At 43.9% G+C, this 72089-nt stretch overlaps 2 protein-coding genes across 2 annotated transcripts in view; one reads left to right on the top strand and one right to left on the bottom strand.

Annotated features, from left to right (window-relative positions):
* Window positions 1-26861: 26861 nt before the first annotated feature.
* Window positions 26862-37795, bottom strand: supt4h1 (SPT4 homolog, DSIF elongation factor subunit). The gene is made up of 5 exons (XM_084320693.1): window positions 37629-37795; window positions 33952-34058; window positions 31359-31414; window positions 27552-27605; window positions 26862-27112 (listed from the first exon to the last, which is right to left on the bottom strand). The coding sequence occupies exons 1-5, from the start codon at window positions 37695-37697 to the stop codon at window positions 27045-27047; spliced, it is 354 nt and encodes a 117-aa protein (XP_084176819.1). The 5' UTR covers window positions 37698-37795; the 3' UTR covers window positions 26862-27044.
* A 27274-nt stretch (window positions 37796-65069) lies between these two features.
* Window positions 65070-72089, top strand: part of rnf43 (ring finger protein 43) — a 201023-nt gene continuing 194003 nt past the window's right edge. The window contains 1 exon segment of the mRNA XM_084320221.1: window positions 65070-65498. Within this exon segment, the coding sequence (XP_084176347.1) occupies window positions 65205-65498 (294 nt within the window). The 5' untranslated portion in view covers window positions 65070-65204.

Genomic DNA, 72089 nt, shown 5'->3' on the forward strand with positions numbered 1-72089 from the left:
TTAGATGGGAGTCAAAGCACACCTGACTACAGCAGTCGGAGGCAAATCTTTTCTTGTGTTTGTTTTCACGTTATGAATGTTTTTTTCATTTAGTTTTTTATTGTAAATCCTTTGTCATTGTTATATAAAGGGAGCATTACTGCACCAAGAGCAGAAAAAATGCCAAGAATGAATGAATGGGAGGGGGTGGAGGGGATTGCCGATGTCACTTTAGAGGTGGACTTTGAATCTGCGAGATGGAGGCAAGATTGACATGGCTGTATTGTATGGGATAATTTTTTTGGGGGAGGGGGGGGGGGGTACTCTAAAAAGTTGCCGAAATGTACAGTGAATCTTTGTATGGTTATTTGTATTTCACGGCCTTTAAAATGCACAAGTATTCCCCCTACCTGCTCGGTAGTGAGTAGGGTGCTATATACACTGTCCTGTCTCCACAAGCACCCGTCCCGTTCCCGCTCTGCCGACCGACTAGGACCTACACCCATAGGTAGCGTTTTTAGAACAGTTGATAATATTTAGCCTTACAAGACCTTGTTTAGTCTTAATATGTTGTTTACAGTATGTTTATTGATTGCATGCATATAAGAAGTTATACCCATATTCTGCCTTATTTATATTAATACTGTCATATTTATGTTTTTATATATATATATATATATATATATATATATATATATATATATATATATATATATATATATATATATATATATATATATATATATATATATATATATATATATATATATATATATATATATATAGTTTTATTTGGCTTTTCAGTTTGCAGTATTCGAGTAGTGTGATTGTTGATGCAGTGGAAAGAATGTTTTAGGAGTTATGTGACTGTATATATAAAGAGTGTTGGGACTTTGATTCCGTGGTATATTTTTATACAGCGAAGCGGAACTTCTTTATTTTTTTTTCTTTAGTCTTTCCCTGACCTGTATTCTTTCAACACCAGTGGAAGATTTACCTTTTATATATCAATGTTTTTATGACCCGTTTTGGAAAAGCTCATCTGTAAATATTACTCTTTTTCTTTTGTTAATATTGTTTTTCTGATGTCTTTTCTCTTCTTTTTTTTTGCATGTCCAGGCAGTGTTTTGTGGAGGAACAATAACTGAAGTAGTGCACAGACGACTTGTTGACTTGAAATTGTGGGAGTTTCTTTCAATATGTATCTTTTTACAGGAATAAAGTATGTATATTTTCACACAAAATATTTTCTTACGCTGATTCTGTTTTGCGGGTGCGGTATTTTAAAGGAACACGTCAACTTTTTGGGAGATTAGCTTATTTTCCATCTACCCTGGTCCCTGGAGTTAGACAAGCAGATACATACCCGTTTCTTATCTGTGCAATGTGTGCATGCATTAGGCACAATAGTTCCGAGTATATATCTGCTTAGAAAATTTTAATGTCTAATTCTTTTTTTCGTGGTAAATACACAGGTCACAACATGTTTACAGGGACGTTTTGGAGTTGTATTTGGAGTGTATTTCATGACTGTTGGGAACTAGGCTACACTGGCACACCTACTTCCAGTGAATGACGCTAAGCTAGGCTAACGGCACGGCTGTTTCCTAAGCCTAATGCATGCACAGAGAAGAAAAGGGTATGTATCTGCTCGTCTAACTCCAGGGTAGATGGCAAATAAGCTAATTTCCCAAAAAGTTGCCGTGTTCCTTTAACACAGTCAATACTAAATGCTTAAGCCATAATGTAGAAGGAGTGCAATATTGCGGTTACCTGTGTGCTGTGGTTGTTGGATCGAGGTTGGTGCTAAATAAACCACCACACAGCATGACCTCCAGTAAGTTATTGCTTGTATACAACATTACATTATGTACTGTTAATAAAAAAAAGGTTTACATTATATTTTCTAACTAAAGTGTTACATAAAGCCCAAATCATTATTTTGGTTATCTATCAACAATGAAGCCCGTATTGCTAAGCAATGTAACATAGCAATTCACACTATACACTGGTTATAAGCACTCGTGGAATGTCTCGTCCAATCACAATGCATGTTTGAAAGTGGTATAAATGTTGTGTACTGTATATATATAATATATATATATGGTATAAAAGAAAACACATTGGAAGGTGAAATTATTCTCATGGGAAATGTTTTATTTTACACTTTACTGAACACACAAACAAACAACAACACAGTTTCCAATCCAATATTTCACAAAGCAACTGGCTCCGTCCCGTCCTGTGTGCCACACAGCCACCCATGTGAACAGACGACACAGTGGGTAGCGGCGTGGCCCCAAGTGAGACGAGAGCCGGTTCCTCTTTTCTCACTTCCTGTGTTGTGCACCGTACCAACTCGCTCTTCTTTCTCTCCGTAGCCAACAGTACACTCATCCATAAAGTAGGAAACACTACACTGTGGACGTGAGTTTAGTAGTGCTTTCTACTTTATGGATGAGTGCACTGTACGTCCATGCAGTCCTCTGGTCCTCTGTTCACCCGGTCTCCCGCTCCTCTCTTCTTCTCTCCTGCACCTGCCTCCTCGCTTGTGCACCCCCCCCCCCCCCCCCCCCTGTTCCACACAGCTGTGCTCTCACTAAGCCCCACCCAGGCACACGCCCGTACGCAAACTGCTGAAACTCTTCAAGATAATTCATATTACATAAACACACACACACACACACAAACACACATTCCTTGCTTCAGTGGAACAGGACAAAAGGCTCGATTACTGCTTTGTCTCAAAATATTTGCATACACATGTTGGTTCAAAGTATTAACGTAAAAAGCAGAAAAGGCAACGGTCGGAACAGAACTGATCCTAGATCAGCGTGCGGAGGCCATGGCGGAGGCACTATCTTACGGGAAGCCATTTTGGCTGCTGGCCCATGACTAAGCTTTTTCAGTCTACATTGTAGATCATTTTGTAATGTCACATGAAAAAGTCATTCAAAAAAGTAATTCCAAATATGATAGCCATAGCATCTCAATTCTGTCCATAATTTAGAATTGTCTGTAAAATGTCTGTTCTCAGCCCATTGGACACACTACTAAATGACTCAACAAAGTACCATCTCTCCGTTTCTATTACGATTGTGGTTTGTGGCCTACTACACTTTAATCTAAATGACCTTTTAACAGATGTATCCTTCTGACCAGTGTCAAGGCCTAGACATTAGACTGAATGGATGAAAAGCCAACAACAACAACAACAACAACAACAACAACAACTCATTATTACTCAACATATTAATATTACAAATAATAATAAATAAATAAATAAATAAACTACAGTATTAAAGTGTCACACACACTGTCGTCCATACTTCACCTCGAACGCGGAGTCGGTTTCTCATCCACTGGTCTCCCAGGTGTCCTCCTCCTCCTCTGTCTTAGAACTGGAGTGAAGAAGAAGAAGTAGCTGCTCTCCTTTTTAACCCCTTGGGGACCACGTGGTGCGCGACCACAGGAAGAGGTGTAACAGTCACAGCCGCTCTCCTTCCGTCCCCCTGTTTCACGCCTGCGGATGCTGTTCTAGACACGCCCACAGAGGCCCTTAGACACGCCCACAGAGGCCCCGACACCAGGGCCTCTCCGCTCCGCCGCACCACTACTTTTGTTGTATGATAGATTTGCCCCAAATTGAACCAAAATGTATGGGAAATATGAATATAGCTATGGTCTCCAGTCGTCAACTCCTCAAAGCTTGGGCTTGCCATGTATAGTTAATATACCAACATTTCGTCAGCAACTCAGTGTGTGTGTGTGTGTGTGTGTTCTTGTGGGTCGCCCATCGCATGTGTGTGTGTGTGTGTGTGTGTGTGTGTGTGTGTGTGTGTGTGTGTGTGTGTGTGTGTGTGTGTGTGTGTTCCTGTGGGTCGCCCATCGCATGTGTGTGTGTGTGTGTGTGTGTGTGTGTGTGTGTGTGTTAATCTGATGACAAATAAAGACTTATACTTATAAAAGGTCTCCCCGTCTCTAGTTGTTGCCCTCTGAACCCCTCCTGTGTTCCTCTGTTTTCTCACCCGGCCCAGAAACTGCCATCCAGAATTCATCTTTCATATATTTTGGGTGTAAATGATTGAACCAAATCCTGTTGAGTTGAATGGTGGTTAAAGGAACACTCCAACATTTTAGGAAATTAGCTTATTTGCCATCTACCCTGGAGTTAGACAAGAAGATACATACCTTTTTCTTCTCTGTGCATGCAGTAGGAGTAGGAAGACGTGCACCGTTAGCCTAGCTTAGCGTCAGTCACTGGAAGTAGGTTCCTCCATTAGCCTAGTTCCAAACGTCTTCCTACTACTGCATGCACAGAGAAGAAAAAGGTATGTATCTTCTTGTCTAACTCCAGGGTAGATGTTGGAGTTTTCCTTTAAACTAACTAGCAGACAGACGGGCCCAAAGTTGATGATCAAAAGTGACTCAAAAGTTAAACCAGATCTGGAAGAAGAGATCAAAAGTACGGAAGCGTATTGCTGCCACACCAGAAACAGAAAAAAAGATCAGTATCACATTATAAGTAACGTGATAACTTATTGTTTCAACATAAAACGCTTCCCGTTATTATAACATGATAAGTTGGTATCACATTACCAACTTATCACATTATAACGTGAAACGTTTTATGTTAAAACAATATGTTTTCACGTTATAACGTGAAACTTTTTATGTTAAAACAATAAGTTATCACGTTATAACGTGAAATGTTTTATGTTAAAACAATAAGTAATAACGTGAAACATTTTATGTTAAAACAATACGTTATAACGTGAAACGTTTTATGTTAAAACAACGTGATACTGATCTTTTTTGTTCTGTTCCTGGTGTGGCAGCAATAGGCTTCCGTACAAAAGAGAAATGCTTCCCTTCACAAGTGTCTACAGCAGTGGAAATATTTCTTATTTCTTATTATATTATTTTGTGGGGGTGCTCTTGGATTTATAGGGATTGTGTAGACATGCATGGCAGGACATACTGTATGTTGGAGGTACATACTGTAAGTACAGTATGATCTAAAGCGACTCCAGCCGTTTGTTGGGGTGTTACAGCCATCCTTGGGGGAGCTATGGCACCCTGCTACACACTGTGTCAACTGAGCACCTCAGACCAAGAACCATATAAGTCTGTTTGATGTTTTCAGCGGGACAAACTTCTATTATCTAAACATGGTAAGTTAGACTATTGTGTTCAATCATAGTTAAAGACAGTAGAGGCTGAGTAGTACTTTCTGTTGATATATCACATTCACAGAAAAAACTTGCATAATATACACGTACCTAAAAAGAAGAAAAAACACCAACACCGTAGGCTAGAGATAAATGATGGACTGCGGCAACTGTTAAATGAGCTAATGTCGTTATTCAAATGTAATATCAGCTTTATGGATCTACAACATGTTAGAAATGTCATGGACTCATGTAGGTTTCATGTCAGTCCACCAGCAGTCATGATCAGGGTCCATTCAATGTATGTACTCCTCCCAACATGATTCCACAATACTACTTGAAAAAGTAGTCCAGTGTCAGTGTGTTGAGTGTCCTACTCTTAACCCTTTCACTACCACACAACGGAAAGTTAACCCTTTCACTACCACACTACAGACAGTAGTGAAAGGGTTAACCTTCTGTCGCGTGCTAGTGAAAGGGTTAACCCTTTGTCGTGTGGCAGTGAAAGGGTTAACAATTTGGTAGTGTGGTAGTGAAAGGGTTAACCCTTTGTCGTGTGGCAGTGAAAGGGTTAACAATTTGGTAGTGTGGTAGTGAAAGGGTTAACCCTTTGGTAGTGTGGCAGTGAAAGGGTTAATGCACTTAAATGCTTGAATGGTCCTTTTGCATGTAGAACTTTAAATGGCTGACAAAGACATTTGATGATGCAAAAAAAAGATCTAGGAAGCTGGTGTGTAACCATTATAAAAGGAGATTACTGTGACACACTGGGGACCTCTAGCTATAGCTAATGTGTTATCCTACAGCCAATCACATCCTCATAAATATAACTAAATAACCTAAATGTGAGATTATTTTTCATATTAGTTATCTTCTGATATATTTGGTCTGTTTGCATGAGTCGGTATGATTCAGTATTTACAGGGCTAGTGTTTGAAAACATTGACATATTATTGTTATTAAACAACAATAAACCTGATCAAATTCAATAGTAAATGTCTCTTTCAGCCTAATGATGTTGATATTATCTTTAACTTTGAACACTTTTAACACCATGAAGGACAAACCGTGTGCACAATTACCATGAAAGCCATAAAGGGTCTGAGTTGAGCAGAAAGATGTAGGTGTGAACACAAAGTGAACAGATCTCTGATCAGAGCTGAAGTGAAACAGAAAAGGATCTGGAGTTATCTTTCAAAATAGATGTGAACTGAGTTCATTCATTTCCTCTTGGTCCTTTTTTTGGTCCACGAGTTTGGTTTGTTTAAAAAGGACCATTATGTGAAAACACCCAGCGATGTCATTCTGCAGAAATCAATGAACAATTATAAGTTATAAGAACAGATAAGTCACAGTGTTTATTAGCTGTATGGTTAAAGTAAAAATAAATAAATTAAACCTCCAGTTTAAAAGATACATAAAATAGCCTACACTGAACAGATTAGGAGATTGGTCTTTTAATCTACCCTAATAGGAAATGAATCATACTTGTAGACTCAATTGTACATTGACTACATATACAATGACAATTGAGCAAACAAAGATACACAAGGTAAGCAGATCAAGATGACAGTTTCTCCGGTGGCAACAGCCTTTCGGTTTGTGCTCCCAATTCTTCTTTGTTCTTGCCTTTATGACTCTCTTCATCTTGGGCTTCATGTAATCAGCCAGGAACACATTTGCAACACGAAGTTGGGTAACAATGCCGTAATGACACTAGCTGAGGGGGGGGGGGGGGGGATTACACCACAGTTAAAGTGTCTTTCTACTGTGTGTCCGGACTATGGGAAACATTTTGGTACACATGCTTATTGCATTAGGCCATTAGAACGTTCAACAGTGTGTGCGTTAGACATTAGGCATGCATTAGACATGCCCAAAAGAACAGGAAGTGGGTTTTTTTGTTGCTAACATTTGAAATGCTGTAACAGGTAGTTGTCTTAAAATGTACCAAAATAACCAAAAGAAAGATCAGCAATAGATCTTTAAAGTCTTTAAACGATATTTAAATGTACAAAATATTATACATGCATTTGTGAGAATGTGAGGTGACCATAAGATATCATAGAAGTGGTGCCCAAAAAAACAGGAAGTGACATATTGCTAAATTTGGAAATGGCTGCCTCTCACTTGCAAAAACAGAAAATTATTGTTTTACAGTCTACAAAAAAGCAAGGATTAGACCATTAAAGCACCTAATTACACAGTTATACTAGTATACACAGTTTTCATTCCAAGCAATTGAAAATCTTGTAGAATGCACAAATAAATTGATATTAGTGTATAGCTACATTCAAACTAAAATGGTTTTGGTGGCCATTTTGGATTGAACTATAAAAATGTCTTTATGGTCAAAAATGATGGGCACCTGTTTTAAAAAGTAACAACCTGCCACTACATCATAGTATTGGTTCACTTTGGAGGATAAGCTCCTCCAATATGAGAACTGGACGAGGTTCGCTGCACTGCATTGCTCCTCATTACTCAGAGATGTGACGTTAATGCTTACAAGGCAGGAGAGGGTGGAGATGAGATCGTCTACTGATAAAAAAAACTTGAACAGGAAGTACCTGTTGAGAAAAAGCATGGGTGTTATTTCCTGTGTGACGCCTGCGCTTACCGAAACAGACATTCAGTGGCTTGAAAAGGCTGTTTCATGTCACAAACAAACTACAGAAGGTTAACCCTTTCACTACCACACTACAGAAGGTTAACCTTTCACTACCACACTACGTAAGGGATAATGTATAGCTACGAGCGAGGTCATTGTCGCAAAATAATTGACCGACACGGAGTTTAGAATACCGAGGCGCCTCGCCGAGGTGTTCTTTAAACGTAGTGAAGGTCAATTATTTTGCGACAATGACCGAGTATAGCTATACATTATCCCGCTTATTACATGGCTAACTTACTAACAATATACTTCATTTTACACCATCGACAAGACGAGATCAAATGCAGACGCAGTTCTGTTCTGTCGCTCCGGCCCTGTCATCGCCGGCAGCTTCCCCGGCAGCCGGCAGTGTCTGATTGCACTGATGTCATTGGGCTTGATTGCGAACAGCTGCGCACAGCGGTCATTATTGCTCGGCAGAGGTCCGTTATCGAGTAATAACGGACCTCTGACGAGCGCTATTGACCAATCACAATCAAGCATTTCGGCGAATGTTAAAACGCCATGTAATAAAGAAGGTTAACCTTTCACTACCACACTACAGATGATTAACCTTTCACTACCACACTACAGAAGGTTAACCTTTCACTACCACACTACAGAAGGTTAACCCTTTCACTACCACACTACAGAAGGTTAACCTTTCACTACCACACTTCAGAAGGTTAACCCTTTCACTACCACACTACAGAAGGTTACCCCTTTCACTACCACACTACAGAAGGTTAACCCTTTCACTACCATACTACAGAAGGTTAACCTTTCACGACCACACTACAGAAGGTTAACCTTTCACTACCACACTACAGAAGGTTAACCCTTTCACTACCACACTACAGAAGGTTAACCTTTCACTACCACACTACAGAAGGTTAACCCTTTCACTACCACACTACAGAAGGTTAACCTTTCACTACCACACTACAGAAGGTTAACCCTTTATTATCACACTACAGAAGATTAACCCTTTCACTACCACACTACAGAAGGTTAACCTTTCACTACCACACTACAGAAGGTTAAAGAGCAGCTTTAAGGGCTCATGGAGTCCCATTAAAGGTGCCACTTGAGCACCACAGATATCACAACTTCTTTTATGAAAAGGAGACATCGAGAGGCTTCGTCTCTGACTTTTATCGTCACTTACTTACGTCCTCATATGATGTCGTTCCCCTAGACTTAGTTTGGAGGAAGGATATACCAAACTTGGAAGTAGATTTTGATTGGGATGAAGTCTGGGCAAACGTTCGGCTGTCGTCACGCAACCCGGATCATCAACAGATTAATCTTAATTTTATTCATAGGACTTACTTAACTCCTAGACGTTTGCACCTAATGGGGCTTAAACAAGACCCTTGATGCTCCTTGTGTTTAAACTGTGATATTGGTACATTTATGCATATGTATTGGGAATGCCCTCCTGTTAAGATATTCTGGGAAGAAGTAACCACGCAATTATCAGAATTTTTATTTCTGACCATACCTGTACTGCCTTCTGTATTGTTGTTGAATGATGTTTCTCAGTTATCAACCTCTGTACATGTAAAGAGACTAATTTTGTCCGGTCTTACGGCTGCCAAAAAGCTGATAGCATCACGCTGGATTCAACCGGATAAAATGTGCCAGAAGGTATGGGTTCTTACCTATCTCGATGTGATTTATCTAGAGATATCTACCGCACTAATTTTAGGTGTTAATGAAGCCAGCATAGCAATAGGTGGTTAGATGTGGTGGAGAAGATAAAGGGTAGCATATGAACTTGTAATCCCTGGTGTTAAACGGAATAATGGATGGATAGTCCAAGAGGGGGTCCTGAGGGGGGAGGGGGGGGGGGGGGGGGAGGGAAGGAGAAAAGTGAGGAAGAGCGAGCAAGAGCATATGTTGTATTGTATTGTATTTATGATGTGTATATCTTTTAATCTACATTTATTTTGATTTAAGTACTGGACAGTCATTATTGTTATTATTATGTCGGTCATAGTCCTGTGATTTATTGTGGATTTCTACTGTTAATGTATTGTGTGTCTAGTTTTATGTTAAAAAAGGGAAAATAAAAAACATTTGTTAAAAAAAAAGAAGGTTAACTGAAAAGTGGTTTCAATTCCTCTGCTAAACTAAACGCCCCACTGTAGTTGTAACAATGTGGTATTTATAACCTGAGAGAGATTAAGGGTAGATGAATGTAAAATGAATAATATGAAGTCCATATGAAGTTTTCATTCAGAAAGTAGATAGGGTGTATGATAGCATTAATTTTAATCAGCACATCAGATAACATGGAGCATTTTTTTTTGTGTGTATAATTGTTTTGTGCATGTTATGTTTAGACACCAGAAACATTCAGGCACTTTCAGGAATACAGCCTTTTTTTTAGGAAGGCCACCTGTAGAATAAATAGCATTTATATACTCTTGAGGAGTTTAGTTTGGATTTGAGCTTTGGGAGAGCCAGAATACCAATGGTCACAAATCATCCAAAATCATGGAAATAAATGATGTGAGAGGGAGGCTGTAGAGAGGACTTTCCCTCTGCGCTCTTTAAATAGTTCCTCTCTGAGCCCAGCGACCTGTTCTCAGTTTCTGAGTGTCTGCACACCACTTCCCCCACGGCTACATGCCCCTGCTTATCTCTGTCACTCTTCCTTCCATAAGCCTCTTCACATCGTGTCTCAAGAGACCTGTAGCATTGCTCAATCTTCTCATAGGGATGGAGATAAAGCGTGAAGGATAGATAGGCTGTCCTGCATGTAGTTGTCATTTACATCTAGTACACAGAGGGCCAGCTTACATTATTACACTGTTTACATCTAGTACTGAGGGCCAGCTTACATTATTACACTGTTTACATCTAGTACTGAGGGCCAGCTTACATTATTACACTGTTTACATCTAGTACACTGAGGGCCAGCTTACATTATTACACTGTTTACATCTAGTACTGAGGGCCAGCTTACATTATTACACTGTTTACATCTAGTACTGAGGGCCAGCTTACATTATTACACTGTTTACATCTAGTACTGAGGGCCAGCTTACATTATTACACTGTTTACATCTAGTACACAGAGGGCCAGCTTACATTATTACACTGTTTACATCTAGTACACAGAGGGCCAGCTTACATTATTACACTGTTTACATCTAGTACTGAGGGCCAGCTTACATTATTACACTGTTTACATCTAGTACTGAGGGCCAGCTTACATTATTACACTGTTTACATCTAGTACTGAGGGCCAGCTTACATTATTACACTGTTTACATCTAGTACACTGAGGGCCAGCTTACATTATTACACTGTTTACATCTAGTACTGAGGGCCAGCTTACATTATTACACTGTTTACATCTAGTACTGAGGGCCAGCTTACATTATTACACTGTTTACATCTAGTACTGAGGGCCAGCTTACATTATTACACTGTTTACATCTAGTACACAGAGGGCCAGCTTACATTATTACACTGTTTACATCTAGTACACTGAGGGCCAGCTTACATTATTACACTGTTTACATCTAGTACTGAGGGCCAGCTTACATTATTACACTGTTTACATCTAGTACTGAGGGCCAGCTTACATTATTACACTGTTTACATCTAGTACTGAGGGCCAGCTTACATTATTACACTGTTTACATCTAGTACTGAGGGCCAGCTTACATTATTACACTGTTTACATCTAGTACTGAGGGCCAGCTTACATTATTACACTGTTTACATCTAGTACTGAGGGCCAGCTTACATTATTACACTGTTTACATCTAGTACACAGAGGGCCAGCTTACATTATTACACTGTTTACATCTAGTACACTGAGGGCCAGCTTACATTATTACACTGTTTACATCTAGTACTGAGGGCCAGCTTACATTATTACACTGTTTACATCTAGTACTGAGGGCCAGCTTACATTATTACACTGTTTACATCTAGTACTGAGGGCCAGCTTACATTATTACACTGTTTACATCTAGTACTGAGGGCCAGCTTACATTATTACACTGTTTACATCTAGTACTGAGGGCCAGCTTACATTATTACACTGTTTACATCTAGTACTGAGGGCCAGCTTACATTATTACACTGTTTACATCTAGTACTGAGGGCCAGCTTACATTATTACACTGTTTACATCTAGTACTGAGGGCCAGCTTACATTATTACACTGTTTACATCTAGTACTGAGGGCCAGCTTACATTATTACACTGTTTACATCTAGTACTGAGGGCCAGCTTACATTATTACACTGTTTACATCTAGTACTGAGGGCCAGCTTACATTATTACACTGTTTACATCTAGTACTGAGGGCCAGCTTACATTATTACACTGTTTACATCTAGTACTGAGGGCCAGCTTACATTATTACACTGTTTACATCTAGTACACAGAGGGCCAGCTTACATTATTACACTGTTTACATCTAGTACACTGAGGGCCAGCTTACATTATTACACTGTTTACATCTAGTACTGAGGGCCAGCTTACATTATTACACTGTTTACATCTAGTACTGAGGGCCAGCTTACATTATTACACTGTTTACATCTAGTACTGAGGGCCAGCTTACATTATTACACTGTTTACATCTAGTACTGAGGGCCAGCTTACATTATTACACTGTTTACATCTAGTACTGAGGGCCAGCTTACATTATTACACTGTTTACATCTAGTACTGAGGGCCAGCTTACATTATTACACTGTTTACATCTAGTACTGAGGGCCAGCTTACATTATTACACTGTTTACATCTAGTACTGAGGGCCAGCTTACATTATTACACTGTTTACATCTAGTACTGAGGGCCAGCTTACATTATTACACTGTTTACATCTAGTACTGAGGGCCAGCTTACATTATTACACTGTTTACATCTAGTACACTGAGGGCCAGCTTACATTATTACACTGTTTACATCTAGTACTGAGGGCCAGCTTACATTATTACACTGTTTACATCTAGTACTGAGGGCCAGCTTACATTATTACACTGTTTACATCTAGTACTGAGGGCCAGCTTACATTATTACACTGTTTACATCTAGTACTGAGGGCCAGCTTACATTATTACACTGTTTACATCTAGTACTGAGGGCCAGCTTACATTATTACACTGTTTACATCTAGTACTGAGGGCCAGCTTACATTATTACACTGTTTACATCTAGTACTGAGGGCCAGCTTACATTATTACACTGTTTACATCTAGTACTGAGGGCCAGCTTACATTATTACACTGTTTACATCTAGTACTGAGGGCCAGCTTACATTATTACACTGTTTACATCTAGTACTGAGGGCCAGCTTACATTATTACACTGTTTACATCTAGTACTGAGGGCCAGCTTATATTATTACACTGTTCACATCTAGTACTGAGGGCCAGCTTACATTATTACACTGTTTACATCTAGTACACTGAGGGCCAGCTTACATTATTACACTGTTTACATCTAGTACACTGAGGCCAGCTTACATTATTACACTGTTTACATCTAGTACTGAGGGCCAGCTTACATTATTACACTGTTTACATCTAGTACTGAGGGCCAGCTTACATTATTACACTGTTTACATCTAGTACTGAGGCCAGCTTACATTATTACACTGTTTACATCTAGTACTCTGAGGGCCAGCTTACATTATTACACTGTTTACATCTAGTACACTGAGGGCCAGCTTACATTATTACACTGTTTACATCTAGTACTGAGGGCCAGCTTACATTATTACACTGTTTACATCTAGTACTGAGGGCCAGCTTACATTATTACACTGTTTACATCTAGTACTGAGGGCCAGCTTACATTATTACACTGTTTACATCTAGTACACAGAGGGCCAGTTTACATTATTACACTGTTTACATCTAGTACTGAGGGCCAGCTTACATTATTACACTGTTTACATCTAGTACTGAGGGCCAGCTTACATTATTACACTGTTTACATCTAGTACACAGAGGGCCAGCTTACATTATTACACTGTTTACATCTAGTACTGAGGGCCAGCTTACATTATTACACTGTTTACATCTAGTACTGAGGGCCAGCTTACATTATTACACTGTTTACATCTAGTACTGAGGGCCAGCTTACATTATTACACTGTTTACATCTAGTACACTGAGGGCCAGCTTACATTATTACACTGTTTACATCTAGTACTGAGGGCCAGCTTACATTATTACACTGTTTACATCTAGTACTGAGGGCCAGCTTACATTATTACACTGTTTACATCTAGTACTGAGGGCCAGCTTACATTATTACACTGTTTACATCTAGTACTGAGGGCCAGCTTACATTATTACACTGTTTACATCTAGTACACTGAGGGCCAGCTTACATTATTACACTGTTTACATCTAGTACTGAGGGCCAGCTTACATTATTACACTGTTTACATCTAGTACTGAGGGCCATCTTACATTATTACACTGTTTACATCTAGTACACTGAGGGCCAGCTTACATTATTACACTGTTTACATCTAGTACACAGAGGGCCAGCTTACATTATTACACTGTTTACATCTAGTACTGAGGGCCAGCTTACATTATTACACTGTTTACATCTAGTACACTGAGGGCCAGCTTACATTATTACACTGTTTACATCTAGTACTGAGGGCCAGCTTACATTATTACACTGTTTACATCTAGTACTGAGGGCCAGCTTACATTATTACACTGTTTACATCTAGTACACTGAGGGCCAGCTTACATTATTACACTGTTTACATCTAGTACTGAGGGCCAGCTTACATTATTACACTGTTTACATCTAGTACACTGAGGGCCAGCTTACATTATTACACTGTTTACATCTAGTACTGAGGGCCAGCTTACATTATTACACTGTTTACATCTAGTACACTGAGGGCCAGCTTACATTATTACACTGTTTACATCTAGTACTGAGGGCCAGCTTACATTATTACACTGTTTACATCTAGTACTGAGGGCCAGCTTACATTATTACACTGTTTACATCTAGTACACTGAGGCCAGCTTACATTATTACACTGTTTACATCTAGTACTGAGGGCCAGCTTACATTATTACACTGTTTACATCTAGTACTGAGGGCCAGCTTACATTATTACACTGTTTACATCTAGTACACTGAGGGCCAGCTTACATTATTACACTGTTTACATCTAGTACTGAGGGCCAGCTTACATTATTACACTGTTTACATCTAGTACTGAGGGCCAGCTTACATTATTACACTGTTTACATCTAGTACTGAGGGCCAGCTTACATTATTACACTGTTTAAATCTAGTACTGTGAGGGCCAGCTTACATTATTACACTGTTTACATCTAGTACTGAGGGCCAGCTTACATTATTACACTGTTTACATCTAGTACATGAGGGCCAGCTTACATTATTACACTGTTTACATCTAGTACTGAGGGCCAGCTTACATTATTACACTGTTTACATCTAGTACTGAGGGCCAGCTTACATTATTACACTGTTTACATCTAGTACTGAGGGCCAGCTTACATTATTACACTGTTTACATCTAGTACTCGAGGGCCAGCTTACATTATTACACTGTTTACATCTAGTACACTGAGGGCCAGCTTACATTATTACACTGTTTACATCTAGTACTGAGGCCAGCTTACATTATTACACTGTTTACATCTAGTACTGAGGGCCAGCTTACATTATTACACTGTTTACATCTAGTACTGAGGGCCAGCTTACATTATTACACTGTTTACATCTAGTACTGAGGGCCAGCTTACATTATTACACTGTTACATCTAGTACTGAGGGCCAGCTTACATTATTACACTGTTTACATCTAGTACTGAGGGCCAGCTTACATTATTACACTGTTTACATCTAGTACTGAGGGCCAGCTTACATTATTACACTGTTTACATCTAGTACTGAGGGCCAGCTTACATTATTACACTGTTTACATCTAGTACATGAGGGCCAGCTTACATTATTACACTGTTTACATCTAGTACTGAGGGCAGCTTACATTATACACTGTTTACATCTAGTACTGAGGGCCAGCTTACATTATTACACTGTTTACATCTAGTACAGGGGCCAGCTTACATTATTACACTGTTTACATCTAGTACTGAGGGCCAGCTTACATTATTACACTGTTTACATCTAGTACTGAGGGCCAGCTTACATTATTACACTGTTTACATCTAGTACATGAGGGCCAGCTTACATATACACTGTTTACATCTAGTACAGAGGGCCAGCTTACATTATTACACTGTTTACATCTAGTACACTGAGGGCCAGCTTACATTATTACACTGTTTAAATCTAGTACTGAGGGCAGCTTACATTATTACACTGTTTACATCTAGTACACTGAGGGCCAGCTTACATTATTACACTGTTTAAATCTAGTACTGAGGCCAGCTTACATTATTACACTGTTTACATCTAGTACTGAGGGCCAGCTTACATTATTACACTGTTTAAATCTAGTACAGAGGGCCAGCTTATATTATTACACTGTTTACATCTAGTACACTGAGGGCCAGCTTACATTATTACACTGTTTACATCTAGTACACTGAGGGCCAGCTTACATTATTACACTGTTTACATCTAGTACACTGAGGGCCAGCTTACATTATTACACTGTTTACATCTAGTACACAGAGGGCCAGCTTACATTATTACACTGTTTACATCTAGTACACTGAGGGCCAGCTTACATTATTACACTGTTTACATCTAGTACACTGAGGGCCAGCTTACATTATTACACTGTTTTACATCTAGTACTGAGGGCCAGCTTACATTATTACACTGTTTACATCTAGTACACTGAGGGCCAGCTTACATTATTACACTGTTTACATCTAGTACAGAGGGCCAGCTTACATTATTACACTGTTTACATCTAGTACACTGAGGGGCGGGCCAGCTTACATTATTACACTGTTTAAATCTAGTACTGAGGGCCAGCTTACATTATTACACTGTTTACATCTAGTACACTGAGGGCCAGCTTACATTATTACACTGTTTAAATCTAGTACTGAGGGCCAGCTTACATTATTACACTGTTTACATCTAGTACTGAGGGCCAGCTTACATTATTACACTGTTTAAATCTAGTACAGAGGGCCAGCTTATATTATTACACTGTTTACATCTAGTACACTGAGGGCCAGCTTACATTATTACACTGTTTACATCTAGTACTGAGGGCCAGCTTACATTATTACACTGTTTACATCTAGTACACTGAGGGCCAGCTTACATTATTACACTGTTTACATCTAGTACACTGAGGGCCAGCTTACATTATTACACTGTTTACATCTAGTACACAGAGGGCCAGCTTACATTATTACACTGTTTACATCTAGTACACTGAGGGCCAGCTTACATTATTACACTGTTTACATCTAGTACACTGAGGGCCAGCTTACATTATTACACTGTTTACATCTAGTACTGAGGGCCAGCTTACATTATTACACTGTTTACATCTAGTACTGAGGGCCAGCTTACATTATTACACTGTTTACATCTAGTACTGAGGGCCAGCTTACATTATTACACTGTTTACATCTAGTACTGAGGGCCAGCTTACATTATTACACTGTTTACATCTAGTACTGAGGGCCAGCTTACATTATTACACTGTTTACATCTAGTACTGAGGGCCAGCTTACATTATTACACTGTTTACATCTAGTACACAGAGGGCCAGCTTACATTATTACACTGTTTACATCTAGTACTGAGGGCCAGCTTACATTATTACACTGTTTACATCTAGTACACAGAGGGCCAGCTTACATTATTACACTGTTTACATCTAGTACTGAGGGCCAGCTTACATTATTACACTGTTTACATCTAGTACTGAGGGCCAGCTTACATTATTACACTGTTTACATCTAGTACTGAGGGCCAGCTTACATTATTACACTGTTTACATCTAGTACACAGAGGGCCAGCTTACATTATTACACTGTTTACATCTAGTACTGAGGGCCAGCTTACATTATTACACTGTTTACATCTAGTACTGAGGGCCAGCTTACATTATTACACTGTTTACAGTGACTCAGGAGACGTAAATCATTAGAGGGTGTTGTTGAAGGAACATGTATCGTCATTATGCGGTGTGTGACTTTATTCTTTTACTCAACAAGTCTGTCTGCAGAGATGCGTCAAGAACTGGTTTATGCTTTTGTGAATCCAGCACACAGGAGGAAACATATGACACAGTGTGCCGAAATGTACCATTTGGTTTAACCCTATAAGAGACGCTGACATGACTCAAGAGGCTGTCGTATAGATTGAAGCTGTGACCTCGCGACAATAAGACATCCGGTGTTTGCCAACAACATCATAGTTTGGTGTTGTTGCTACTTAAAAACACACACATACAGGTACATTAATACAGTACATACATTTGTGTTGTGGGTACTTAAAAAACGCACATATACAGGTATATTTTATATATATAGATGATTACACAAGAGACTATGTGTTTTTTTATTCTGTCTTGTATTTTAAGCGTCAAGAATAGTTGAGTATGTTTGGCATTGTGTATGTGCAGCATGTTGTGTTGCATTCCTACGTGTATGTATTTTGAAATCTTGCACTGTTTGTATTTCCTGTTTTTTGTATAGACTACAGATGGAAATTAGCTTCTGCAAAATCTGGTGCAAACATGTTTTCATGCACATTGTCTATAAATAAAAACTTAAAAGTAATTAAAAAAAAGTTCATCGCTGTGGCCAAATTATAGCCTCGATTCCTTTCGGTAGAGGTCAGCAGGGACAGAGTGTGATTAAGAGAGCGTTAAAAAGAGTTAACTTTTTAAGGTGAACCCCCTTTAATGCATTCAAGGTTTCTCCCCTACTAGAAATCAGAGCTGTCATCACCGCTTAGATTCCCCCATTCTTAAAACCAGGGTTTAGGAAAAGATCCCGTAACCTTTTCAGTTTGATGCAAAACTGCCAGGATATTCAATCATTTAAAGAAATAGTTGTGGTTTTTGGAACCCTAGCCGTATTTTCGCTAGTTGATCGATGATACTGTTGATCGGTAGAGTTCTTTCTCAGCACAATCCATGCTTCCTCATACTAGCTCCAGATAGTTAGCCGCGGGCCTATACAGAGTCAATGGGGTCACGCTCCTGCCTGTCTGTACGAGCTGACTGTACACAACTGACATCTCCTCCACACACAGTGCACAGGAAGTAGATGTCAGTTGTCCTCAGTCAGCTCGTACGGACAGGAGCTTGACCCCGTTGACCTTGGATTGGTTGCGGGTGCGGGTGTCCAGTATGAGTAACAGCATGGATTGTACCGAGAAAGGACTCTACCGATCAACTAGCTAGGGTTCTATCCATTAACCCTTTCACTACCAAAGGGTTAACCCTTTCACTGCGACAATACAGAAGGTTAACCCTTTCACTGTCACACGACAAAGGGTTAACCCTTTCACTACCACAGTGAAAGGGTTAACCGTCTGCAGTTTGGTAGTGAAAGGGTTAATGTTTTGTTGTGGAAGAACATAATACACATTTCATCAAAACATTGTTTGTATTGATGTCGGTATCAATATAATGGTGTTCTGTGTAAAAAGAAGTATAATTGAACGTGAGTGTCCCAGTGTTGACCTGCTCGCCTGCTGCTGTGGAGCTGGGTGTCAGTGAGGAAGTGCCTCCCTGTAGAGGAGCGTGGAGCCGGGGCCTTCCAGAGCCCACACTGTCGCTCGTGATAGACCTTATCTGAGCAGGCAGCCATTTCCCCTCCCTGCGTCTGCTCTCTCCACGGCCCCTCTGTCACGGGAGGGGGGGTGTCGACACAGAGCCACCCTGTCGCTGGAACCCCCCCCCCATGCTCCCCCAGGCTGACGAGGGGCCCCAAGGTGCTGCGTCTCCCCGGCCGCGCTTCAGTAGAGCGAGCGGCACTATAGCGAGCCCATGAAGAGCAAACGAACAGATGGGATAGAGGTGTGTCCCCTATAGTTTATGTCCTGAAGTTATAAAGTTGGATTGTTGAATTGAAATCCTCTCTCATGCTGACCTGCTGCAACAGAAACCCGACTCCTCCTCCTTCTCTGTTCTGTAGCTCGCTGCGCTCAGGACTAGAAGAGAGGGGAAGTTTTATCAGCCTTATGAAACACAGTCACGTGCACCAGTGTGTGTGTGTGTGTGTGTGTGTGTGTGTGTGTGTGTGTGTGTGTGTGTGCGTGCGTGCATGTGCGTGTGTGTGGCCTTCCCTCGACAGTGTCCTCCTCTTTTCTTTTTTTTATGACCCCTCTTTACTGTTCTATGGCAGTTAATCCCTGTAATAATACAAAACTAGCTATACTGTAAGAAGCCAAGTTACATATTGTGTGAAAGACACAACATCCAGCAGGTTCCCCTTTTAATGTTTAGTCAGAGGTCACATGTTGACCTATAGCCTGTAACTTACATGTTAAAACGACACTAAAGGCCGTCTAAACAAACAGGTCACAGCTTGACCCTGTTCCCCACAGCACCTGAGATTCCCCTCTTAACTCGCTGGTGAATGAATCGACATATCCAAATATGGGCATCAGCAATCATAGCAGCCGCCAATGAGATCTCAGCATAGAGACTTGCATGTCCGTGCTGTGTGAAGGATAGGTGTATGCAGGGCCGTTTCTAGCTTTTTGGGGGCCCTGTGCAAAATCTTGTTTGGGGGCCCCTATTTTGTGAAACTATGGTGGGGGGGATTCCAAACCCTTTAAGGTGGGCATGCATTTAACATTTAAATGCATCAATCTACATTAAGAAACTCTTTTCCTTGACCGAATCTGCATTTCTGACTTTCTGAGTGAAAGGCCTCAGGCAGTCAGGGTGGGGGGTCAGACCTCCAACACCATCATCCTGAGCATCGGGTCCCCCCAGGGCTGTGTTCTCAGCCCCCTGCTGTATTCACTGTACAGTGTACACACATGACTGTGTGGCCAGGTTCAGCTCCAACTCCATAGTGAAGTTTGCGGACGACACAGTGGTGGTGGGGCTGATCTCTGACAACGACGAGAAGGCCTACCGGGAGGAGATTGATGCACTGGCACGCTGGAGTCAGGACAACAGCCTGCTCCTGAACATTGGTAAAACCAAGGAGCTGATCGTGGATTTTAGGAGAACACAGCAGGACACACACACACCACTGAGGATAAACAGGGCTACCGTGGACAGGATGAGCAGCTTTAAGTACCTGGGGGTCCACATCTCAGAGGACATGACATGGACAACACACAGACTCAGTTGTAAAAAAGGCAAAGCAGTGCCTCTACCACCTGAGACAGTTAAGGAAGTTCAGAGTATCGGGGAAGATACTCCAGTCCTTCTACTCCGGAGCTGTAGAGAGCATCTTGACTGGAAACATCACTGCCTGGTGTAGCAGTCTGAAAATATTGTATATTATTCAGGACTGCTGACTGGTGTTTTATATTCCCTTTGTACACAAAGACATCATTGATATTCCCACGAGCAATGATATGAGTTTCTCTTCCTTCTATCGACTGAAGTATGGACTATACACAGTATCGCTGGACCATGATCAACATCCTTCCCTGTGTGACTAGTAGGCGGGACCAGCAGGGGGCGGTGTCTGACAGAGAGTGTTGGACAGAGATGGAACGTGATATATGGGGGCGGAAGACGGAAAGAGAACCTCTTCGGCAGTGAACTTAAACAACGAACAGTCACAACGAACGGGGGCTCTGGAGAGCCCTGTTGCTGAAGTTATGCCAGAGGGCCCCGTGAGATAGCAACGGGTGATAGGAAGTACTGGCTAGTGGACACGATATCCTAGCAGTACCAGCGATAGTGTGTGAACAATTAGTGCAGAGCCAGGCACTAACAATCGGGTTATAATAGTTACTGTGTGCGGTATAAGTAACGTGCGGCTAACCAAGTATCAAAGTCCTTAACAATCGAGTTATAGTAGCTACTGTGTGCGGTATAGAGTACGAGCCCCGAGGCGAGCGTGGGCCAACGACCGTTCTGCTCCGGCTGACTTCAACCAGATCTGCACCCGGCTGCCTGCAATCAGTCTGCTCCGGCTGACTTCAATCAGACCTGCACCCGGCTGCCTACAGCTTACGGGAGTTCGTCCCGTCCAGCAGGGGTCGTCATCGCTCAGCACACGCTCTCAGCCGGCGCTGCCTCTCTGCCCAGCTCCGCCTGCTAACATCCTCACCGAGAGCGTTCGACGCCATCTTGCCTCCCGGACAACAGTGGCGTGGCGAGGCGGCCATTTCGGATGAGTACAAATGAGCATTGATGCTCCCGAGTTATTATACAGTACACAGTGTGGTGCAGCCTGCGGGCGAAAGTAACGTTGCTACTGCCATTCCATAGGGGTACCCCAAACAATATATGCCGGCATTAAGATAGGACTTTACTGGTATTTTGTGGGCCCACTCTTTTGTTTTCGTTCCTTTCCTTTGAGCGTGATAATATGTGTGTTTCCTAATATTTCCCATTCGGTGAACCCTTCTATTTCCTCCCCTATGTTCCCCCTTCCTTCCCCATATTACCGACCTGGAGCAGTATATGTAAACCCTTAGGGAAGGTGGATACTGTGTTTAGCCCAGACGTGGGCAGCACTTAGTCTGTGTACAGTGGACAGCACTTAGTCCGGGTACCGTGAGAGCACTTGGTGCCTAGGTGTAATTATATAATTACCAGACTGTAAGCATTGTGTGATGATACCCATGGTGCAATAATCACCAGACGTAGCAATGTTGTAACTAGGCCCCTGATATAATAACACTCAGACTGAACGGGAGCACGGTGTGTGTGTCTTTTATTGAGTCTAATTCTAACCCTTTGATGCGGATAATATATCCATTATTAACCCCTTCCTATTCAACCTTCCCTTTTCCATTGTAAGGTTTCTGGTGTTAATGAGGGAGGGTACTGCTTGCGGGGGGAACCAAGTTATTTATTTACCATTCGGTCATTAGGTGTGGGGGGGTGCTAGGGGACAATTGGGGAGAGTGAGGGCGTGTTGGGGAGTACTGCTGACTGCCCAAGAGAGAGGGAGGAAGACCAGAGTACCGGACCAGGTTTGTAAATCCTGGGCCTCATACACTCCCACTGCCAGCCTCCAGTTGACGCTCCTGACCCCAAAGACGGAGGTGCAGCTAGCCCGAGTTCTACTGTGTCTCGCTACCTAGTGACCGTGCACCCCAGTTCCCACGAAGCAGGGATAATCCACCCTGCTACACTGGTATGGAAACAGCAAGGCACAGGACAAGAAGGCCCTACAGAAGAGTGGTGCGCTCAGCTGAGCGTACTACGGGTATTGCACTACCACCCCTGCAGGACTTATATAACAAGAGGTGCAAATCCAGAGCCTGCAGAATAATGAAAGACCCCCACCACCCCAACAACAGCCTATTCAAGCTGCTGCAGTCAGGCAAACGCCTACGTACACACGCAACAAGAACAGAGAGACTTCGGCTCAGCTTCTTCCCCCAGGCCATCAGAGTCTTGAACACTGAACTCTTCACACACAAGTACATATGAGCACACACACAACACACATACTGTATACGCTCACACACTAACAGTCACTTTAGCACGCACGCACACACATGCTGCACACGCTCACACTCAATGGTCACTTACACAATGGAAAGGTCACTTTAAAAAAAGAACGGGAGTGGTTCTTGTATAGTAATAGATGGATATAGCAAGATAGCATAAGGATATATAGTATAACTGTAGATTGTATAGTATAGTATTGTATAGTAGTGTACATAAGACTTAGTGCCTCATCCGTAGCTTAACACTGTATTGCACTATCGCAGGACCTTAGCATGTCTTTTACCATGCATTTTAAAAACGTTTATGTACATTATACCTGTTATGTCTTATTACTTGTATTATTGCACAATCGCTGCGGGCATGACCACCCGCATTTCACTGTATGCCTTGCATGCTGTGACAAATAAAACTCTTGACTTGACTTGACATTATAACATCTCCCAAATGCACATAAATGAGACGGATACTGCATTTCCCTTAAGTTTCTGACTTACAATATTGAAATTTAAATGGAACTATTTAAGATAAAGTTAAAGTTAAATAAAGTTTGAAAATGCAACTACATTTGCGGTCATAAGCAGTAGCCTATCGGTTAAATTTTTTAAGCTGATGATTTGTTATTAAAAAAAATCGGGGGGGGGGGGCTGGTGGCTTCAGGGGCCCTATGCAACGGCATAGTCCGCATATGGCAAGAAACGGCCCTGGGTGTGTGCTTTCATAGAAGTGTTGGGGTGGAACCACATGGGCGGAGCTGACAGCACACAGGGCTTCCTGGCAACGCCTGCGGTCGCGAGGGCTTCGCAGCACGGACGCCGCTTCGCTACTTTATTTTCACACAGCATCTCTTGAAATGACTTGTCACCACTGTGACAACTGTCAAACCACATTGAGATCACCACCACGCAGAATGGTTAAAAAAAAGAAAAAGAGGGAGAGAAAAAAAAGGAATTACAATATTGCTAAATTGTAAGAAGCTACAGTTTGGTATAAAATTGTCATATGTCACATGGTAAATGTTTAATAAATTAATAAGTTCTATTCATTAACAGCTCAGCCCACACAGGCTCACGAGGAGGCTGACGTGAAACCACACGGGGGAGTGCATGCTTGATCTCATTTGACTTTTTCAATTTGACTATTAACCCTTTCACTACCACACTACAGAAGGTTAACCATCTATAGTGTGGTAGTGTAAGGGTTAACCTTCTGTAGTGTGGCAGTGAGAGGGTGAACCCTCTGTCGTGTGGCAGACAGTGAAAGGGTTAACCTTTTGTATTGTCGCAGTGAAAGGGTTAACTGTTCCGGAGTGCACCGGTGCTCAGGTCAGAGGATGATGCCGTGTTGTGTCCCACAGCAGCCAGCAGGGAAGCAGGCTACAGGTGAATTATCTGCAGCAGACAGCAGGGAAGTAGGCTACAGGTGAATTATCTGCAGCAGACAGCAGGGAAGTAGGCTACAGGTGAATTATCTGCAGCAGACAGCAGGGAAGCAGGCTACAGGTGAATTATCTGCAGCAGACAGCAGGGAAGCAGGCTACAGGTGAATTATCTGCAGCAGACAGCAGGGAAGCAGGCTACAGGTGAATTATCTGCAGCAGACAGCAGGGAAGCAGGCTACAGGTGAATTATCTGCAGCAGACAGCAGGGAAGCAGGCTACAGGTGAATTATCTGCAGCAGACAGCAGGGAAGCAGGCTACAGGTGAATTATCTGCAGCAGACAGCAGGGAAGCAGGCTACAGGTGAATTATCTGCAGCAGACAGCAGGGAAGTAGGCTACAGGTGAATTCGCTGCCAGGCCGTTGGTGTTTGCCTTCCATTTGAAGCACAAATGATATTTGAGCACCGTGATTGTTTATTAGAAGATGGTGTTGTATGTTCGATTGCATAAAGAAGTGGAAACTGCTCCCGATGTGCAGGTCGGCACCTTGTATGGTCGCCTCTGCCATCGGTGTGTGAATGTGTGAGTGAATGGGTGAATGTGAGGAACAAAAATTGTAAAGCGCTTTGGATAAAAGCACTATATAAATGCACCATTTATTTATCATTTAGGGTAATAGTGTGCTAGTCTAATAAGTGTAATAGTATGCTAGTCAGTGAGTGTACTAGTGTAATAGGAATACTGCAGGGAGTGGTGAAGATTGGTGGATATGAGCACACATTTCTAGTTTATGTGATTTGGGAGAAATTTCCATTTGATATTTACTGTCCTTTATACAATGAAATAAGAAGTGTACTCTATTTTTGACAATGATTATGAAAGACTTGAGCTGTGTTTCAGGAAAGGTATTCTTTGTGACAAATTTTGTTTGTAATGCATGGGAGAAAAGACAATATCTTGTATGTATGAAATGGAATAGGCAGATTTGTATGTTGCACACCATTGTATTGTTTGTGTCTTGTAAGTCCAGTGGTGGAAGAAGTATACAGTTCCTTTACTTAAGTAAAAGTAGAAATACTCAGATAAATGAGTACTCTGGTAAAAGTAAAGTTTAATTCTAAAATGAGATTAGACACTACTTAAAACATCTGAAAACAATCACTGCTATGGAGGAGACAATTGAGTGTCCCTGTGAGTGGATGTCTCGTGGTGATGACCGGAGTGGTGGACGTCCCGTGGTGATGGCCGTGATCCTCTCTTCAAATACCTCAAATGGATCATCAGCTCTATTTTCAATCTTTCAAAATGTTCTTATGTACCCCAGTTGCTATTGCATGTACTTATTTGTGTTTCATTACATGTATATGTACATACTTACCAACTGTTTTGCCTGTTTTATAGCAACACTACTATCACGACATCTAAGAAGGTAGATTCCCCCTTGAACGGCCTTTCTAAGGTTTCTCCTCTCCACATTGCCTGTGGTGCTTTTTCCTATTGCTAGGTTTTTAGTGAGTTTTTCCTTACCTTCGCGTGGGGTATGTATAGTGTTGCATTCATTTATGTATTTTACATTTTATTTTGGATTTCATAGTGTTTTTGTTTTGTTCTTGATTTATTGTGATGTTTCTTCTTGACTTGTTTAAAGAAGACGTGTCCGGCCCATGGGGACATTGCCGTACAAATACATTTTATTTGATTTATGTATTTTGTAAAAATAAAAAGCCTATTTAGCAAAGAACATGAAGTAAGGCTGTGGATGTGTAGGATATAGCTGGAGACAACATGCCAACACTAAGCCTAGTTGTAAAATCACATTTCCACTTGCATCGGTTACCGTCATTATCATTACTTATAGAAGCCTCCCATCTCATCATAACGAAGGTTATCCTATAACCCTAGTTATATGAATTATGGCGAGCGCTCTGCCTACTGGAACTATCCCTTTAATCATAGGCCTTGTACACCACTGCAGGAGCCTGTGTAATATTCTAGCACCATCTTGTGGCCAATATAGATATCACAGTTAGACTTAATTGTACCTGCACTATTAAAAAGAACCAATTTTCTCATGAAAAAAAAAGAACATCTCTCATACAATCTTTCTCTCTGATCTTTATTGTACATTAATTATTCTTATAAATCAGAGAAACTGGGGAAAAAAATGGAAAACAAAAATCTCAATATCCGACCATTCCATTCGTTGTAATTACATAGTACACAATCTGCAAAGTGTTTGAAAAAACAAGGTTTTTACACAGAGAATGTAAATAATCAGACTCATGTCTTGACTGCTGTGTCTCTGGATTTGTAGATCACTCCTCTGCTCTTCAGCTCCCTCACCACACCTGGAGCAGCAACATAAAAAAAAAAAAAAAACGTTGGAGAACACGAGAAGACGGCAGTAAACCTTTTCCAATTTCACAGAGACAATATTGTGTGAACAACATAACGCATGCTGCCGTCGCATGAGAGGAGGATAAATGCCACTCGCTCATTGAAAGCACCATGAGCTGTACTGTAATCATATTTTATAGATTGACAAATGATAGCAACATCAGTTGTAGAGATTATAAAATTAATCAACGAACACAATAGCTAAGCCTCATCTTTTTTTATTAACAGCCATGCGATATCTTAAAACTAGCCCCCCCCCCCCCCCTTTATGAGACATTCTGTTTACATAGTAATTTCATTAAATTAAATTTAAAAATAACAATGTTTTCCTTGATAAATATGTGTAACTTCAATAGAGTACTACATGTTGCGGTAATGGCCAAAGTGTACCTGGAGGTAGCCGCCCTGTCACCGTCACAGCATATACACCTGGCTTGAAGTTACCTATTAGGGACACACACAGGTAACATACAACCATCAGTGCTTTTCATCTTTTAGGGATAGTTTTGAACTGGAACCCTAGCCTAGTTTCTTACTTACCAACGGTGATGTAATCAGTAGAATCCTTTCTAGGGATGCTCGATATTGGCTTTTTTACCGATACCGATATTCCGATATTGTCCAACTCTTAATTTCGATACCGATACCGATATCAACCGATATATGCAGGGTTTCCCCCCAAAAAAACTGAATAATTTCAGGTAATTAATAATTTCACTGGATGCATTCAAAAGGCTTTCTAAATGTAAGCATTATCTGTGCAAAATATGATAATTAAAAAAGTAAAAATTAACATTACATATCTCTTGTTGTTGAATTAAACCAACGTGCATACTTTTGACAATAAATAAAATAAGAATTGGTTCTTACTTGCTTGCCTGGGTAAATAAAGGTTAAATAAATGTAAAAAAAAAAAAAAAAAATTTTTTTTTTTTACCGATACCGATATTTTCCGATATCACATTTTACTGCCGATATCGGCCGATAATATCGGTCGGCCGATAATATCGGACATCCCTAATCCTCTCAGTCCATCCTATTCTTCAAAAGTCAATGGGGTTGAGGTCATGTCTGTACAAACTGACCGAGGCTCGCTGAGATCTACTGCACAGATCACACCAAGTAGAGTTCAGCCTCAGTCAGCTCGTACAGACAGGACCTCCACCCCAGTGACTCTGTGTTGGTGTGTGGCTGACTATCCGGAGCTAGTGTGAGGAGAACAGGCATGGACTGTGCTCAGAGAGGACTCTACCAATCAACATCCTTGCTTCAAGTAAGGAATAGAGCTGGGGTTCCAAAACTCTGACTATCCCTTTAAGAAGAAAAACAAAAACAGCAGATGTGTCCAAGTATTCCAGAGTGAGAACCTGCTGAACCAGTCATTTTGTTGTACATACATTTTAAAAACGGTGTTATTTATAAAAAGAAATTCTTCTTCTTTTCACCTGACAGCGAGGAGTTTCACCGGGGGAGTGTAACGCGTGCGGAGGACAAGGGTCACACTATTTCCCCCAGATCCCCTCCCTGCTGAACAGGCGCCCCCCGACCGACCAGTAGGAGTCGCAGTTTACAACGACCAGGACACATACCGACTTCCCACCCGCTAACGCTGCCAATTGTGTTAGTAGGGACGACTGACCAAGCCGGAGGTACCGCTGACAGCTGGATTAGATCCCAGAGTCTCTGCGGTGGTAGGCGAGTGCTTAGTCCGCTGCGCTACCCAGCCACCCATTAAAAACACCTTTTTAAACACTTGTAATTACACGAAACCTATTAGGATAATAGGATACCATGGCTGCAAAAAAAATCTAAATAATTCTAAATCTAAAAGTTCTCTTTTACCTCCTATATTTATTTCAATCATACATACATTTTTTAGCCACTGTTTATACTGTATATATAGTCCTGTATAGTGTATGTACATCATGTCCCATATGTTACTTATGTTTATATTGTCCTATATGTTACTTTATGTTTATTAGATATTTGCTTTTTATATACACCGTGGGAAGGGGGAAACTAAATTTTATTTCTCTGTATGTCTTGCACATTATGAGAAGCGACAATAAAGCTGACTTTGATATAATACTGTTTTGCGTGTATCTGTAAAACACTATCTCTGAAATATTAAAATAAGAAAACTAGTCCTATTAATTGTCATGCGTGTGTGTACTGGTGCTTCTCCTGTTGGTATCTTGTATGGATATATATATATATATATATATATTAAGGCTGTCAAAGTTAACACGGTATTAACGCGCTATCGCCCGATTCTATTAACACCACTATTTTCTTTAACTCACGATTAACTTTATAAAAAAATAAAAATTACTAGACTTCACTCAGGTGTATTATTGATGCTCTCATTGATACTATGTTTGTTTCTGAAGTGTGTGTGTGAGATATATATAGAGAGAGAGAGGGGGGTGAGAGAGATGAGGAAGGGGCAAGAGAGAAAGAGAGCTGGGAGAGTGTGTGTGGGAGAGAGAGAGGGGGGGTGTGTGATTACTCAGCCCTTGTGTGGGTGAATGTAACAAGTTCCTAACGTTTTCTTTCCCCTATTATTTCATGCACACTTTATTCATTGTTTTAAATTATTATTTTCTTTTAAGTTATTTTGTGCATCACTCTGTTTTGAATTTGATGCAAATTTGCAATGCATGAGGGTCATCCTTTCGTGTTAAATGGCTGCATAAAGCAAGCATTTGTTGACTCTCATGTTGATAAGAGTATTAAAACTTGGAACTTGAAAAAGATCCGTTTAAGGTAGATACAAAATTTGCGATTAATCGCAAGTTAACTATGGACAATCATGCGATTAAATATTTTAATCGATTGACAGCACTAATATAAATATACAGACTGTGGCAACACATTTCCCCAGAAGGACAAGGATGAGTCGATTGATCCATTTATCGATCTGTGCAACATAATTAATGTTAAAATGAACCAATCATGGAAAATTAAATGACACTAGCCATGTCAAGTGTTTGGGATTCAGCCACGGTTTGGAATTCATAGTAAACTGAAATAATCATGTAGCTTTTTTTTCTCCACATTCTGCCCATAACAGGATATTAACAATGGTTCCATTGTTAATAAAAAATATATTATTATTATTATGTTTTTGGTAGATATTTTATTGGTTTTTGCTACCGGGCAGTCCGGTAGAGAGAGAGAGAGAGAGGAAGTATGGGAGATAGACCGGGGAAGACATTCTGCAAAGGTGTGGGTCCAGGAGTCGAACCCGGGACGGCCGCGTTGCACCGCAGCGCTGTACGTGGTGCGCCACCCTGGTGCCCTTGCATGGATAGTTTATTGATTTAATTTATTTGATATTTCTTCTATTAAAGATATGGACAGCTCCATCAGATAGAACAGCTTCATGCACGCAACACTTGGAATTTGTATGTAGCAAAGTCCAGACAGCCTTCACAGTGTATGACTTAAAGGAACACACCAACTTTTGGGGAAATTGACTAATTTGCCATCTACCCTGGAGTTAGACAAGCAGATACATACACTTTTCTTCTCTGGAGAAATACAAAAAAATTTACATTTTTGTTTTCTAAGCAGATATATATTCTGAATTTTTTTTTGCCGAACCACTGTTGCCTGGGCGTAGTGATTTCATCACCTCAAAATCCCTGTTGTTTTTTGAAAAACTAGGCTTATGAGGTGATGAAATCACTACGCCCAGGCAACAGTGGTTCGGCAAAAGATTGTTCCGAATATATATCTGCTTAGAAAACGAAAATGACGAATTAAATTTTTTTCTCTAAATACACAGGTCACATCATGTTTACAGGAAAGTTTTGGAGTTATATTTGGAGTGTATTTCGTGACTGTTGGGAACTAGGCTACACTGGCACACCTACTTCCAGTGAATGACGCTAAGCTAGGCTAACGGTGCGGTTGTTTCCTAAGCCTAATGCATGCACAGAGAAGAAAAGGGTATGTATCTGCTTGTCTAACTCCGGGGTAGATGGCAAATAAGCTAATTTCCCAAAAAGTTGGCGTGTTCCTTTAAGGTTTAATACAAACACTCATGAGCCATTATCAATTGGCATCCCGAGACATGAAGACCAGTGCAAATTAAAACATTGATCTGGTGGTGAAAAGTGACACCATTATGAGAGCATTTCAGCAGTGTCCAAACTCTAATATAAATTATGTATTTATTCCATTACCACTCACCGATTCTCTGCCATTTAGCCACCCAGCTGTCCTCAGGACTCATCATGGATATTACTCTGTAAACAGACAGTGTATTGATACTCATTCTGAGTAAATACATATAACTAGAAGTTACCCTCATCTGGGTAACGTCAGCTATGTACACCTACTCAATCTGTGTAAATACATATATATAACGTCAGCTATGTACACCTACTCAATCTGTGTAAATATATATATAACGTCAACTATGTACACCTACTCAATCTGTGTAAATACATATAGAATATAACGTCAGCTCAAGTGCTGGTGTCCTTAAAGATACCTCTTTTTCAAGTTCCAAGTTTTAATACTCTTATCAACATGAGTCAACAAATGCTTGCTTTATGCAGCCATTTAACACAAAAGGATGACCCTCATGCATCAAATTCAAAACAGAGTGATGCACAAAATAACTTAAAAGAAAATAATTTAAAACAATGAATAAAGTGTGCATGAAATAATAGGGGAAAGAAAACGTTAGGAACTTGTTACATTCACCCACACAAGGGCTAAGTAATCACACCACCCCCCCTCTCTCTCTCCCAGCTCTCTTGCCCCTTCCTCATCTCTCTCACCCCCTCTCTCTCTCTCTATCACACACACACACACACACAATGGGTCTCATTCTCCAAGGACTTAACGACAAAAAGGCTTTCTTTTAGGGCCATTTGAGACCTTTTCGGGCCGATTTTGGGATTCACCAACCGTCCCAATAAAACATATATAATTAATATTATAATATATTGTCTATAATATTCATGTCTTGCCCGAAAAGGTCTCAAATGGCCCTAAGAGAAAGCCCTTTTTGTCGTAAGTTTGTTGGAGAATGAGACCCAATGAGAACATCAATAATACACCGGAGTGAAGTCTAGTAAAAATAAAAGTAAAAGAAATTATAATAATAAAATTCTTAAAAGTTAATCGTGAGTTTCAAAAAAAATAGTGCAGTTAATAGAATCGGGCATTAACACGTTAATACCGCGTTAACTTTGACAGCCTTAGTTATTACATTTCATTCCTGCTGTGAACGGAGCAAGATGACACTTCACCAGAATTTACCTCAGCTCCTCTGCCTGTGCATGTACTTCAACTTGGAAAATGCTGTCTGACAGCAGTGTGCACATGATCCATCAAACACAGACATCACAGTTTATAAACCATGATGGCATTTATGGTGCTATGATAATTCTACTGTTTGTATTGTATTTCACTTTTAAAACATGCTGGTTAGGATTTACTCTGTAGACTGACAGCGGCCATATAGTGAGTGTAGTGAGAAAGTGATGTGTCCAAGTATTCCACTACACTGTGAGTACCTGGTTTATCAGCCATACATTTACCTTTTATTTATAAAACCAATTTTTTTTTTTATGTTTTACACTTGTAATTACACAAAACGTATCAGGATGATAGGATCATATAATACTATTCTGTGTGTATCTGTAAAACACTATCCCTGAAATAGTAAGATAAGAAAACTAGTCCTGCTGTTAATTGTCACGTGTGTGTGTGTGTGTGTGTGTGTGTGTGCGGCTGGATCTCCTGTTGGTATCTTGTATGGATATACAGACTGTGAGTTCACACCTAGTTTAGTCTACTCTAGTCGAATCAAACCCTGGACCACCATGGTTTGGGTTGGTGTGTGAACACAGTAATGGAACTCAGGTCTGCACCAAACAACAGCACCCTGGTTCACCTGTTTCAGGTGGTCTCAGTCCGCTTCCAAATTAACCCTGGAGCGGTTTGTTTGAGGTGTGAAAGCAAATCGGACCAGAATCTAGAAAAGACCCCAAAATATCATGCATTTACTGAAGCTGATAGGGCAGCTTTTGTTGAAATGTTCCCATTTATTCCCAAATGTGCGATTTTTCATCATCGTTATGATATTTTTGCTGCTGGCGAGTACAAAATAGCCAAATAATGTTGTGATACTAAACAAATAGGTAACAGTAGCCTATAGCCCAGATACATTTATTAATCACTGCCAGCTAATTGGAAAACGTATAGTATTTCACAACATTTGTGCACATGTTTGTTAGTATTCAAAATTGTGTCCAATAAAAGGCTGACCTGTCTGATAACATGGCTGTTTAGAAACTGTGGTTTGTTTGTCAAAATGTAAAATAAAAACTGCAATAAAAGGAACAATTTAACTTTTGATTCAGGCCATTTCGAAAGGAACTGAGGTGTGAAAGTGCCCTAAGAGATTTGCTGAAAAAATATTGTTTTTGTGAAGCTTTACATCGAATACATTCAAAATGTCTAATATTTAAGAAATCAGGTCCTTTGTGCACTGTCAACATTATGTGCAAAGTTCCATCGAAACCAGACCAAATAATAATAATAAATTTAATATATAGAGAGAAGCGCCTTTCTCAGACTCAAGGACACTTTAGAAGAGAGAGAAGCTATATAAAAGAAAAAATGTAAGAAAAATAATAAGAAGAAGAACTGTATAGGAGTTATGGCTGATGCGGGGGAGACGCAGACACACACAGGTGTGATGACAATACCCCCATTGCGCTCTGCATGCACACATTAAATATAAATAGTAATAGTAATATATATTTACCCATCAAATGAGGAACTTGTGCACTCGTATACCATCTCCCGGTTCCCCTTCATCTGAAGAAAGGACTCGCAGTTGTCACAGCCGTCGTATTCAAACTGGTCAATGGTCTGATCCGGGGGGAAACAAGGGACCAGAATTTAGTTCACAAAGGTGTTGTTCACATCCTCATTCCCCAAACTGTAGACACTAGACAGCCTATTATTTGTATAACTGTGATGTGTTATGTTTTGTATTATGGTGTGTATTGTGCTACTTTGTGATATTGCACAGAATAAAATACCCTTAACCCTTTCACTACCACACTACCAAAGGGTTAACCCTTTCACTGCCACACGACGAAGGGTCTGATGTCAGTGAGCAAGAAGACACTTTTTTATATTGTGGTCGTTTACTTATTCAGGTTTGGGTTGTAAGACGTGATCAACACAACAGCAAATGGCAAATTGGAGAATATAACAAACCAGTGAGAGCCACAGCTGAAGACTTGGTTGACAAGTCAGACTAAAACCTCCTGAATGACTAACACATTTGTTAATAGCTTAGATTTGACCACCTACATAACATTAACGGTTTCCTCGTTTGACGCCATTGGGTTAGTTATACCCACCTACCTACAGGTAAATAGGGGGTATGTGCAGACTGGAATTCTAAGGCCCAATCCCAATTCCCTCCCCTGGGCCCTACCTCTAGTTTTGGAGTGTCCTCGACTGGGTAGTAGCCCTTCAAAATGGAGCTACAAGGGGTTACCCTGCGTTTCAATCTGACTTATGACCAAATATAGGAGGTCCAGATGTTTAGATTTATTTCTTATGACCCCCCCCCCCCCCCCCCCCCCATTTCAGAGTGCCAGAAATATATGGACACTCCTATTTATTAGACTCTTTTTGTAACGTTAACTACTCAGTCAAGTTCTCAATCAGTATTTATTACAAATATCTATGGTTCAAGTGATAAACCTCTATCTAAATTACTCTGTGATGGTAGAATGCACTGCAGTACATGATTTGGGGTTAAAAGGTAGATTCTGTAATGCTGTCAAACAGCGAAAAGACATTACATTTCTTTGTTTTGGTTTGTTGTTGGTGTTGGGTTTGAGTGGGGTATAGACATTTTCTGCTCATATTCTGTTGCTGTTCCGTTGCTATGGGAACAGCTTTGGCCCCTGTTTATTTCATGTCAGCAACTGTATTGATTGATTGATTGATTGAAAACTTTATTAACAGATTGCAGAATGTGTACAGTACAGTACAGCTCAATACATACAATTGTTAAGGGGATGCAGACCCCTATTAATAAACAAACATTGCAACAGGAAATACAAAGGCGCCTATTTCGAATGTGTATGTTGTGTATTGCTGGCTACACCTCGCCCACTCCAATTCAATCTACACAACAAACCAAAGCGAAGAAAAGTAAACAAAGCGCAGAGTAGCTGTTTTGCCTCTGTATTACAAATTCTGCATTTATGTGAAAAGGGTTTGAGTTATCATTCCATTGATTGATTGATTGATTGAAAACTGTATTAACAGATTGCAGAATGGGTACAATACAGTACAGCTACGTTCGTATAGTCTACGAACAGGTCGAAAAGTACCTAGCGGAAAAAAATCTAATCTACGAATTCCAATCTGGCTTCAGAACATCCCACTCCACTGACACATGCCTTCTCTATTTGAATGACCACATCAAACAAGAGGTGGACGCAGGCAAATACTGCGGCATGGTCATGCTGGACCTACAAAAGGCCTTTGACACGGTCAATCACTCCATTCTGATTGACAAGCTAAAAGCAATTGGTTTTGATAGTCTATCAGTGAGCTGGATGCAATCCTACCTTGAGGGGAGGGAACAGATGGTGGAGGTAAACGGTACTCTATCCCCCCCCCTCACAGTGAGCTGTGGTGTTCCACAAGGAAGCATACTAGGACCGCTACTGTTCCTAATTTATGCAAATGACATGTCGTCAGCTTGTGACTGCAACTTGTTCCTGTTTGCGGACGACTCAGCCCTGCTGGTCTCTGACAAGAACAAGTTACAGGTTGAAAAAACCCTCAGCTCGGAACTAGGCAGAATCTGCATATGGCTCGCTGATAACAAACTATCATTACACATGGGCAAAACAGAGTCCATTCTCTTCGGTTCAAATAACAAACTCAGCAAGACCGACGGCTTCTCAGTTGCAGTGGGTGACAATATTGTCACAAGGAAAGATGAAATTACCTACCTGGGTTCCATCCTAGAGGCTAATCTCTCCTGTGACAAAATGGCATCCAATGTAATAAAAAAAGTCAACCAACGAACTCGATTCTTGTACCGGATCTCCTCTCTGGTAAACAAGAACACCCTGAAGACTCTGGCAGGAGCACTCATTCAGGGGTACTACGACTATGCTTGCACCTCATGGTACCAAAGCACCTCAAAGGCGCTAAAAACAAAATTACAAACATCTCAAAACAAACTGGTCAGACTACTGCTTGACCTTACTCCTAGAACCCACCTCACCCCTGCCCACTTTGACAACCTAGGATGGCTTAGAGTAGACGACAGAGTACAACAACTTGCAATGGGCCTGGTCTACAAGATACACTACACGACCAAGGTACCCATGTACATGTCAAAATACTTCCCAAAGGTCAGTGAATACCACGATCACAAACACCAGAGGGAGCTCCACAAATCATGTTAAACCAGATTCGGCTCAAATAAGGGACTAACCACGTTTCGCAATTATGCCACATCAATGTGGAACGCCCTACCCAAAGCTGTAAAGGAATGTGGATCACTACCCACTTTCAAAACCTCTCTCAAGGGACACCTACGGGAGACTGCAATTCAACACTGGCCCCTGTAAATATCCTAACCCAACCCCCTCCAATGTACAGTCATTTACCTAGTATGGTTTTGTCAATAGTTCAATGTACAATTGTGTTTGTTTGTACAGTGTCTCCTCCCCCCCCCTCAATGTACAGTGTTACTTGTTTATACAGTGTGCCCCCCCCCCCCCCAACCACCTCCAATGTAAATTACCCAGTATGGTTGTCAATATCCCAATGTACCCAACCCAACCTCCTCCAATGTACAGTTTCTACGTCAAATGTATATACTCCCTTTTCTTGACTCCTTCTGTATCACAAAAAGTACTGTATTTTGCAAATCTGGTATGTCATAAATGTATAGATGTAGCAGTACTGACTATCTGTATGTCATGTATGTCATATATGTCTATATGAATTGAAAATGGGGGGACCCTGATGGAAACAAGACAAACGTCTTTCTCAGGTCTGCATCCCCTTAACAATTGTATGTATTGAGCCGTACTGTATTGTACCCATTCTGCAATCTGTTAAATAAAGTTTTCATTCATTCATTCACTCAATACACACAATTGTTAAGGGGATGCAGACCAGAGAAAGACTTCCGTCTTGTTTACATCAGGGTCCCCCATTTTCAATTAATCATAACATAATATGACATACAGATAGACAGTACTGCTACATCTTGACATTTATGACATACCAGATTTACAAATAGAGTACTGTTTGTGATACAAAAAGACGGGAGTATATCATTCTTTAACGGAACGTTACAGAGGATGGACCCAAACAATCCACCCCAAACGTGTTAGCAAGTAAGCTAGCCTGCCTTGCACCTTAATATACTATCTTTAACTGACATACCTTCACAAGAGAGCATAGCAGGCAAGACCGCTGGTGGCGAAGGTCTTTAGGGACAGTTTCCAATGCCATTCTGTGAGATGCAGGCGGACAATTTACAGTAACTATAACTCTACTAATAACTAGAACTAAAGCTACAAAGAGAACGACGACGTTTTCATGGAAACATAAAGATGACGTCACTGTGAGGACCCAGGACCACAATGGTACGTCTTGGCGCGCCTGTAGGGAAAAACCATGATGAGTCATCTCCTGGGCAACATTATGCACGGATTGTACACTGTATTATTGTATTGCCTTACTGGAATCATTAACTAGGAGGGAAAACTTCTACCACTCGGATGAAATATAGCTTATGCATGATGCTTGCCGCCGTATGTATATTTCTCTCCCACCCACCCACCCCCTCCTAATGTACAGTCCCCTCCCCATCATATATACTCTGTCAGGATCTAGGGGTAACAGTACTGTATATTTGAATACCGTTTATGTCACAAATGTATCAGTACTAAATACCTATATGTCCCTATGCCATAAATGTCATGTATGTTGTGTATGTCATAAATGTCTATATGAATTGAAAATGGGGGACCCTGATGGAAACAAGACAAACGTCTTTCTCAGGTCTGCATCCCCTTACAATTGTATGTATTGAGCCGTACTGTATTGTACCCATTCTGCAATCTGTTAAATAAAGTTTTCATTCATTCATTCATTCATTCATTCATTCATTCATTCATTCATTCATTCATTCATTCATTCATGCTGAATAGCCAGTATTTGTGGCCAACCACTTATGAATAGTACTCATAATAAAGGGCCTGCCTGCATGTCTTGCTCTGAGAACACAATAATCGAATCTATATCTATCTGATTCATCACTCAGTTTAAGTACAAGAAAAATGCATGACACGTTCAACCACAAACAATCATTCTTGTAGTGGTTGTCAACCTTTTTGCACAGAAAGTGTAAGAGTGAACAATGGAAATTTGCCAATTTGAACTCAACAAAAATGCTTTTTTCCTCTTTTCTACGGTGGTTAATGAAAATCAACCGTTGATGATTCCTGTGTGTAACTATGCTATTTGGATAAGATGCAGAGAGGGACAATGATAGAAGCCCACAACAGGAGGGGCCTGTGTGTGTGGAGGGGGGGGGGGGGGGTGGGGGGTGGGGGGGGGGGGGGGGGGATTATGCAGGGCGATTATTGGTCCAAATATGAAGGCAACACCAAAATGTATGGATTTTCACATTGTCTGCTAAGAATTCCCAGAACAATATCCAAATAAATGGCTGTCACTTACTGAGGAAAATGTGTATTTGCATGTTGAAAAAAACAATAATTCAGCAATAAGAGGGAAGCAACAGTTGTTATTAGAGGATCCAGAGAAGAGGGCGGGTTTGAGATCGAACATCATGGCAATTTTTTTTTTTTAATAAAGGTTCAAACCTTTCTAAAAACGTTTTTTTTGCTTTATTCATATGGGGTATTGTGAGCAGATCGACGAGAGGAACAATTATTTAATACATTTTAGAGTACGGCTGTAATGTAACAACATGTGGAAAGTGAGGGGGTCTGAATACTTTCTGAATGCATTGTAAATAGATAATGAGCTTAATTTATCTAATCTGGCAAGTGAGACTTGAACCTTTTCAAATGTCTGTCAGGAATCATCAGATCTAGTTGACATAATTTTTGTGGGATTCAGTGGGATTGATGATATAGCCCTATAAAAACATGTGAAAAAGAACCCCTTTCACAGCCTACAGGCAGTATATGCAGGCAGATTGAGACGTAAAAAGATATATATATTTTTTCAAATCTTTGTGCAGAGCACTCTGTCGCAAGGCCAGTATTTAGCCAAAAGCAATCCAACGGTTCGGGAATATCCAACGGCTCCGAATCGAGGGATTGAATGGTCGATGTACAGGTGTTATGGTTTGTATGCGACGGTTTGCGACCCCAACAGCACGACACAGACAGGTAAATCAGAGTTAGCCAAAACAAAGGGTATTTATTTGAACAACAGAATTTGCAACATTGTTCCTTTAAGGACAAACATTTATGTGAGAAAACAAACAGCGTCCAGTAACTGAGGGAATTAGGAACGTCCCCTTTAAGGGAGGATGTCAATATGCCAAACGGAATAGCACGACAGCGTCCAGTAACTGTGGGAATCTGGAACGTCCCCTTTAAGGGAGAATGTCAATGAGCCAAATGGAATAAGCAAGGCAGCGTCCAGTAAACGTAGAATCAAACAAATCTTCACAGGATATGGAAAACACCCGAAGGCAAGCGAAGGCACAGAGTCCAGTGCTAAACGTGGAATTGTTCAGAGACAGTCTTATTCAAGACACACCAAGAGTACTGTCGACGGGCAATTCTAAAGCAAGGGTCCATGGAAATGAAGAGCGCGTGCACAGCAGGCAACTCCAAGGGACGGCAGGGCAGCAACAACCGTCTCACACTGGAGACCACGGGAGAACATAACAGCAGATGGTGGAGACAAGACGACCCGACAACGAGTGACCTGCAGTCAGTGTATATGAGTCCTCCCGACGAGCTGATTGGAATTCATCTCAGGTGAGTGATGTTGATTGACGCTGAGAAGCACGCAGTACTGGGCCAGCCCTCACAGTACCCCCCCCTCCACGGGAGCCACCTGGCGACCTGCCCGGCCTCGGCTTGTCCGGATGGGAACGGTGAAAGTCGGTGATCAGGGCGGGGTCCATGATGAGCTCTGTTCCTCGGGGCCGTATCCCTCCCAGTTCCCCAGATACTGGAACCCCCGTCCTCAGCATCGGATGTCCATGAGCCGGCGAACCTTCCACTGGGGGTGTCCATCCACCATCTCGGGAGGAGGCGGATCTGGGGCAGGAGGCATCAGGGGACTGAGAGAGACAGGTTTTACACGGGACACATGAAACAAAGGATGGATCTGCATGGATGCTGACTCACCGCCGTGGGGCTGAGCACCTTCCGGATCGCGAAAGGACCGACGAACCGGGGGTTCAGCTTCTTGGCGGTAGATTGAAGCGGGAGATCCTTGGAGGATAGCCACACCCTCTGCCCTGGTTGGTATGCCGGCGCTGGGGTCCGGCGTCGGTTAGCTCCCAGACTGGCGCGCTCCGATGCCCAGAGCAGAGCAGTCCTGGTGGCGTGAATATTAAAGGCAACCAACTTGTGTTCAGCTTTTCTCTGATTGGCCGCGACCCCCCGCCCCCTTTTGCCGCGAATGCGGCAGGCAAGCGGCAGCTGTCCCAAATGAAATCCATCAGTGGAGGGCGCGGAGCATAATGTATAATGTTATTAAACTGCTGCATCAGTGGAGGACGCAGGCTGCTGACTGACTGAAGCGCGGAGCATAATGTATAATTGAAGCGCGGAGCATAATGTATAATGTTATTTCGCGGAGCATAATGTATAATGTTATTTCGCGAGGCTGCTGACTGAACTAGAAACTGTAACGTTATTATGTTATTTCGCGTTTTTAACAACCAACTACCAGATTCACTCGTCACTGTACATCACTTCTGAAGTATAAACAAACTATACTGCTGTGACTATTTTGAATATCTTAACATGTATTTACGCCCATACAATTTTTTAGATGAATGATTGTTGATATAATATAGAAAACACATCATTATGATATTGTCAGATGGCGCAAAATACAATGGTGAGTGAGAAATGTATCTCCAGTGATAAAACCCAGTGCTGCAGCGTCTGCCGCGTCTCTCTCTGCCGCGAAGGGCGTGTGCTAGGGTTGCCTTTAATATTCACGCGTCCTGGTGATCTCCCAGACGCGACGACACCGGTCGAGATGAATCTGCACGGAGGGAACTGCCACTTCTGACTCCTGTGAAAAGAGGGGGTTGGTAGCCCAGAGATACCTCGAATGGCGAGAGGCCGGTGGCGGAGCTGACCAGGGAGTTGATGGCGTACTCGACCCAGGGGAGGAACCGGCTCCAGGATGCAGGCTTCTTGGCGGCAACACACCAGAGAGCAGACTCCACGCTCTGGTTCATTCTCTCCGTCTGCCCGTTAGTCTGTAGGTGATAACCAGAGGAAAGGCTAACAGTAGCCCCCAATCCCTTACAAAAAGCCCGCCATACCTGGGAGGTGAACTGGGGCCCCCGGTCCGAGATGACGTCCTGGGGAAACCCATGGAGGCGGAACACGTGGCTCGTCAGGAGGTCTGCCGTCTCGGGAGCTGATGGAAGCTTGGGAAGGGCCACGAGATGGACCCCCTTGCTGAAACGATCCACCACTGTTAGAATGACTGTGTTTCCCTGGGAGGGAGGAAGGCCAGAGACGAAGTCCAACGCCACATGGGACCAAGGGCGTCTCGGAATGGGGAGTGTCTGCAGCAGACCGGCAGGTGCTTGGTGAGAGGCCTTGCTGCAGGCGCAGACCATGCAGGCCATCACAAACTCCCTGGCGTCGTTCCTCATGGTGGACCACCAGAACCGACGAACCAGGAAGGAGAAGGTGCGGTGGATGCCGGGGTGGCAGGCAAACCGGCTGGTGTGGCCCAATTGAAGAACCCGGGACCGGAGAGAGTCGGGGACAAAGAGGTGGCGAAAAGGTACGTTGCTCGGAGCAGGATAGAAACGTAAGGCACGCTTGACCACGGTCTCGATGCCCCAGGTAACCACTCCCACCACCCTGGCCTCAGGGAGAATGGGAGTCGGATCCTCTGTAGTTGGATCCTCCTTGGTGTGTAGCCGGGACAGAGAGTCGGCCTTCGTGTTGCGGGACCCAGGGCGAAAGGTCAGCGAGAAGTCAAACTGACTGAGGAAGCTGGCCCACCTTGCCTGCCGGCCGTTGAGGTGCTTGGATGCGTGGATGTATGTTAAGTTCTTATGATCAGTCCAAATGGTAAACGGTTCCTCTGCCCCCTCCAGCCAATGACGCCACTCCTCCAAGGCAGCTACCACTGCCAACAGCTCCCGATTCCCTATGTCGTAGTTCCTCTCAGCAGGAAGGAACCGGCGAGAGTAGAAGGCGCATGGATGGACCGCTGACCGCTGAGACAGAATAGCCCCTAGTCCAGTATCCAAGGCGTCCACCTCCACGATGAACTGCCTCTTGGGGTCTGGGTGGAGTAAGACCGGGGCGGTGGTGAATCTGTTCTTGAGGGAACGGAACACAGAGCAGGCCGCTGGAGACCAGTCGAAAGGCAGGGAGGGAGAGGTCAGCTTGGTGAGTGGCTCCGCCACTTGGCTGTAGTTCCGGATGAACCTCCGGTAAAAGTTCGCAAAACCGAGGAAGCTCTGTAGCTCCTTCCGAGAAGAGGGCTCCGGCCACTCTACCACGGCCTGGATCTTGCGGGGGTCGGCTCGGATCTGGCCGCTCTCCACGATGAAGCCAAGATAATCAACGGAATCGGAGTGGAAGCGGCACTTCTCCGCCTTAACGAAGAGCCGGTTGCGGAGGAGGCGCTCAAGTACTCGGCGGACATGATGGACATGCTCCTCGAGAGTCCTGGAGAAGATGAGGATGTCGTCGAGGTAGACCACCACAAATTCATCGAACATGTTACGAAGGACGTCGTTCATGAGCGCTTGGAATACCGCCGGGGCCTTGGTGAGGCCGAACGGCATTAGCAGGTACTCGTAATGACCCCGGGGAGTCTTGAAGGCGGTCTTCCACTCGTCACCCTCTCGGATCCGGACCAGATGGTAGGCACTCCGGAGATCCAGTTTAGTGAAGACAGTAGCCTGGGTGAGGGGCTCGAGGGTGGAATTCATGAGAGGAAGAGGATACTTGTTCTTGATAGTGATATCGTTAAGTTGGCGATAGTCAATGCAGGGTCGGAGGCCTCCGTCCTTCTTCTTAACAAAAAAGAATCCAGCCGCCACCGGGGAGGACGAGGGCCGAATGAGGCCTGCTGTCAAGGACTCGGAGATGTACTCCTCCATCGCTGCCTTCTCGGGGATGGTCAAATTGTAAAGGCAGCTGTCGGGAAGGGAGGCCCCAGAGCGGAGGTCGATTGCACAGTCGTAAGGCCGATGAGGAGGAAGGGCCTGGGCCCGGGATTTTCTGAAAACCTCCCCGAGATCATGGTACTCAGGAGGGATAGTAGAAAGGTCTGGAAGCAGGACACTAGGGGAACTCCGGGATGATGGGCTGGGCGCAGCCTGAAGACACTGGGCATGACAGGAGGGGCTCCACCCCATGATGGTGCCGGAGGACCAGGCGATGTGGGGCTCATGCTGCGCGAGCCAGGGACGACCCAGAACTACTGGGACTAAAAGAGACTCTGTAATGAAGAATTGGAGTCTCTCCACATGATTACCCACAATTAGGGGTGTAACGGTACGTGTATTCGTCCCGCGAATTTACGGTACGGCCGTCACGGTGCGGTACGCATGCCCATATGACGAATACGCCCCACAGCGCAAACACACCAGTCCCACATGCAGGCACTTGCGAGGTTCCGTGCGAGAACAGCGCGCGTGGCCGGGCACACCGAGTCAGACTTCAGAGCGGCGAAAGTGCACGGAGAAAGGCACATTTACATTGGAACAGCTGCAGGGTCATTACAATTTTACAGTTTTCTTTCGTTTTCTTGTTCGCCCAATAACGTTAACCAAATGAAACCAATAGAAAGAAACACACACGCGTCGCCGACACACACACGCGCCAACAAACACATCAACATTCTCCCCCACCGGACTCACAGGCACAATCAAAAAAATAAAAATAAACATACTTTTGGGCGCCCCAGTGGCGAACCACATAGCGCGCTCAGCTGCGACACGGCCGACCCGGGTTCGATTCCCGAACCCGTCGTTTTTTGCAGAATGTCTTCCCCCCACTCTGGCTCCCATTCCTCCTCTGTCTCTCTCTACTGGACTGCCCAGTAGAAATAAAGCGATAAAACGCCAAAAAAAGAAACATACTTTTCCGGACAGATCATCTGAGCTCCACTGTGTTTAAATCCAAATAATCCTCTGCCATTGTTGTAATATGTCATCTGTTCTCTAGTATTCAGTCTCGTCGTGAAGTTAAATTCTCTCTAGAAGTGAAACTGAAACTTGATAAGTTGTTAAAGGGGCAGTAGGCAAGTGGATGCCTGAACACAGAATGACACCAGTATCACTGACTACCACGGCAAGCCTATAGAAAATTATTCTATTTAATAATAATAATTCTAATAATTATCATAAATATAATATATAAATTAAAAAAATTAAAATTAAAAAATAATAATAAATTAAAAAGATTATATTAATAATTATTATTATAAATATGTTTTTTCTGTTGTACCGAACTCGTACCGAACCGTGACCCCAATACCGAGGTATGTACCGAACCGTGGCTTCTGTGTACCGTTACACCCCTACCCGCAATGGTGAGGAAGACAGGACAGGTGCGTTGAGTGATGTTGGCCAGGCGGCGCTCGTCCTTGGAATGGAAGGAAAAAGGTTGGCCAACTAACTTTACATCAGCGTTGCACTTGCATACAGAGTTTGGTATACACTAGGCATGTATCTGTTGTGCCAAATGTTAATGAATGTAATTATTGTTTTACTGGTCAACAGGTGCCTCTGTGTTGTCTCATCCGTACCAACCCACCCCACCACCCCAGCCGCCTGTGTATGATCGGGTCCCAGTCCCACCACGTACTTGGATGTTGGGCCACAGTGATGGTTCCTCTAAGATCTTCTACAACGACAACAGGACCTGTAAAAACTGAGCGTCATTCGGTCACTTTTAAAACTATCAGCTAATTGTATTCAACTAAAACGGTGTAAAATGCAATTCATAAATGGTTCAAATCCACCGCTTTCCAGGGGCTGCCTCGATCTGCACTATGCACATTCAACAGGGAATACAATGTTTTGCAAACTCTGGCCCCCATGTACAATATTGGAATGGATGTTATTCCCCTGGTGAGCATGCCAATATTTAGCATGTTGTGACTAGACAACTATAACAGTTCAATTAAATACAGTAGCAGCACATGTCTGCAGTTTGTAAGGTCTCAAATAATTTATTTCCCTCCTAAACTTAGCGTGTCCTGGCTGCCCCCCAGGACCAGAAGCCTCAGGCGTGACCGGCTATGGTCCCCAGACACCCTCAGTATCTCCGTGCTGCTATTACAACTACAAGGTAGGTGAGCTGCAATTATATGATTCGGTCATGTCTATGGTTTTTAGGACTCTGAAATCATGCAATGGAGAAATTACACACAGGAGTCATAGTGAGGTTTATTATGTATGGCTTTGTTTGAAATCTCTATTTTTACATTGCTTTTGTAGCCAAACTGTCCTCTGAGCTTTCTACATCCTGGAAGCCAGAACCCACACTGGCAAAGCCCTGAAGACCAAAGAAGAGTGAAATCGACTTGAATGAAGTCTTCCAGATTGCCGATGAACTACACGTTTACAACCCAGAGATTGGCATGGTCAGAAGAATCCACAGCTGTACTCCATGCAAACCAGTCATAATGGCGGCCTCATATAGTGTTCCTCAGGGAATCGCCATCATCTGGAAGGCGCTCCTGGCGGTGGGCCAATGAAGGTGATTGTAATATCATACTGTACCTGATATGACACATTATATATATATATATATATTTATTTACCCAGGGTATAGGTTTGCTGAGCATGGATGCTCTTTTTCAGCTACGCCCTGCTTCACATTCACACAGTTCCATTCACACCTGGGAGCTGCCCAGTACAACCACAGTCTGACACCATTGGCCACTGAGCAACTCCACTGGAGCAGTTGGGGGTTAAGTGCCTTGCTCAAGGGCACTTTAGCAGTTGGTGTTAAGGGTATGGGAGAGAGTTATTAATTCACTTCCCCAGCCCAGATTTTTCCTGTTGGTCCGGGGGATCGAACCGGCGACCTTCCGGTCACAAACCCGCTTCTCTAACCTTTAGGCCACCGCTGCCTGATCAGAATCTGATCTGAAGATGGAACTCAGTTTTCTCATAGTCCTCATCTCATCATCATTAGGTGGCTTCTTCGTTCCGAAGGTTGCCTATCACTCTCCAACCCATTCTGTCCCCACTTCTTCTCTCCAACTCCGTGACTCCGCCTCTCACTCCGCTCCAATCACAGATGTCGTCTACCCAGCCTCTTCTTGGTCTTCCACTTCCTCTCTTTCCATCCACCTTCCCCATCACCACCTTCTTGAACATCTCCCCGCTGGATCCTCTCAGAACATGCCCGCACAACTCCATCTTTCTCTTTTTCAACCTCTCCAGCAGCTGCCATCCCTTTATCTTTATGTTGCATTGCCTTTTCCCGAGGTAAAAAGAAAAAATATATAATTGTAAGTAGGGATGCTTGATATTGGCTTTTTTACCGATACCGATATACCGATATTGTCCAACTCTTGATTTCCGATACCGATATCAACCGATACCGATATATATGCAGGGTTTCCCCTCCAAAAAACTGAATAATTTCAGGTAATTAACATTACATATCTCTTGTTGTGGAATTAACACAACATTATGCATACTTTTGACAATAAATAAAATCAGAATTTGTTTTTACTTGCTAGCCTGGGTAAATAAAGGTTCTAGAAATGTAAATTTATAATGCAATGACCGACGTTAAATGATTCATGTCGTATGGGTGATATATAGATCATAGCAGTTTGTATGGATAATAATAATCAAAAACGCTGAAACTCACCGCAGCTTCCTCGTAGCAATGAGGGATGATACTGGAGCAAAAAGATCGCTATTATGGGATGTTGATCTATGCGTTCCATTTCCAGGTTGTATAATACTATATACGTCCAAATAATGTTGTTTATCGAGTTATGGCAACGGATCGATTATCCAGTGTGTCCAGATGGAGTCCCGCGAGCGATAGCAAGTGGCGGACGGAATAGGGGTGACACCAAGCACTTCCGGCCCCATTTCCGGTTTGGCAACTCGCCGATCGGCCACCAGGTGGCGGTATTGAAGCGCTGGAGAGTTGAGTGGAGATCTACAGCACCAGTCATGACTCCGTGGGTGAAATGTGAATACCATGACGAAAATTTGAAATATTGATCTCGATGACGGCGTAATCCGTCATTGGCAGATTAAGCATGGCGAGGAATGACGTCTTAATCCGTCAATGGCGGAGAATGGGTTCGGCCGATAATATCGGACATCCCTAATTGTAAGCCATTAACACTTTAACTGCCGAAAACGCCGGAACTCGTCATTCCCCGCCATGCTCAAGTTGCCGCGGACGCCGGAACTCGTCTTTGATATCAATATTTCAAAAATCTGTGATCGGAATCATATTTTCCATCCGGAGCCCTTGACACACAGTTCTGATCTCCTCTCAATCCTCTAGCGGTTCAAGAGCGCCATCTGGTGGCCGATCGGCAGATCGAAACCGGATGTCAACCTTTAACCCGGCAGGACTCACTCCATATGTGGTCCGGGCACTCGCTAATGTTAGAGAGACTCTGTCTTCACACAGTGAACATCGATCGGTGGAAATAACTCGAAAAAACAACATGATTTGGACGTATATACTATTATACAACCTGGAAATAGATCCGGTATTTCGACATCCCATAATGGAAAACTGTCTACTCCACGCTGATCGCCCAACGGCCCGAGGAGACTGGGGTGAGTTTTAGCGTGTAGTATTACCGTGTTCGATATAAACTGCTATGATGAACATATGACCCACATTAGATGAATGGTATAACGTTGCCCACGGAATTATAAACACCCCCTCGCCCATCGAGTCAACATCAGATGACGTGTAGTAAATTCTAGAAGTACGTCCAGTTGAAATTTTTTATCTCGCACAGATTCCTACCAAACTGTATTACATCATCAATATAATGCATTTGGGGCTATAAATCACGTTCTGGAGAAAGCTGCAGAAAGAGATGAAAACATACTTATACTTTAGACCATATTTTAGTATGAATATGTGAATGAAAAAGTTTAACGTTGCTACACCATGAACAATACATATAGGACCTTGAATGGGCCCTAATAATGGCAATCTAGCAATAGAATTTAAAAAGTTATAGCCCTGCAAAGAAGGGGAACTTCTCCATGTTAAATAGAGCTGGCAAGGAATGGTATATCATGAATTTAACCTCGGCAGTTAAAGTGTTAATGTATAACGATGACATGGAGATGGACAGTGTTGCGATGCTCATAGCAACACTGGTTGCACACACGCTAATGAGGCCACGTGCACGCGCGCTCCCGCGCATGCGCATAAATGTTCCCTTGCATAAGGACAGACTAAAAACAGTGCCTAATTGCCTCTACGAATGGAATGTAACACCTGACGACCGGCACTATTGATATGCAAAGTAGCCAGGTGGGTACTGCGCAGTGGCGTCCTTAGCCCTGGGCTTCCGGGGCTTTAGCCCCGGATGTTTTTCTCCTAGCCCCGGACATAAAAAAAAATAAAAAATAAAAAATTGTTTACCTTTTTTTTTTTTTTACTTACTTACCTTTTTTTTTTATGTCAGCATCCCCATTGTCTGTGCTGAATGTTTGTTAGTGTTTGGTATTTTTTGTTTGTTTTTAGTACTTTTAATCCATTTTTAGTAAGTAGTTTTCATTTGATCATTCTTTCATTCACCGATTTGTGGACTTGAAGATGTGCACTTTAACACAGCAGCACCTGGAGCTATCCATACCCATGTCCAGTGTCCACTGACAAAGACATGCTCATGATACTGTGATAAACTATAATAAGCTTTAATCGAACCCTGGTTCATTTCCTCAGATAGTCCGGTTGGTTTGGGGTGGTGTGAAAGCTCATTCACTCTTGCAAGTGAACCCTGCTACGGTTCATTTGAGATGTGAATGCAAAGCGGACCAAAGGCAGGAAAATACCCAAAAATCGAATTTTTTTTTTATGAGAAGACTGAAACATAATTATAATGAAACACACAATAGTTTTTTTTCGATTGCTTAAGCATGATTTTGAAAATGGGGCCCGGTGTTTCAAAACACACAATTAGCACAACCACACACACAATTATCAGAACACCTCAGATCCTTTGCTAAATTAAACACTTGTCAAAACCATACACTAATTTATAAAAACTACATTTTGTTACCATATGAAACACACGTTTCATATGACTCAATTCTGTTTGAACCAGTTACACACACTGCTGTGCTTAACCTAAAACACATTTAGCAATTCTACTTATCAGCGATTAGAGTAGACTTAGAGATTGTAAGTGAAGTACACAGAGAATGTGCAAATATACAATAAATTCACCAAACACTACACAAGACCAATGCTGTAGAGAAGACTGATGAAAATATAATTTATTTATCTACATATACCCAAATCAATGATGCAGACTGCTAAAAAAAAACATTTTCTCTCCATATACCCAAATCAATGATGCAGACTGATGAAAATATAAATGTTCTCTCCATATAACCAAATCAGTCAACATTTCAACATGGAGAATCACAACAAAACATGTCCCAGTTTTCATGCTACTATGTGCATAACACTGTAAGCTCAGCTAATATCAGACAAACATAAAATACTGTATCCAGTACAGGTTAAAATTACAGTAAAACTAAAACAATTTTGAAAAAATGTAAATAGAGTACAGAAAATACTAGACATTATCTCTTTGCCTATGGATCTGGCAAGATAATTTTTTGTTGTGATTCTCCATGTTGACATGTTGACTGATTTGGGAAAATGGGAGAAAATGTATATTTTCATCAGTCTGCATCATTGGTTGTCTTGTGTAGTGTTTGGTGAATGTATTGTATATTTTCACGTTCTCTGTGTACAGTACTTCACTCTCTTTCCATTTTGGTTGAAGACAGGCGAACTCACCTGCTGCATTTTTATAGTGCTTAAACCTGATTGGTGTATCTACAATTAAGCAATGGTGTGTTTGTGCATCTGATGGCTGTGTTTAACCAATTGGCTCATATGTGTGGTAATTTGACATTCTGTGTCTAATGTAATGGAAGTGTGTTTAGTGTTTTGCAAATCACTGTGTGTATTGTTTTGCAAAAAGTGTGAGGCTGACATTGTGCTTATAGGGGTGCAAATCTGGGCCTACGTTTTGCTCCTTGAGTGTAAGGTTTTGATAATTGTGTAATACTTTTGATTTGAGTGTTTATGCAATTGAAGAAAACTGTAAAGACTAGAGATGAACTGTTTATTTCTTTTGTACATAGGCTGTGCATAATGTTTGTTTTTTGTTTATTTGCTTATGTGTATGATTCTTAACTGTTTTTATTTTGTTATTGGTGTATATGTGTGTATGTATGTACAGTATATGTATATATATTATATATATATGTATATATATGTTTATATATGTATATTTGTACTCCTGTTGGGGCCTCTTGGACCAGATCAATGTTTTATCTGGCAAAATAAAGGTTAAATAAATAAATAAGAAACTGATGATTTGGTCCTGTTAACTTTGAATTTTCTATGGGAACTGCCCAGATCCCTCTCATGGACATGGACCTCACTGAGAACCTCTAATTACTCCACCCCCCCGGGCTGAAGCCCCCAATGTTTTCTAACCCTAAAAACGCCCCTGGTACTGCGAGTTGGCGCATCAGTCGAGTGCAGCACATTCCTGTGTGCACGCGCGTGCACATCCGTGCGTGTGTGTGCACGCGCTTCTGCTCACAAAACTTTGGTTGCACGGAGTGCAACCTCGTCCCATGAACAACGCATCACTGGAGATGGAGCCACTGTATGTTATGGTTTCATTAATGTATAATGATGACATGGAGATGGAGCCACTGTATGTTATGGTTTCATTAATGTATAATGATGACATGGAAATGGAGCCACTGTATGTTATGGTTTCATTAATGTATAACGATGACATGGAGATGGAGCCACTGTATGTTATGGTTTCATTAATGTATAACGATGACATGGAGATGGAGCCACTGTATGTTCTGGTTTCATTAATGTATAACGATGACATGGAGATGGAGCCACTGTATGTTATGGTTTCATTAATGTATAACGATGACATGGAGATGGAGCCACTGTATGTTCTGGTTTCATTAATGTATAACGATGACATGGAAATGGAGCCACTGTATGTTATGGTTTCATTAATGTATAACGATGACATGGAGATGGAGCCACTGTATGTTCTGGTTTCCTCAGAGGCCTGGCGAAGTGAGCCGCGGCAGCAGGAATGACACGAAGGCACTGGAGGTCAAGGTCAGCGACTCTCCACGATGCAACCAGGAGGCCAATGTTCCCCAGGAGAACCCAGGACCCAGTCAGCATATCAATTATCTAAGTAAGACAGCAGTGAACATTTAATTTAAGTAAAAGACAAGTTTGAAACTATACTTTATTATGCACCCCGAAATGGACATTACATTTTGTCTTTGGCCACACCAAACATCAAACACATAACAGCATTTAATAAATAAATAAAAACATTTAAGAGACAGTTTAAAGGCATAGACTGTTAGAATGAATCTGGATTTTAGGAGGCTTATTGCATTTGATACATTAGTTCTTATAGAATATAGACATTATTTGTAGCCCGTGGCACCTTATAGCCAATCCGAGAAGGCCACTATTCACAGGGTGTTAGTCATTATCCCAGAGGCTTTCATCCAGATAAATCCCATATTATGCAGTGTGAACCGATCACTCAATTAATCCAGAGGTTTCCCACCAATTTAGCTGGCAGTGTTCACCACTCTTGCTACTTTTATTTTGTATGTACAGCTTTGGTTCCCATACCACTGTGTTATCACTCCTCTCATTTAGAGTTTTACACATGTATGTGAATCAACTCAGACTACCATTGACCTCATCCTGACCTCTGACAAGTCCAGGATCTCCAATAAAGGGGTTATAGCATGCGGGTTAAGTAATCATTATATGATATTCTGTACCCGCAAAAAGCTAAAACAAAAGGCCGGCTGCCGCAGGACGTGGAGCCGGGTTCGGACGGCGCTGCAGAAGGCCTCTGTTAAGGCTCAGCGTCAGGCAAGCGGCATCCGGCTCCGGTTTTCCATCCTGGGCAGCGGGTTTGGCTTTCCACCCGTGATCTCCCTCTCCGGGTGGAATCCAAGAAGCTAGCTCCCCGCTTCATAGGGCCCTTTAAAGTGGTTCGTCGGGTGAACCCTGTGGCTTACAGGTTGCGGCTTCCAGTCTCTATGAGGGTTCACCCGACGTTTCATGTGTCCCTGTTGAAGCCATTCCTCTCATCGCCCTTGTCCCCGCCCCTTCCTGCGGTTCCGCTGCACCGCATCCTTGACGGTCAAACTGTCTACACAGTGAGGAGGATCATGGGTTGTAGGCGGAGCGGTAGAGGGTTGCAGTTCTTGGTGGATTGGGAGGGGTACAGGGTAGAAGAGCATTCTTGGGTGCCTCAAAGGGATATCTTAGATCCCAGCCTGATCGACGATTACCGGTGGCTGCATCCCGAGGCCCCTAGGTGAACGTCAGGTACTATAACGTTCTGGGTTCTTGGCCTAGGAACCCAACTGTCATTCTGGAGTTGTTCACCTGGTGGTTGGTATTTGCACTCATTGTTGGTCACGTCTGATTCGCTGTCTTGTCACTGATTGAACTGTCACCACTGGTTGCTGTCACGAGCTGTCACTTTGCTGTTATTGATTGATGCATTGGAATGTCTGGTATGTGACTATATATTGACCCTATGTTTCCCTCTTTCCTTGTCGAGGCTTCAGACTGTCGTTCGTACGGAAGGAGTTGGAAGAGTGCTGACCTTCCCGCTGTTGTTATTATTTCTGTTGTACTTTACACTTTCTCTCAGTTGACGCTCGGCGTCTTTCCCTGCCTTCTAAATTGCTCTGTGTTCTTATATTAAAAGACACCCTTGAAGTAAGAGCAACCTCTTCTCTGTCTCTCGTTATTTGGACTATTGGACTCACATTGCTTACCTGCAAACGTAACACTTCTTGTATCACAAACAGTACTGTATTTGTAAATCTGGTATGTCATAAATGTCTAGATGTAGCAGTACTGTAACTGAGGGGTACAATTCCCTGACTGTATTAATAAGTATGGTATCATTAAACCACTACTGTCTTATGTACATTACTACTGGCCATACAGTACACAGGTATCTTATGATGAACACTTCCCACAATGACTCGGTTCCACACAAAACTGGGTTTAAGTATTTATTAGCAGCAATGATAGTACATAATATACTTTACTTTGGATGCGCTTATAAGGCAAAGGAATGTGCGTAGGCAAATCAATAACGTATGTCCATTCTCATATTACGCAGGAGATAATAATACAACCTGAATCTTAGGAATTATATCTATGGTACTCTGGTAAGATAGCGGGAGATACTGGTAGGGTCCCTCCGGTCGTAAGCCAGCAAGGGGAGAGGATTTGTCGGTAGTAGAGTCTGGGTCAACGATGATAAAGAGACTCCAAGTACAGGAGACGGTGCAATAATCTCTTGATCCGCAGACGAATACAGCTGTTCTCCGTAGCATGCAGCTCCGCATGGAAGAAAGCTAGCCGGCCTCAGGCTTCTGAGAGGCGGGCTCGACGTGGCTCCTCACAGGGTAAATCCCACACAATTGTGGGTGTAGGCGATTCTCCGCTCCATCAATTACAGGACCAAAAGCAAATATAATCCAGCCGAAAAGGGCTATGCAGTCGTCGGTAGGTTATCCAGTGTACATGATCCACACGGTCCTCGTCTAGGGCTCCTCGGGTGAAAGCGCCAGGGTAAGCAGCCCAGCCTGGATAAGCACACTAGCTGGTACGAGGAAACGTTGGTGATGCTGGTCACTGTAGAACGGTAGCCGCACGATACACTATACATAAATAGACTATTACTGAATTAATAGAATAGGTCGAACTCGACGGTACAGCGTTAAACTCTGATACTTCAGTTATTAATTCGCACGCGGTCTCAATGCTCTATTTGGGGCCAAACAGGCCATACTTCACCGCACGTTGTATCGTGGGTGAGGCTTCAACTTATTGGGTAACTCTACTTCTGTATTCACCTGCGCCGTATTTATATGTTAGGTGAACAAACTAGTACCAGCTTTATTCCTGTCTCATATCCTTGCGCAGAACCGTTCATGTCCAGGCAAGTCTTTGGCGGTGACTTTGAACCAGACCTTGGCGGTATGGCAATGACGCCCAAGGGACCGCTGTCCAATAGGAGAACGAAATATTATGGTCTGTACTAGGCTAAAGGGATATTCCGTGTATATGTACAAGGAATACACAAGGGATATCAAACAATATACAAATATTATGCAATATATATCAATCAATAAATATATATATTCGGTTTAATCTGATCCTTCGTAACAGCCGCCTCCTAATTAGTCCCACCTAATTAGATAAGCAGAGACAGATTAACCGCACTGTCCACTACTCAATGTCTGTTGTGAGGGTAGGGCAGTTCACAAAGTCAGGGGGTCGTGGTCGTCATCAATAGTGTCGGGGAGCCTTGGCAACTCTATTAGCCTCGCCACGGGCCGGGTGTATATCCGCCCTTGGACGAGCACTTCTGCCGCTCTGACCTTTCCGTCGGCACCGGTGATCACTTTGCTTACGCGGCCGGCCGGCCACATAGCTCGGGGTAGTGACTGGTCGATAATCATGACGACTGTTCCTTCTGTCAAATTGTCTCTTTCTTTCACCCATTTCTGGCGGGTCTGTAGAGACGGTAGATAGTGGAGTAGGAAACTGTTCCAAAACTTGTCAGCCAATACTTGACTGTACCTCCACATTCTTCGGCCGTTCGCTTCTTCAGGCCTGTACACTGTCTGTGGTAGCGCGGGGTCCAGCCGCGCCATCAAGAGAGTGTTGGGGGTGACTGGGTCGACATCTGCTACATCACTTGAGACGTAACCGAGGGGCTTTGAGTTCAATACTCCCTCGATCTCCGTGAGGACTGTCGTTAGGACTTCCTCCGCCACGGTCTGGGCCCCAAGCACGGCGTACAGGGCTGTCTTTATTGAACGTACTTCTCGTTCCCAAGTTCCACCGAAGTGAGGTGCATTCGGGGGATTAAACTGGAAATCAATCTGGTATGGAGCGAGGTGGGTCTTAAGTTCTGGGCCCATAGCTTGGAAGCTCTCTCTCAGCTCTCTTTCTCCGCCTTTGAAGTTTGTCCCGTGATCAGACAATAATATAGACGGTTTCCCTTTCCGCGATGTGAATCTTCGGAAGGCCATAAGGAATGAGTCTGTGCTCATGGTTGGAAGGAGTTCTATGTGTATCGCTCGGGTGGTCATGCATTTGAATACAATACCCCACCGCTTCTCGGTCCCTCTTCCTTTCTTTACATACAGCGGGCCGAAACAGTCCATACCGGTGGAGTGAAAAGGCTTGTCGCCGAGTCGGAGGCGACAGGGGGGTAGGTCAGCCATCCGGGGTATACTGGGCTGTGCTCGCCATTTACGACAGTCTAGACAAGTCCGCTGGAAACGTCGTACTGCTTCTCTCCCTTGCAGTATCCAATAACGGCGTCTGATCTCCGCGAAGACTCTCTCTGCCCCGGCGTGGTGCACGTCCTCGTCGTATTTCTTTATGATAAGCTCTGTGACCTTGTGTCGGCTGTTTAAGACTATCGGGTACTTGACGTCATCCGGTAAGTCTGGGGCTCTCCTCAGACGACCACCCACTCTGATGAGATTATGGGCGTCGCTCTCAGGGGCTAAGTGGAGCAATCTGCTGTCTGACGGGACTGGCTTTGATCCCTGTAGACAGTCTAGCTCGTCGGGGAACGAGTCTCTCTGGGCTCGCTGTAGCAGAAGAAGTTCTGCTTCTTCGTAGTTAGCTGCAGTAATGTCAGTAGTGGGCTGAACCTCTGGGTGGTGCCACAGGAATGTCTTTAGCTGCGCACTCTCAAGGGTGAGGCAGTCGTCTATGTTGGGGTCTGTGGGGACGAGTGTGTGTGTCAACCCACAGAACATAGATTTCTTGTTCTCTGCCTCCTCTTCACTCGCCTCCCGTGGGGTGGGTGTAGGCCACTCTTCTTCCGGGAGCTTGAGGAACTCGGGCCCGTCACTATATAGATTGTGACGGGTGAGGTCATCCAGGGACATTCCCCGGGTGATGACGTCAGCTGGGTTGTGTTTTGTGTCCACATACCTCCAGCTTGCTGCTTCTGTTAAATCTTGGATCTCTGTGATTCTGACTCCCACGAAGACCTTGTATCTACACTAATCAGACTGGATCCATGTGAGTACGGTCATGGAGTCTGACCACAAGATTGTTCTTTGCACCGGGATGGTGAGTTCACGTTGGATTAACGTGGCGAGTTGCGCTCCTGCTAGGGCTGCGCAGAGCTCTAGACGCGGGATAGATTGTTGCTTGCGGGGGGCTATTCTTGAGCGAGCCAGGATGAAGGCAGTATGTATTTCTCCTCCCTCCTCTCGGGCACGCAAGTAGGCCACCGAACCGTAGGCTACTTCGGAGGCGTCGCTGAAGACGTGCAGGTCCATCTGGCACGTCTCCGGCCTCACTGTGGGTGGGAAGTAGCTGCGGCGTATGTTGACACCTGGGAGTGAGCTGAGTTCTGTCTCCCACTCTCTCCATGTGGAGGCAAGGTGTTCGGGTATGGGGTCGTCCCAGCCCTGGTCCTTGTCCCATAACGCTCTTACAATCATCTTTGCCCTGGTGGTGTAAGGTAGAATACATCCCAACGGGTCATATTGTCTGGCGAGTGTTCTGTATACACTCCGTCTTGTGGTCGGTAGTGCAGTCGACCTTCCCTGCTCTTTGGTCAGGGGTGTGTGTTTATAATGGAGCGAGTCTGTTTTGAAGCGCCAGACTAGTCCTAATGTCATTTCTTGGGCTTCTCCTGGGATGGTCGCCATCCAGGTCTCGCTGCTTGCTGCCTTGTCCTCGGGGGAGAGGCTGCGCAATACTTGAGGGTCGCTGCTGGCCCACTGCCGGAGATCAAAGCCGCCTTTGATCAGGGAGGCGCGGAGCTTGAGTAGGAGGGCCTCGGCTTCTTCTGGCGTCGAGACACTTTGCAGACAGTTGTCCACGTAGAAACAATTTCCTACACTTTGTCGGACCTCTTCATCAGCTGCTGGGTCCTCTGCGACGTGTTTTTGCAGTGCAAACGTAGCACAGCATGGGCTGCATGTGGTTCCGAAAGGGAGGACTTCCCATTGATAGATGGATGGTTGCTCGTCCCCGATCCTCTCTTTCCATAAGAACCGCAGCAGGGGCTTGTCCTCCTCCACTAGTCGCACCTGCAGGAACATCCCTTTGATGTCGCCGCTGATGGCCACCTTGTCTTGGCGGAAACGTAGTAACACGCCTAGTAGAGAGGGGCCGAGTGTTGGGCCGGGCAAGAGCTCTTTATTCAGATTTTGTGATCCGATCTGGTAGCTGCAGTTGAACACAATACGATCCTTGCCGTTGTGGTGGACTTTGTGGTGCGGCACGTACCATGATTAGTTCGTCTGATCGGCCTCTTTAATGTCAATTTTCTTTATGTGTCCCGCTGTGATTAGCTTGTCAATCTCAGCGCGGTACACAGTCTCTTGAGCGGGGTCTCTGGCTAGGCGCCGCTCTGTGTTCAATAGATACCGCTCCGTCGCTTCTTTTGGGGCGTGGAAGGTAGGCATACCCTCTCGCCTCAGGAGTGGAGTTGCGTATCTCATCACTCCGTTGACTTTGACTCTCTTTGTCCCCCGCTCGAGGAGGGCTATAGCATAAATGTCTTCCTTGGAACGAATGTCTTTCTTTTCGTTCTTAAAGGGCATTGTCTCTAGTGTCCATAGCCTCTCGACATGCTGTAGGAGGGTGGTGTCTTCTTCTGTCACTCTGGAGTGGAGGCAGCTAGTGGCTGCTGTTCGGTTAGGAGACCTAGCGAGGGGGCCTTGTAGTGTCCATCCTAGGCGGGTCTCGACTGCTGCAGGACAGCCTCTGGGCCCAGTGTGGACCCGGTCCATCGGGACGATGAGGTATGCATGGTCGGATCCTATCAGCAGGGTCGGGGTGGCACCGTCTATGAGCGGTATAGGTAGTTGACACAGGTGCACATATTTATCCATCAGCTTGGCGATGGGGTAGGTGTACTGCGACAGGCCTATGTCTTGGCTGGTGAAAGCGTTAGTGATCCTATACCGTCTCTCTGGCTGCCCGCTTGCTGCGATAGTGAAGGAGACATTCTCGCCCTTTATCGTCTTTAGGTCTCTTCTTATTGTCCGAATCGTCATCGTTTCTTCGCTCCCCCGCAGCCCCAGCTGGGCCGCAGCGGACGCGAGGAGAAGGGTCTTCTCTGACCCGTCGTCAAGGACGGCGTAGGTATCCATGACCTTGTCTTGGTAACTCAATGTTACGCGGACCACCTTCAAGAGCACCCGGGCGCCCCCGCTGCTGGCGGGGTCAATGTACATAACACTTGCCTTTGTGCTGCTTGAGGGTGCAGGCTTTCTTCTGTTACTGTCATGTAGGAGGTCCAAGTGGGCTCCGTCACACCGACTACACCTCTTCTTTAAGCGGCAATCGGCTGCCATGTGACTGCGCGCACATCGGTAACAGCGTCGGTTGGACTTTATCCATTGACTCACCTCGTCGGCGGTCATCTTCTTGAACGTGTCACAGTGTGACAGCCAGTGTTCCTTTTCGCAGTACGGGCACACAATCTTCCACTTCTCTTTCATCGAGGGGGTACTGTGGGTCTTGTTGCTCGGTACTGATTCTGCTTGGTGCATGACGGTCACCAGTCTGCGGCCATCGTTTGCTCTCCTAGGTCCCTCTCTGGTGCTTGGTGTGCTCCGCACGAACGTATCCAACCGTAGGCTGTTGACTTCTCTCGCCAGGAAGTCGGCTAGGTCTAGGAGGGATGGCTCGGGACCGTTAGGATCACGGTGGTCTCTTTGCCGCCTGAAGCGCTCTTGTCGGGCGGGCGGAAGCTTCTCTAAAATCCTCTCGACATTAGAGTTTGCGTGCAGTTCGTACATACCCTTTTCCTTTTGCGCCCCCAGCATCCCTACCAGGGATTGTACCTTGATAGACAGGTCATCTAGTGAACGATTGTCTGTGGCTGGGGGTAGACGGTCAATATTCCTTATCTCTTGTATTACGTAGTCCCATATGCGTCCATATCTTTGGTCGAGTGCTGCTAGAGCCGCGGTGTATGGGGTAGTAGAGGTGGAATATGCCAGCGCTATATTGTGCGCTCGGGGCACCTTGAGGTGCTTGAGTAGGATAGCATATTTGTACGGTTCATCAGCTACATCGGACATCATTGTCTCTAAGCACATTCGTAGCTCTGTGTACTGTGCTCTGTTCTCGTGTGTGAAGTCCGGGAACGTCGGTGTGCCAAGGTACGATGCCATGGATGGCTGGCACATCGGTGAGCATTGGAGGAGAGGCCTCCTAGGCGAGTCTCCTCTTACGTGTCGTGGTGGGCTGGTACCTGCTGGGTACCAAGGCCTGCGTACCCAGGTGCTGTTCCTCGGGGCTGGTCGTGCGTCAAGCTCACCCGTGAATTGAGTCGGGGGTCTGTAGCGCAGAGCCGCGGGGGTAAAGTCTGGGCTGTACTGGACCTCCTGGTCCTGTGGAGTACTGTGATGCTGTTGGGCTTGGCTCTCCTCCTCTCCCTCTTCTTCTTCCTCTGGCAGGTCATCTAGATCCTGTAGTCGTCTATTTAGCCTCTCCGCTGTATAGACCGGTTCTTCCCTGTAGCTGGGTCTCGCTTGGACCGGTCGGGGAAGGGGTTCGGAGAGGGGTATAGGCTCTCTCTGGTCGCCGGGCTCAGGGTCGCTTGATCGGGTAGGGGAGGGTGCCCTTGACCCTTGTCTTGATGAGGCCCTGGAGCCCCGTGCGGAGGGAGGGGGGGTTGCCCTGGTAATCAGCTGCTCCATTATCTGCGCTTGTAATCGGTCGCGCTCGGCTTCGCGCTTGGTGAGAGCGAGGTCACGCTCTGCTTCTCGTTGGGCACCGGCGGCGGCGCGCTTGGCTATTCTCTTCCGTCTGGAGGCGTCTAATCTCTAGCCGTATGCGGTCTTCGTCACTCCGTTGCTGCGCTTGAAGGCGTTCTCTTTCCATGGAAGAATGTTCGCGCTCGCTAAGCGTCTGTGCTTGGAGTCGATCGCGCTCGGTTGAGGCTGCCAGGCTGGCGATAAAGGCCTGCGCCAGCATCTTGTCTGCCTCGCTGGGGGAAGACGCTGGTTGAGGTGATCTGCTCCTGGTAGTACTCATTGGAGATCCGTTCTCCTGTGGCGTATCGAGGAGATCCATCTCCGGGGTGCGCGTCCCTTCTTGTGGTGGGTCGGGTTCCATCCCTGGAGGGCTTTCTTTATCCTGGAGCTCTCCGGGGACTACTTCTTTGGTCTTGGCGGGGGGTAAAGTCATGTCAGGTCCCTCCTGGTCCCCACCGTGAGCTTGGTCAGTTACGTTAGAACCCACTAGGGTCTCTACTGGCGGGGTAGCCTGGTCGGTAGGGTCGGACATCATTTTACTATCTACTTTTTCCGCGTTTAACGTCTGTAGAAAGCTAAGTAGTATACTGGCAACGTAATCCTCTAAGTACTGAGGTGTCTGCCGTCTACGCTGCGGGCGATCTATTTTAGGAGAACCGTTTGTGGAGTGTTCATCATTGGCCATGTCAATATTAATACCACTATATTAATATTACGCTAGTTACCCTCCGGATCGAAGGACCAATTGTAACTGAGGGGTACAATTCCCTGACTGTATTAATAAGTATGGTATCATTAAACCACTACTGTCTTATGTACATTACTACTGGCCATACAGTACACAGGTATCTTATGATGAACACTTCCCACAATGACTCGGTTCCACACAAAACTGGGTTTAAGTATTTATTAGCAGCAATGATAGTACATAATATACTTTACTTTGGATGCGCTTATAAGGCAAAGGAATGTGCGTAGGCAAATCAATAACGTATGTCCATTCTCATATTACGCAGGAGATAATAATACAACCTGAATCTTAGGAATTATATCTATGGTACTCTGGTAAGATAGCGGGAGATACTGGTAGGGTCCCTCCGGTCGTAAGCCAGCAAGGGGAGAGGATTTGTCGGTAGTAGAGTCTGGGTCAACGATGATAAAGAGACTCCAAGTACAGGAGACGGTGCAATAATCTCTTGATCCGCAGACGAATACAGCTGTTCTCCGTAGCATGCAGCTCCGCATGGAAGAAAGCTAGCCGGCCTCAGGCTTCTGAGAGGCGGGCTCGACGTGGCTCCTCACAGGGTAAATCCCACACAATTGTGGGTGTAGGCGATTCTCCGCTCCATCAATTACAGGACCAAAAGCAAATATAATCCAGCCGAAAAGGGCTATGCAGTCGTCGGTAGGTTATCCAGTGTACATGATCCACACGGTCCTCGTCTAGGGCTCCTCGGGTGAAAGCGCCAGGGTAAGCAGCCCAGCCTGGATAAGCACACTAGCTGGTACGAGGAAACGTTGGTGATGCTGGTCACTGTAGAACGGTAGCCGCACGATACACTATACATAAATAGACTATTACTGAATTAATAGAATAGGTCGAACTCGACGGTACAGCGTTAAACTCTGATACTTCAGTTATTAATTCGCACGCGGTCTCAATGCTCTATTTGGGGCCAAACAGGCCATACTTCACTGCACGTTGTATCGTGGGTGAGGCTTCAACTTATTGGGTAACTCTACTTCTGTATTCACCTGCGCCGTATTTATACGTTAGGTGAACAAACTAGTACCAGCTTTATTCCTGTCTCATATCCTTGCGCAGAACCGTTCATGTCCAGGCAAGTCTTTGGCGGTGACTTTGAACCAGACCTTGGAGGTATGGCAATGGCGCCCAAGGGACCGCTGTCCAATAGGAGAACGAAATATTATGGTCTGTACTAGGCTAAAGGGATATTCCGTGTATATGTACAAGGAATACACAAGGGATATCAAACGATATACAAATATTATGCAATATATATCAATCAATAAATATATATATTCGGTTTAATCTGATCCTTCGTAACAAGTACTGTCTATCTGTATGTCGTGTATGTCATATATGTTATGATGAATAAAAAATGGGGGACCCTGATGTAAACAAGACGAAAGTCTTTCTCTGGTCTGCATCCCCTTAACAATTGTGTGTATTGAGCCGTACTGTATTGTACCCATTCTGCAATCTGTTAATAACATTTTCAATCAATCAATCAATAGACATTCCCCAAAATATGCAGGCTTATTCCAAAGCTATTCAGCCTGCTAATAAGGTAGAGACATTGCATATATTTGTATTTAGAATACATATAAGATAAGATGAGATATTCCTTTATTGATCCCCTTGGGGAAATTCAGGCATCATAGCAGCATGGGGGGGAGGGGGGGTACAGGTACATGGTAATAGACATAATACAGGTCATAAAATTATAGTACAGTAGAAAGTAAAAATAAAAATAGGCAGTGTAAACAATACAATTAAAACTGAGTATACGACTATAACAATACAATTAACTCAAATTAACAAAGTTACAAGTAATCCATGCTTACTGACATTTAGTAATTCTCTGGTTTAGGTGAAGTGGAGGAGTTTTGATTAGTTCAAGGGTGGCTGACCTGTTTTCTCTCCTCGGATCCTCACTCACTCCTAGACATGTCTGTGCTTGCAGTTGCTTCTGTTCACAAGTTAGTTTTAATGGCGAAGTTAGTTTTAATGGCAATTGTACGACATATTAGTTATCTGTTATTGAGTAAGAGTTTGTCTGTTTGTTCTAATTAATAATTATTCATTTATTTGTAAAAACACAAGTTAAATGCAACCTTTTATGAGAGTGCTTACTAGGTTTATAGTTAATTACTAAACAAGAATATCCATTTATTCATTCATTCACATAACAATTGTATTGTATCTAAAAGCATCTACAATTCTAAATATAATATATGTCAAATGTATTTCACCAAAATTGAATGCTATGACAGATACGTGATTTGTGTTGTTGGTTTTTATTTTTTTATTTTATTTATTATTTATTTATTTTTAAAGTATTGATTAAAATGTGATCATTTGGACAAAATACGTCTCGTTCCATTCATTCATGAGCCCCAGCAGTCGGTGTTGATGTGTTTGCAGGTTCACGGCACTGGAGGGAGCCCCGCCCCGCGCTGCTGGCCTCGGTGAGGCGCTCCCGCGTCGCTGCTCCGCCCCTGGCCCGCAGGAGCAGGCAGTCAGGTAGACAGTGCATGAGATCCCAGGGGAGGAGGGGGACTCCGGGAGGTAGACACTTCGGGGACGCTGTTGCCATTGTACAGTATGTTTCCTCCGTCTATTAACATTTGGATGAAGACCATGATCAGAGATTTGGCGACTCTTCTTGTTCCGTGTTCCTCCTTCTGTCCCAGGAGGACGTCCAGCTCCCGGAGTTCTGTTTGATTTTCTTCAGCTCCATCAAGAGGATCGTTCTTCAAGTTTGTGATTATAGCCGCAACGGAGACGCTGAACTTGGGGGAAATACTTTGTGTCGGGACGGTGGAAAGTGGCGAACAGGTTTAGATGTAGAGCGACCTTATAAATAGACATGTGGATGGGTCTGTTACAGAAATTACACGTGATCAGGACCCTGTTTAATTAGCCAGATATATAGATATAGATATATAGCCTGCGAAGTACAAGGCGACAGTTCATTATAGGCTGGTTAATCATTCAACAGTCCGCTGTATAGCCTACTATACTTTTAGTCACTTTTTGTGGATTCTTTTTTCGCAACTCTGGACTGCGTGAGGTGTATAGTAGCCTACTTTTTTGTCACATGATACTGGTGTATTATTATTATCTGACAACATGTCTTATAATAACATTCAGACTACGACCCGCAGTGTTCCAGCCTTTGAAGTTCAAGTCCAACACGTTATTATTGTGTGTTTTCTTCTTGTGGAATTACCGGGCGACCGTGGCGTGTGGAGGAGGAGGAGTATGTGATCGTAGTAGCTATTATTATTATTATTATTATTATTATTATTATTACAGTGACTCGGACAACACACTGTAGTAATAACATTGTAGTGGATCAATTACGGATGAAGATCGCTACATTGTTGCCAGGAGTTCGCGGGAAAACAGGGATACAACGGTCCTCCTGCACGTTGTGAATTATAGGACGTTCATTTTTTTTTTGGTTTATTATTATTATATCTCATGAAGAAAAAGGCCAGTCTGTGTGAAATAATCAATGCACACCTCAAGCGTGTCTGTCTTCACGGTGTTTCGGTGCATGCCGTGTTCGGTCACGTTGAGCTATTATTATAATAATAATAAAGCCTGGCTTGTTTATTAATCTCGTCTGATCGACGCAATAAGGGATATATATATAATATGCATTGCTGGGACGTGTTCAAAGTTTGCAACATGTAAAAAGAACTATTACTGACTTGGATTCGCCCGGAAACATTATAGGGACATTAGCCCATGAGACATGGCAGTCCACGACCCTTAATACAAAGTTTGGACCGGACTTGTTAATAGTTGGGTCGAGACGAAAGAACCGTATACCGTGGACCGTATACCGTGGACCCTACTTCTCGCGCGGTATCACCGGTGGTTGCCGTCAGCTTTGACAGTCCACGATGTGCGGCCGGAGACCGCCGCATCTACAGCCGAGGCAGCGATGACCGTCCCGTGCTGCACCGTGCAGCGGCCGCGGGGGCGACTGGCCGGCGGTCCCGGTCTCTGGCCGGTGCGGCTGCTGCTCACGGCGGCCCTGCTGCTGCGGGCGGTGTGCGGCCAGACGGGCCTGGAACTCGCGGCCGCCGTGCAGGAGTCGGAGCGCGCGACCCTCAGGGCCGTCATCAAGGTGACACTGCTGAAGCACGAGTCCACCGCGGGGGGCAAGCCCTCCATCACCCTGGAGGGGGTGTTCGTGGGAGGGAGCGCGGGGTACGCGGAAGGCAAATTGATGCAGGTAAGGTGTTCATTCTATTCTATCGGTTGTTGTGTCAACTTGTGTGATAGTAAAGGGTTAACCTTCTGTCGTGTGTGGCAGTGCAAGGGTTAACCGGCTGTTGTGTGGCAGTGGAAGGGTTAAGAATGATTGATTGATTGATTGATTGATTGATTGAAAACTTTATTAACAGATTGCAGAATGGGTACAATACAGTACGGCTCAATACACACAATTGTTAAGGGGATGCAGACCTGAGAAAGACTTTCGTCTTGTTTCCATCAGGGTCCCCCATTTTCAATTAATCAGGATGTCGTGTGTGTCCCCAATCGCATTATATATATAGATTCGGCTTCGTCTTATTTAATATGCATCCGCATCTGAAATCATGTGAGAATAATACCCACTACATGTCTTTATCGTGTCCAGTATTATCAAATCCATATAAACGTGCAGGTTGTTGGCCCCCACCTGTTTTTCTAATGTAACAATAGTTTACACAGCATCCACAATCTGATAAAAACAATATTGTTGAAACCATGCTCGTTGCCATAAGCCAACAAAGCATGCTTAATCATATTGCAATGGCCATGGGTCAAAATATGGCCTCATCCAGTACCGCACTGCATGGATTCCCTTCACAAGCAGCAGGCCAAATTGCCACACTTCCCTCTCAGTGCCTTGTGATGACAGAGCTTCTAAATTCCTTCCAACAGTAGTGCTGACATACACATGTTATTGAGGTTAGTTTGTTTTCATTTATTTAAACTATTCCCCATGTCCTCCCATCTAAGTTCTCCTGCCAATAAAATGTGCAGCTTGGGTACCGCTGCCAACTTCTGCACCCATACCTCGTCTATAAGAGCTTTGAAGTCCTCCACCGGTACTGCGGCTGATCCCTTCCCTCCCCGTTTCAATATCAATGCTTATTCCAAGACTCACCAAGAGTACGAACCACAACATGCACGGGCCGGTGTGAACCTATCATTTAAAGCATAAGGTGCATTAACATTTTTGGGGGAGGGTGGGGTTCGAGGGTGGTGGGCATCCGTGCCCTTTCTCTGCAAATGTGAAGTATGCATGGGGCCTATTCAGTGTGCATGTTTTAAAGCGTGCGTCCCATTCAGTGTGCATGTTTTAAAGCGTGCGTCCCATTCAGTGTGCATGTTTTAAAGCGTGCGTCCCATTCAGTGTGCATGTTTTAAAGCGTGCGTCCCATTCAGTGTGCATGTTTTAAAGCGTGTGTCCCATTCAGTGTGCATGTTTTAAAGCGTGCGTCCCATTCAGTGTGCATGTTTTAAAGCGTGCGTCCCATTCAGTGTGCATGTTTTAAAGCCTGCGTCCCATTCAGTGTGCATGTTTTAAAGCGTGTGTCCCATTCAGTGTGCATGTTTTAAAGCCTGCGTCCCATTCAGTGTGCATGTTTTAAAGTATGCGTCCCATTCAGTGTGCATGTTTTAAAGTATGCGTCCCATTCAGTGTGCATGTTTTAAAGTATGCGTCCCATTCAGTGTGCATGTTTTAAAGCGTGTGTCCCATTCAGTGTGCATGTTTTAAAGCGTGTGTCCCATTCAGTGTGCATGTTTTAAAGCGTGTGTCCCATTCAGTGTGCATGTTTTAAAGCGTGTATCCCATTCAGTGTGCATGTTTTAAAGCGTGCGTCCCATTCAGTGTGCATGTTTTAAAGTATGCGTCCCATTCAGTGTGCATGTTTTAAAGTATGCGTCCCATTCAGTGTGCATGTTTTAAAGTATGCGTCCCATTCAGTGTGCATGTTTTAAAGCCTGCGTCCCATTCAGTGTGCATGTTTAGGACTCAGGAGAGGATTAAGGTCGCTGGGATATAAAGCGTGGCTGTGTTGATTTATTTGCAGACATGGGGTACTGTAGGGTCTCGTCTGTCCTCACTCACCAGGTGTGGGAGGCTTTCTGAATGGCAACCAGATGCTGAAGCCTGCCATAATTGATAAGGATTTCCATGGTCTCTCCGTGGTCTAAGCTCCAGTATTAATATTGTTACATGGTGAAAAAAGCCAATGCTGTTGTTCCATTTCTCATCATAAAATGGATTTGTGTGTGTGTGTGGGGGGGGGGGGGTTGACCTCGTCCCCTTCTGGTTGTTTAGTGCTGTGGGCCGAGATCAAAAGGCATTTTCAGCTTTTTGGGTCTTTGTTTATTTTTGCATAGATGGACATTTGTGCAATTTAAATTTTTATAATTTTTTTTGTCAACTGAGGGTCTGTGTACTAAAATATAAATCCACTTTGATCACAGATAACATTGGAATGAGAATCAGTGGGGTCATGAAAGGTTATGTGAAAAGTTTTTAGTCCTGTTAGTCACTGGGCTCTATTTCAGCACACACACACACACACACAGACACACACACACAGACACACACACACACACACACACACACACACACACACACACACACACACACACACACACACACACACACACACACACACACACACACACACACACACACACACACACAGTCACACACACACACAGGATGGTGGCACTTGGCGGGGGACAGTCTCGATCAGGGGCTGTGGATTGTGGAAGTCATGGCTGCCGTTATTTCCCTTGAAGGTGTGAGGTGAGCTGTACCGGTTCCCCAGTCAGCAGCTAATGTTCCCGCCACTCCCGGCAGCATGGCGGCAGTCTAATCCTCTCCTGATAAGATCCATGGTTTACTCCTTTAGCTGGGCCAGACACATTCCAGATCCATGGTTTACTCCTTTAGCTGGGCCAGACACATTCCAGATCCCTGGTTTACTCCTTTAGCTGGGCCAGACACATTCCAGATCCCTGGTTTACTCCTTTAGCTGGGCCAGACACATTCCAGATCCCTGGTTTACTCCTTTAGCTGGGCCAGACACATTCCAGATCCCTGGTTTACTCCTTTAGCCGGGCCAGACATATTCCAGATCCATGGTTTACTCCTTTAGCCGGGCCAGACACATTCCAGATCCATGGTTTACTCCTTTAGCTGGGCCAGACACATTCCAGATCCCTGGTTTACTCCTTTAGCCGGGCCAGACATATTCCAGATCCATGGTTTACTCCTTTAGCCGGGCCAGACACATTCCAGATCCATGGTTTACTCCTTTAGCCGGGCCAGACACATTCCAGATCCATGGTTTACTCCTATAGCTGGGCCAGACATATTCCAGATCCATGGTTTACTCCTTTAGCTGGGCCAGACATATTCCAGATCCATGGTTTACTCCTTTAGCCGGGCCAGACACATTCCAGATCCATGGTTTACTCCTTTAGCCGGGCCAGACACATTCCAGATCCCTGGTTTACTACTTTAGCCGGGCCAGACACATTCCAGATCCATGGTTTACTACTTTAGCCGGGCCAGAGATATTACAGTGGAGTTTGTTTTGCCCCTGCACAGTTGAGGAGTGGCATAGGCGGCGCGTCTATTAGGCCAGGGGGGGCTATGCCTACCCAAAATATTATGCTGGGAATTTTGAAATGTATATATAATATATGTGCGCAGGCTGCTGGCTATTGTGTGTGTCTTGTGCTGCAGCCTGCTGGCCGAGGTGTCAACGACGAAGGTGTCAGTCGGTGGCAGCGTTTAACATTCCAGGTACAGGCAGTAACCAATCACGCATAGGCTCAGGTTAAATAATGTAGCCAATCGCATCATTCACATGATCCCGCAGCGTGTATATTTCCCCCAACGCAGTTTCACTTCCGCGTTCGGTTTGCTGCGTTCTGAATCTCCGCCCGCCGATCCTTTGTAGCAAGGTAGTTAGTCATATTGGATGCCTTCATTTGAACAATTAATTTGCACTATATGAAATGAGTGGGGCTCGCTGTAGTAGCCTAGTGGGTGTATTGTATGAAATCAGAACCTGGACAGCACCGTTTGCGTGCAAGCAAAAAAGAAAAAGGAAACATTTTGCACGCTCCGCGCGAGTCCCATCCCACCTATAGCCTACCCTAATGTCCAGCTCACCTATCGGCTATGAGTGAAGGTGATGTTTTACCTACATACCCATGCTATAATACAACAACAACAAAGCTGTTCCACTGTCAAAAAGTCAGACCGTTGTTTCTGGTTGCCCTCCCAGTGTGAAGTTAGCCAGGCAGGGGTTAGGGACCGGGGTCTGGTTCCCCTCCCAGTGTGAAGTTAGCCAGGCAGGGGTTAGGGACCGGAGGCTGGTTCCCCTCCCAGTGTGAAGTTAGCCAGGCAGGGGTTAGGGACCGGGGTCTGGTTCCCCTCCCGGTGTGAAGTTAGCCAGGCAGGGGTTAGAGACCGGGGTCTGGTTGCCCTCCCAGTGTGAAGTTAGCCAGGCAGGGGTTAGGGACCGGGGTCTGGTTCCCCTCCCAGTGTGAAGTTAGCCAGGCAGGGGTTAGGGACCGGAGTCTGGTTCCCCTCCCAGTGTGAAGTTAGCCAGGCAGGGGTTAGGGACCGGGGTCTGGTTCCCCTCCTGGTGTGAAGTTAGCCAGGCAGGGGTTAGAGACCGGGGTCTGGTTCCCCTCCCAGTGTGAAGTTAGCCAGGCAGGGGTTAGGGACCGGGGTCTGGTTCCCCTCCCAGTGTGAAGTTAGCCAGGCAGGGGTTAGGGACCGGGGTCTGGTTCCCCTCCAGTGTGAAGTTAGCCAGGCAGGGGTTAGGGACCGGGGTCTGGTTCCCCTCCAGTGTGAAGTTAGCCAGGCAGGGGTTAGGGACCGGGGTCTGGTTCCCCTCCCAGTGTGAAGTTAGCCAGGCAGGGGTTAGGGACCGGGGTCTGGTTCCCCTCCCAGTGTGAAGTTAGCCAGGCAGGGGTTAGGGACCGGGGTCTGGTTCCCCTCCCAGTGTGAAGTTAGCCAGGCAGGGGTTAGGGACCGGGGTCTGGTTCATTTTCACCTCAGTTAAAAAAAAATGTGAAGAGAAATTTGCAAGTTTATTTGACAGAGAGCATTCAGTCTCAAATCCTTGTGCTAATAGGTTGGATGAGACAACCGCCTCGTGCTAAAGATCTTCAATATTTTAATTTGGAAGACGTGTTTCCCTCATTGGCTGAATCGAAAGTCAAGCCTGCAGAAGAGAGGTGTAGTTGAGTCAGACTCTGTTCTCCTCTGTTGTGCACACAGTGCTGGAGGAGGATGCTCTTTGTTACAGACCAGGCCTGTTGCAACAGGTCCTTATTGCTCTGGAAAGCTGCTTTATGTTCGCGCTTTATGTTTCTGGCTTCCAGCGGATGGGGAGGGAAGGGGAGGTGGGGGGTAGCTGACCCCCCCCCCCTCTCTCTCTTCTCCCCCCCCCCCCCCCCTCTCTCTCTTCTCCCCCCCCCCCCCTCTCTCTCTCTCTCTCTCTCTCTCTCTCTCTCTCTCTCTCTCTCTCTCTCAATGCCCCCCCCCTCATTATTGAAACAATGGAAAACGTAATGCTCAGATATCAATATTACTCACAAAACTTTTGACAACAATTGTGTGAGGCTTAATTGTTTACTGGAAGCTACAGTGTAGGGCTGAGTGGAGAAGAAGTAAGACACAGCCTTAACGTTTCAAGCCCCAGCCAGATCTCTCTCTCTCTCTCTCTCTCTCTCTCTCTCTCTCTCTCTCTCTCTGACACTCACTCTCTCTCACGCTCTCTCTCTTTTTTTCCCTCTCTACTCCCAGTCAGGCATGTCTGACTCGTAGATCCCCAGGCTACTCTGAATTTGACTCTCTCAACCATGGTGGAGCGTGACAGCCAGTTTTCATAACCCAGAGTAATTACGCCTCTCTTCGGCCACATTTGATCTTCTTAAGCATGTTGTCTCACCGGGCCGCATGTTGACTCGCTACTCCATTGACTTTGCCTGGTTGCTCTGGCTCGACACACAGAAAGAGAGCAAGACCTGGCACGAGGAAGACATACGCTTGAGAAGAGTATTATTACCAGGGAGTTTAGGATTGTAGGATGGTAATTTAGAAAAATAGTAATTACAGGGATTTGTCAAATGGACTATTTTGACTAATCATTGCCACCTTTTGAGCATTACTTGACTAATAATTTCTTTAGTCAGGTGACAACCCTGTAATAACCCTAACTAACCTTACTGTCATGCACTTGTCCTAATATACTAACCTACACTGTAGCACTCGACACTTTGACATTGTTACTCAGCTGATAGAGTTGTTCCCTTCCTGATGGCTTGTCGTACAGAACTTGTAAGTCGCTTTGGATAAAAGCGTCAGCTAAATGACCAAATGTAAATGTAATAGGGATGGGCATTTTAAAGAAAAATCCAGATCGATTGATCGCATTCTATACTCGATTGATCGTGTATTACTCGAAAAGGGAAAAAAAACTTAAAAAAAAATATATTAGATTTATTTTTAATTTTAAATTTTTTTGTTCATTCACGTATATATGTTCAAGAAACCAACAAACAGTTATAATCTTACACATACATGTGAAAAGATATGTAAAAAAAAATAAAAATAAAAATAAGATTTCATAAAAATGTATAATTTCGATTTTTTTTGTTTTGATTTTTCTCATAGCTACGAGTAATCAATTACTCACGCCCATCCCTAAAATGTAAACCTTAGTATTCAGGTTCACCTGACCACTTTCATGTCCCTCTGTTCAGAGGTAACAACCTGTAATCGTTCAGC

The sequence above is a fragment of the Notolepis coatsorum genome, assembly GCF_963971535.1.
Source record: "Notolepis coatsorum genome assembly, chromosome: 8".
In the NCBI taxonomy this organism is placed as follows: domain Eukaryota; kingdom Metazoa; phylum Chordata; class Actinopteri; order Aulopiformes; family Paralepididae; genus Notolepis; species Notolepis coatsorum.

Excerpts from the sequence above, each read along its gene's own strand:
- supt4h1 (XM_084320693.1), bottom strand. The coding sequence starts at position 37,697 with ATGGCATTGGAAACTGTCCCTAAAGACCTTCGCCACCAGCGGTCTTGC. Across the intron at positions 34,059-37,628 it reads TGCTATGCTCTCTTGTGAAG|ACCATTGACCAGTTTGAATA; the intron begins GTATGTCAGTTA and ends CCCCCGGATCAG. Across the intron at positions 27,606-31,358 it reads GGCTAAATGGCAGAGAATCG|GTAACTTCAAGCCAGGTGTA; the intron begins GTGAGTGGTAAT and ends TGTCCCTAATAG.